The sequence below is a fragment of the Citrus sinensis genome, chromosome 1 (genome assembly GCF_022201045.2).
Source record: "Citrus sinensis cultivar Valencia sweet orange chromosome 1, DVS_A1.0, whole genome shotgun sequence".
Lineage (NCBI taxonomy): Eukaryota > Viridiplantae > Streptophyta > Magnoliopsida > Sapindales > Rutaceae > Citrus > Citrus sinensis.
The window spans coordinates 20,383,228-20,453,013 of NC_068556.1; the positions used below are offsets into that span (position 1 = coordinate 20,383,228).

A 69,786-nucleotide genomic window follows, 5' to 3' on the forward strand; every position below is an offset into this window, starting at 1 on the left:
TTAGTGGCTTAAATATATCAATTAATTAATATCAGAAGGAATGTTCCTTCATCTTCCCTCAACAATGCCATTAGGGTCTAATTTTAATGCTATAATTTCATATTTAATTATGCAACCTTTTGTTTAGTGCCTTTTGGCTTCTTCAAACTCTATAAATATTAAGTAGTTAAGATTTTTCGCATTATTATTTCTCATCTTTTTTTATATTCTCTATTATCTAATATATTGGTTGAGATTAAAAAATGATTACATTACAAAATATTAAAAATAGAAAATAATTAATAGATTACAAAAGATTACATGTCTCTTCCTCTTTCTATTTAAATTCAACAATATGTAACCATTAATAATAAATTAATTATAAGTTTTGAAACATTCATTTATTTTATTAAGCCAACAACTAAACTTTAGTGGTTTAAAATATATCAACTAATTAATATAGGAAGGAATGTTTCTTCATCTTCCCTCACCAATGCCACTAGGACATAATTTTAATGTCATAATCCCATATTTAATTATGCAACCTTTTATTTAGTGTCTTTTGGCTTCTTCAAACTCTATAAATATTAAGCATTTAAGATTTGTTATGTTTGGGTTTTTTTTATTTATTTAACCAACATTCTCTTTAGAAATATTCTTGTGTTTTTATTTTTTGACTTATTTAAATTTTTAGTTTTGTGTGCTTCATGGAGTACTATTTTCTTCATGAGTTAAACAATGATAAAGATAGTTGGATGATAAGGGTTAGACTTTGTAAGATGTGGGAGTCTGTTAATACAAAAAAAAAATGGAGAGTTGATTAGTGTGAACATAATTTTTATTGATGAAAAGGTAGTGTACACTTAACTATACACATTAATATATATTTTTAATGTTAACAAAAAAATAATTAACTTTCATAAATAACATTAGTTTTATAAGGCTGCGTCATCTTTAAAAAAAAAAATTCATATTTTTTATCAGTTTCATTAAGTGCAAAGTAATAAAAAAGATAAGACTAAATTTTTTTTTAAAGCCGCACGAAGTGCGGTTCTATTTCCTAGTTTATATTATAAGATTCAATCCAAACTAAAGTAGAGGTCACACAAACATACTTCTTAAGTTGGGAAATTTTATAGAGAGACAATGTTAAGATCGTCAAAGAGAGAAAATCAAGATCTAGTGGAATTTTCTGAAAAATGAATGTGTAAGGTTATTTCTGTAATTAAGGTAGAAAAGGGGTTTTATAGGACTTTTTCACGGGTGGAAATATCATCTCTCTTGTAAGTTTGACTAGAACGGGCTTATGGCCTACTTTCTTTTGTCGTGAAGCCCAAAAACCAATAAGTTTGGAAGCCCAATAACAAACAACGCCCAGTTGCCCATGGCAGTTTCGACTTTTAAGTTGGAATATCTGACACTCTTGAAAATTTCTCTTAAAGCTCTTCGAGGCATTTTGCAAGTTAGCCTTAATTAAAATTACATAAGAGAACACAAATGTATCTAATTAAACCTACATTTTAAAAACAAGTAATTTTCTCGCTATAAACTCTCCAACCTTATGACTTTTAGATCAAATCTCTGAACTTATTTAACAAAATTATTGTAAAATTCAGTATTGTTAAGAGGTCATAAGATATGATTTAGTTGAATAAATTATGTAAAATTCCATATTGTGTGATGCTAATACTTACTACTTTCTTTTTCTTAATATCTATCGCCAAAAAAAAAATGAAAAAAAGAAAGGGCATCTAAAAGGTTGAAAAAATAGAATAATTTGTGGGGTTTCCATTTGCAGTATCACCTAGTTTAATTTGTAGAACCTAGTAAATTAAGAGAGAAAAAATTATGCGAGGTTTGAAATTACTAATTGTGTTTTTCTTTTAATTGTATTATATACGATACAATCAAAGTTCAATACAACTAAAGTCAATCAAAATATATAATTAACGTAATATATCAAAGTTTAATACAACTGAAATCCAACGAAGCCCAACAAAATAATAAACTCCTACGGTCACCTAAAAAACTTGAAATCTCTAACTTAAAGTTAACAAGAGGAGATGCCGACCAACCCAACCAATGTTTTATTTGCCTAATTATGTTATGTTTGAAATAAAAAAAATGTGGATCTCATTCCTTATAATAAACAAAATTCTGTACATAAAAAAATAACTTTGAGAGCGTTTTAAGTTCTAAAGCAGCTCTGTTTTGGCTTTTAACTCATATGCTTATTATTATTATTTACACCCTGCATAATTACTACCATAATATGGTTCTGATTCGTCTTGCCAAAACCTGAGAGGATGATGATGCGTCATCTGAAATGTCAGAAACCGAGTCATCACTCTTGCTCAAAGCATGCACAATATCAACCATACTTGGCCTTTTCGAAGGATCTTTATGCAGACACGCAATGGCAATTCCCATTGCTCTCATCACACCCTCCATCGAGATTGAATCCTGCAAAAGAATCTCATCTATCCATTCCTTCACTCTCTTCACTTTCCTCCCTTCATTTCCCTCCAGTATCCCTTCAACTTTTGCCCACAACACCTTCCCCTCTGCCCATATCAGCTCAAGCAACAGCACCCCAAAAGAGAACACGTCCATTATTTGTGTTAGACAGAAAATCAAGATCAAGTTCAAGTGGGATTTTTTGAAAAATAAATGTGTAAGGTTATTTCTGTAATCAACTAGAAAAGAGGTGTTATAAGAGTTTTTGAGGGGTGGAAATAGCATCTCTCTTGTAAGTTTGACTGTAACGGGCTTATGGCCTACTATTTTTTTGTTTTGTCGTGAGGCTTAAAGACCCAGTAAGTTTGGAAGCCCGAGAATAAAAATACCCATTACAGTTTCGACTTCTGAGTTTGAGTATCCAACACTCCTAGAAAATTCTCTTAAAACTCTTCTAGACATTTTACAATTTAGCCTCAATTAAAATTTACATAAAAGAACACAAGTATATCTAATTAAACCCACATGTTAAATGCAAGTAATTTTCTAAACTTTCCAACCTTTTGATTTTTATATCAAATCTCTTAACTTATTTAATAAAATTATGTAAAATTCCCTATTGTTAAGAGGTCATAACATATGATTTAGTTGAATAAATTATGGATTTAACAACTACTTTGTGTGATGCTAATACTCTTTTTTTTTCTTCAATATCTACAGCGAAAAAATAAAAATAAAAATAAAGGCTACCGAAGAGGCTAAAATAAGTAAAATAATTTGTAGGTTTCCATTCGTGGGTGTCAACTAGTTTAATTCGTAAAATCTCTTGCATTGAGAAAAAATATCTAAGATTTGAAATTAATAATTGTTAAGAATTGTAAAATATAGGTTTAGGACGAACTTTTTCAAGTTCAGGCCCAAGCCTATTAAAGGAAAAGTATAAGGCCGAGCATGGGCCGAGCCCATTACAGGGCTAGGCTGACTTTCGCTTATTTTTCAATTTTTTAAAATTATTGTAAATTTGAAATGAATTAATAATTAAGTTGTTATAAATCAATAATGAATTAAAGAAAATGAATATTTTAAAATAAAATAATAAATAAAGAAAATGAAGTAAATAAAAGTTTAGATATTTAATTTTTTTAATTCTAAATTCTCTAATTCAAGTACCATCTTAATTACTTAATACTTAAAAGAGAGTTTAATATTATAATTTTAGGTTTTTTTTATTCATTATTGATATATAAATTAAAGATTTAGGCTTTCTTTTTTATTTTTTCATTATTTTTTATTTTTAAATTAGTTTTCTAACTTATAATTTATTGTTTTAAATAAAAAATTTGGGTGTAGCCTGAGTTTTTTTTTTTTTTTTTTTCCCTTAAACCCTTATCCAGACCCTTTATATGGAGGTCCGAGCTAAAGCCAGTATGAATAGGTGGGCCAGCCTCAGTTTTTTTACCGTCCCTACTAATTGTGCTGTATTTTTTAATCTATTATATGCAATAGAATAAAGTTTAACACAATTGAAGCTTATTGAAATATATAATCAGCACAATATATCAAAGTTCAATACAACTGAACCCTCGGTGAAGCCCTGTATAATAATAAATTCCTACAACCACCGAGGAAACTTGAAATCTCCAACATAAAGTTAAGGACAGGATATGACACCAACCCAATCAAAGTTTTATTGGTCTGATTGTGCTACGTTTGAAATAAAACAAAAAACAAAAAGGGTGTTTCGTTCGTCGTGATAAACAAATGAAAATCTTACACATTAAAAATAACTCTGAGAGCGTTTTAAGTTCTAGAACAGCCCTGTTTTGGCTTTTAACCCGTATGCTTATTATTATTTACACCCTGCATAATTACTACCATAATATGATTCTGATTCATCTTGCCGAAACCTGAGAGGATGATAATGCATCATCTGAAATGTCGGAAAGCAAGTCATCACTCTTGCTCAAAGCATACACAATATCGACCATACTTGGCCTTTTCGAAGGATCTTTGTGCAGACACGCAATGGCAATTCCCATTGCACTCATCACACTCTCCATTGAGATTGAATCCTTCAAAAGAATCTCATCCATCCATTCCTTCACTCTCTTTACTTTCCTCTCTTCATTTCCCTCCAGTATCCCTTCAACTTTTGCCCACAAAAGCTTCCCCTCTTCATCAATTGCTTCCTTGCCAGATATCAGCTCAAGCAACACCACCCCAAAAGAGAACACATCCATTTTCGTCGATACTACCCCATCTGCTAAGTACTCTGGAGCAATGTAGCCTTGAGTTCCAACAATGTGCATTGTTATGGCATTGCAGCCAGATTTTGCTAATCCAAAGTTGGCAATTTTGGCTCTCATGTTTGAGTCTAAGAGAATGTTACTGCTTTTGATGTCTTTGTGTACCACTCTAGGCCTAGTGTGCTCATGTATGTATTGCAAGCCATTTGCAACATCAATGGCAATCCTTAATCTTGTTTTCCAATTTAGATTCTCGTTCTTGTTTTCATGTAACCATGAATGGAGAGAGCCATTTTCAATGTACTCGTAGATCAGATAGCAATTTGCATCTTCAGGGTCTATGCAGAAACCTTCTAGCTTCACCAGATTGCCGTGATTTACCTTCAAAGGAATGATCATGATTTAGTAATTAGTAATAACTAGCTTGCCACAATAATATTATCAATGGTGATACAAACAAGCCTAGTTATATTGGTATTATACTATTATACAATTGTGTTAATTTGATTTGTCTTCTTTGATATCTAGCTAGGTCCAAGTCTTCTGCAACTGCAACCCAAGGCAGGAAAAGGTTTATTTATTTTATAAATAAATGAAGCAATTGTGTAAAATGGTTTCAATTTGTCACTCTTTTTATAAGATTCCTTTAATACTATACACCGCTTGATTCTGACTTACATACGACAACTGCAAACACTATTCACCTTAATTAAGCAATTTAATTAATGGTTAATCAACAGCTTTATTAGAAGGGAGAGAGGGATAAAATATTTGGCATTTGCTATAATTAGCACATTAGAAATCAATTGCGGCTCATTCACTATTTTAATAACATGGGCAACCAAACCCTTATTTAAAACCTTAAACCTAATACTTAGACAGGTCATTTCACCTAACCTCTACCTTATTAAAATTATTTTTTTGAAAAAAAAAATCAATATTAGCCACTAATTAAGCAATTTTAAAACTGGGGTTATTCTAGTGGTGTCCTTATCTCTGTTGGATCACAGCCCTAAAATTCTCTTATTTTTTCGCGTATGCCCATGTTTTCAGGATTATATTTAATGACTACATGACCTAATGGCATTAACTAAAATTCTTTTAGAAAGCTATGTGCTTCTCTTCTAGGAATCAAGTTCAAAGATTTATTGGACTAAAATGAGGAACTTAACAGCAATAAAGGCTTATGTGGAATGACCATATTTTTACCTTTTGTAATATCTTCAACTCCTCACAGGCATTCCATTTCATCATCTTGATGGCATAGACCTCTCCATGAATGTTTCCTTTGTAAACAGACCCTTGAATCAAGCAACCCTCACTGAAGTTATCGGTGGCTTCTCTCAGTTCTTCAATCTTGAAAATTCTGTACTTGTCCAAGCAATCTGAAACATCTGCCATGAAGTTCACTTCCATGTCCTTCAAGTCCCTCCCTCCTTTGTTAAATTGCAGCTTCTGCTTCTGCTCATCGATCTCTCTCTCTCTCTTTTTCTTCAACAGAGCCTCTCTGTAAATCCACATCCCGGCAACCAAAACCAACGAGGCCCCACAAATTCCCAACCCAATTGACAAACCTATAATGACTCCTTTTCTTTCAGTCTTTCGAGAAGGTGTTTCAGCAGATGGAGGGGTCGAAGGAGCAACAGCAGGCTGTTTTAGTTCTGGAAGCCGAGCGACGGGGACAAATAGGGTATCAAATGGCCGAATGTTATTGCCATTAACGTCAATTATAGCCTGTGTTTCAATTCCAAACCTTGAAGCAACCGATGACAAGTTTTCAGAAGGCTGCAGAACATAAGAGACAAGATAATTCACTCTGTTTCGCAACTGAGTCTGATTAGGACACTTGCAAAAGACCGGAAAGATAATAACATCACCGACTTCAAGTTTGGTAGGGACAAAAGTAGGGTTCACAACCTCAACAGACTGATAGGTTGTGAGATTCTGGTACTTGTTAGTGGATACAAGGTAAAAGGTGTCACCAGACTTGATCGTGTATGAGAGGTTGGCAAAAGAGATGGTGTAAGAAGCGTTTAAAGTATTGCAAGAGCATGTTATGGGGACAAAGAGAGGCTGGTTTTGGATGAGAGGAGATGATGGGGAGGATATATTGCTGGGTTCTGATATCATGAGGCGGCTCACTGAGAAAAGATCAGCTATGGAAGCCAGGTCAAGGAAGTCAGGGGCCGAGGCTCGGTAGAAAGCATAGGTTTGGCATGGATAGGTGGTCTGGTTGGCCGAGCAGGTGTAGCCTGTGGTGTTTGGTTGGGCTTGTGATTGATGATAGCTGAAGAGAAAGAAGAAGAAGAAGAACAGAAGAGAGAAGGAAAGGCACTGGGATTTGTTTCTCATGTTGGTTTTAGCCTTCTACTTTCAGGGCAGATCTGTACAATATTTAAGAACGGAAAATGAAATTGAACACTGTCTCTAGTCAATGTCGTAGGCAAGACGCGTCTCCGTTTCAATCTTGACTTCTCTAATTCATTGGATTTGGGTCCCACCACCTGATTGACCTCAACTGTTATTAGTCCACTTGATTGAAGAACGCACAAAGCCACACCAGCTCCTGGTTTTATAATTTCTTATCGACATTTTGATATTCACCACTAGCAAGCTTCACTATTATGATTGTTGGATAATTGGATACGATCCTTTTTCTAATACTGTCACCCATAAGTAACTTCAGTTTCATACATATGCACATCGATAAGTATCAAGCAAACAGATAACATAAACAGACTATACGGAGGTGAGCTTAAAGATGATATGAGCCTGGTGAAATTCCTGCTATCTATGGAAATTATAACGACTTTTCTAACACTCATGTTGATTACAGAGGCAAGCAAGAAGGGAAGGCGCTTTTGAATTGTGACTTGTCGTGTGGGAAATTACACCAAAAAGATATAGATATTTTTTTCACAACAAAGACAGTTCAAACTTCATTAACTACCTCACGTCATACAGCACTCACATTAAAGAACCAAGCTTGGTTAATGAACGGTTCTGTATGAACTTAAATTTTGTATTACATGGTCAAGGGGTCACAATTTATGCAAACAAGAATTAAGAATATCAAACAATGATGTCACTATGCAGTGACTTTTTTTTTCTCTTTTTTAAAAGGTAAGGGGGTGGGTAAGTCGAAATATATTTTTTACCCTCCTTACAAGCTCCAAGGATCGAACCCAGGTTCTAGTTGCAGTGACTTGTATGCCTTTATCCTGTGGAAATGATGTCAGTTTCAAAATATCTATTCAAAATGACAATTTGCATGCGCAGCAAGAGGAATCAACACCTGATATTAGTCTGTAACTTGTTTGTTTTATTTAAGCAGAATTCCTATTGACCTTCCTGGATGACTTCCAAAATGACACGGAATGAATTGGAATATTGACCCATCTCACACCATCAATGACGATAATGATGATATGGCTAGCACAGATTTTGAAAAGTTCAAAAATATAAATATGTTACAAGTAATGATATACGATCACCACTGGTGGAAGCCGATGGTGAACGCACAAATATGGTGACCTTCTCACCAAATAATTAAAAGCAAATTAAAACATCTAATTCTAAGATAAACACCAGAAATCTGCTAGTGTCACTATCATATCAAGAGGTTACGCACTTGGTTATATAGGGATGTATACAAAGAAGAAAAGGTTATCTACAAAAGCGTACACAACAGAAAAATCAAAATAAGAGAAAATATGGACTACACCTTTTATCCTAATGTTGCATACAAGTAACAACTACAATTCTCTTTTTGGTCTGAAGAGATCATCTCTTTGTTAGTTCATATCTCTCTGCACGGTGAAGTCCCAGAGGTGTCCGTATTTCTCATTAAATTCCCAGATGCTCATGGTATTATAGTCGTTGATTAACTTGTCTCGGGCTCCTCTTTCCATATTGTATATCTCGGGCTCAAAGTTATGGGGTTTGTCAGGTTTATCTAACTCGATTACGGTAAATATCGTAACAAAAACAGCTGCTCCAATGAACAAGTACTCCCCCTAATTAAAGGAACAAAGTGAAAGCAGCTTCTTAATCAAAGGTGAACTACACAAAACCGTAACGCATAATGCCTACTTCCAATTCTCAAAATTATCAACAGTAGTAGACTCAACAATGAATTGAAGTTACCGGAACATTGAAGTACATCGCTGTAGCAACTGCAGGCAGGAAGAGCCATCCAATAAACCCTGAACAGTAACAAAAGAGAATCAATTCTGTAACTTAAGAGTCCCATGCGATCTATCAAAGTTCTGAAAGAATTATTGATACCTTGAAAACCCGTAGGGCATTCCACTGCCTTAATATCATCCGCAATTGCTCCCCAAAACGATCCTATATACAACAAGGTGTACATGCGACAATTGTAATTCATTTTTTTCACTCTATGAAAGATTTAACACTATGTATAACCCCAGTGAAAAAGCAAAACAAGCAAATTTATATTCCGAATTGCAATCCTATATCAAATTAGAGACCTGTTACTACACCGCCTTCATGGTATGTATGTGCACCATCATACTCCCCATATAAAAAATCTTCCTGTACACAAACACAAAAGCTTTAATTTCTATTTTTATTTAAGAAAATTAAAAGTGATTAGCATGTATTGAGAAATTGTGATGATACGTACAGGGTCAACGCCGTTTGTGGCCCAACGATCTTTGGGATCCTCATTGAGATCGGGTTCAATCAACGCCAGCTTCCCCCCGGCATTCAACTTTGTAACTGACCCACTTCTACTGCTTGACTTTCCGAACAATTTTACGTGAACAGAAGCCGAGTCTTGCGTATTGGAAAGCTTAGCATTGATTTCGGATTGCTTAGGACTGATTCTGGGTACTGAATTGGGTGAGAGAACTGAGAGTGATGAAGAAGAAACTGCCATCTTTCTATCTTGTTCCTGTCTTGGCTCGGTGTTTTTCAGCCTTTAAAATGCCCGCCCTGGCCCCAACGGTAGGATAAACCGTAAGTAACTGCTTCTGTTAAGACGTTCCAACGTCCAATAAGATTTCGCTACGTGTCTCGTGAATTGCATTGGGCCGCTTGTTTATCTTTTCTTCACGCCCTGTAAAAGATGGCGCCCGATTTTGCTCATGGTTATGGATCTCATTTAGTAGGACTTTTATTTTCGTCCTTTCCTTTGGACAAGTAAAAGTAGAAGAGAAATAAGAGGAATTATTTAATTGAAAGTTTATTAAAAGTATTCTCTTATCAAATCTTAAAATAATTTGGAAAGAAAATAAATCTTGAAATTAAAGATATAAATCATATGTTACCTACTCGCATATTTTTAGCATTGGGATATATAATTGAGCTAGAGTCACAAAACTCACAATAGATTTTGATTACAACGTCAAAATGTTTACAATTTTTTTGAGCTATAGATTTATAAAACATATTTTTTTTTAAAAAAAAGCAACAAATATCAATTCTACTTTCTCTGTACTCCCTCCCTCTTTTTTTTTTGAATTATTTTTCCTACACTTTTCTCCAATTGGTATAATTTTATAAATAGTACTTATTCAAGTAGAGATTTTATAAGTTGAATTTTTGTTAAAAAGATTTAGTTGTTTCATTGTCAATGAGGATTTTTATTAAACATTTCAAAATTATTTTAACAAATAAGTGTTTTAAAATTATGTTATGAAAAAACAAAGAAGATTGCAAAATCAATCGTACTTTAGACAAATTAAACTATTTAAAAATATTTTATAACCCTTATTACTATAAAGTTATAAATTTATATTTTTACTAGTAGGAAAAAAATATCTTATATAATCTCCAAAAACTCTACTTAAAATAGAATCAAACAACATCAAAACTTTTGAAAAGCACTTTCAAGAATTTTTTTTCTCTTAAATTAGAAATTTGTTGGGATTATCTACACTGGTGGGGAAGATATTTACTCAAATCCATGGCCTTTATTATTATTTTTTTTTTGGGTAAGAATTTAACAATAGATTAAAGTTAATTGGCGAGCTTCTAGGATAAAATAAATGCAATGGTCATAAATGTTGTTGACCATTGCATAAGTCATATAAAATATACACTTAAAATATGGATGATTATATTTTCTCATTCTTTTGAAAGAATATTTTTATTGTATTTTTTGTTGATGCAAAAATTTGATCACCCTTGGTCCGATTAGATCGTGACACCAATGCTTGTATCGACAATGGAGAAGAGGTTGCACTCCACCTGCTTAAGCGATTGCCTGAGCTCTTAGGACCCAAATCACTCTTTCTCTTCTTTCTAAGCCTGCGTTCACATAAACAAATTAGAGATGTCGGTGGTTTTACCGGCGTAAACTCTCTAATACTTAAGTCAGCACAAGGTGTTTACGGAAAAACTGTATGATTCAAATTGTGCCAATTAATTACAATATTCTCAAAACAAAATGTATCGAGGGTTTGTATGTGATAATGTCTGGTGTTAATTTGATAGAGTTTCCCCCCCTTTTCCTTTTTTTTGTGTCCCCTTTTCTATCGATTTCTTAGCCTTTTATAGGCAATCATCCCATGTTCTCAGAGTATTCCTCATGCCTCTCTTATTCGAGTGATCATAGACTTTAATGGGCCTTCAACTGAACAAGCGTAGGTGAACGTGGAGTGTCATGTTCTCCCAGCGGTTTGGGTCATGGCGGAATTGTCAGGTGTTTGTGAGATCATATCATTTCTTCTAGGTGTCAAGTACCTAGTCAGTGTGAACTTCTGGTCGGCTCGTGCTTCACAAAAGCTACACTACCAGGAATCTGCTCGTTACATTCAGCTGGGGGATTCACCACCAGATAAGGAATGAGGAGATGTTTAATTGGTACTTTTCATTACTCAACATTTTTTTAATATTTAAGTTTTATTTTAAATATCAACTGAAATAGTATTTATTCATTAAATGATAATTTTATAATTTTATAAAATATAAAATATATTATTTAGTAAATAAGCGGTACATAATATTTAAATTCAAGATAAGATTCAAGCACAAAACTACAAACCATTAAAGCTCGAAATGAGCGGTGGGTAAACTGCTTCTTGGCTTCAAAAAGAACTTTTAAGGAATTTGTTGTGACATTAGCGTCACTCTGCACTTAGAACTTATCAGAAATCCAAATTCCATAATCTATATATTTTATAGTAATAAAAAAGGAAAAATTACGTTTCGAAAATGGGAATCTTTCAATGGAACGAGCATTACTAAGCAACGTCATCGCCACTTCGGATTGGTGCGCGAATCAACTTCTCCCTCGAATCTCTCCCTCTTTTTTATCTCGTCATCGTCACACTCGCTTCACTGTCGCCAAACCCGCTTATTTCTCTTAGTAAGTCCGCTCTTTGCCTCTCGAAGCAACTCGTTTTGTAATTCTAGCGTTATTATGTACATATGCTAGTTTCTGCTTACACTTTCCTTGGATGGGTATTTTTTTATGTCTCTGTATTTCAATTTAGTTTGTTTCTTCTTTAGTTCCTTTCAAGAATCATATTTTTACATGTTGTTACATTAATATGAATGCTGATGGTGTTTTTTTGAGCTAATACGATGAATCTTTCTTGTATTTTGTCAATTCATAGTGTTTTTGGTTTCATTGTAGAAATGTTATTTCTCCATTATTGAGTTGTTATGATTGTCTTTATCTATTCAATTTTTGTAGTAAAAGATTGTCCGTCTTTCTAGCCATGGATGCTTCTAAGGCTGCCCCAGCAAAGCAAGTGTCCTCAGTTTTAGATGCAACTGCTGAAGAGGAGTATGCTTCGCTGTCAAAGTTGCTTCAAGATTTCACCAATATCTCTAGTATTGACAAGGCATGGACTTTTAATTCTGGCAATGGTACGACTGACTATGATTGCAATTTTTTTTTTCAGTTTCATTTTTTCGGTAAGTATCTGTTGCTCAACAATTTTTGGCTTCAAATTTTTGATGCAGGAAATGGGACACAGGCTATGTTTTCTATTAGCCAACCGAACCTTTTGGCAAACAAGAGGAAGAAATTTATGTTATCAACAGTTATCTCAAAAGAAAATGAAAATTCTGTGACCTTTCAATGGGCTCCATTTCCTGTTGAGATGACTGGTGCATCTGCAGTTGTTCCATCTCCATCTGGTTCAAAGCTTCTTGTTGTTCGGAATCCTGAAAATGAATCCCCCATTCAATTTGAACTCTGGAGTCAATCTCAGTTGGAAAAGGAATTCCATGTCCCTCAAACTGTTCATGGCTCAGTATATGCCGATGGATGGTAATGATTACTGATTCAAATAATTTAAGTCAAGCTAATGTACTTCCAATTTTGCGGTGTCTACCTTTAGAAGTTGTTCAGTTGTAAGTAGTTTTGCTGTAATTGAACCAGGGAGTGCCAGTGGGTCTTGTACTGTGGTTGCACAAGTGGGTGTTTTTATTTTATTTTTCATCCCAGAAAAGTTACAAGCTTTCTGATCATTACAGGTTTGAAGGAATCTCTTGGAACTCTGATGAAACTCTCATTGCTTATGTTGCTGAGGAACCGTCTCCCTCAAAACCCACTTTCAGTCTGGGCAGCACAAAAGGTGGTTCCTCGGATAAGGATTGTAATAGCTGGAAAGGTCAAGGTGATTGGGAGGAGGATTGGGGAGAAACCTATGCAGGAAAGAGGCAGCCTTCTCTCTTCGTAATCAACATTGACAGGTCTCCTATCTCTATTTTTGTTTACTCCAGTGCTTTAAGTTATTTAGAATGTTGAAATCTGAATTTCAACTTCCTTCTGTTGCTCAGTGGAGAGGTACAGGCTGTTAAAGGAATTCCAAAATCTTTGAGTGTTGGTCAAGTTGTGTGGGCTCCATTAAATGAAGGATCGCATCAATATTTGGTTTTTGTTGGGTGGTCATCAGAAACAAGAAAGCTTGGTATAAAATATTGCTACAATAGGCCATGTGCACTATACGCAGTCAGAGTGTCACTCTATAAATCAGAAGCCAGTGAACTTGAACTCAAGTGGGTTGCTTCAGTGAACTGCTCAACTCTTCTTCTTCTTCTTTCGGGATTATGCATTATGTCAATAATATCAAGAAAAATATTGAATATACTACTTTGATGTATCGTTTAATTTTGAAATTCTGATTGTGTTCCAGAGAAAGTTCCTCTGAAGATTTGCCTGTGGTAAACCTAACTGAAAGCATCAGTAGTGCCTTCTTTCCACGTTTCAGGTATACTATTTATCTGGCATAAAGTTTACTAAGCTCTCTGAGCTTTATACGAATCTGCTGACTCTACTTGAACTATTATTTTTCCAGCCCAGACGGAAAGTTCCTTGTGTTTTTATCTGCAAAAAGTTCTGTGGACTCTGGAGCACATTCTGCAACAGATTCACTTCACAGAATTGATTGGCCAACCAATGGAAATTTTTCCTCATTGGAAAAAATTGTTGATGTGGTGAGAGTTTAATTTGTTTTTATTGCTTCTGTCTTCTGAATGTTTATTGGTTTAAACCTGTTCATTTGCTTTCAATCCTTGTCTTTTATTGAAATGGAGTAGCCCTACCCCTCTTTTTAAAGTTTACCGCTTCTTCTGCTTGCTTGTGTAAGTTATAAACTTTGATTTTTCTTATAAGCATGTCAACACTTCGATTCCAGACTACTATATTGAATGAGCTCAAATTCTGGAAATACACTAAGAACTTTCATTCGTACAAGTGCTTTGCTCTTTTTGCTGCTTTTGCTGATAAAGTCTTGCAATAACTAACTTGTTTAGATAATTCCAAAAGATATTGAACAAAACTGATCTATATTTTCTTTGTTTGACTGTTTAGGATGTTCTTGCATTTAACATTGATTCATTCCATGTAATCGCTGCAGATTCCAGTAGTGCAATGTGCAGAGGGTGATTGTTTCCCAGGGCTTTATTCTTCAAGTATCCTTAGTAATCCTTGGCTTTCTGATGGTTGCACTATGCTTTTATCTTCCATCTGGGGCAGCAGTCAAGTAATAATTTCTGTGAATGTGTCGAGGTTACTGAATGACTATATATTTTCGTTTCATGCCGTTTATTTTCTTTTTCACACAATAAGCTTCTGATATGATTTCGAAATTACAGTGGAGAGTTATTGCGTATCACTCCTGCTGAGTCAAACTTTTCATGGAGTCTTCTTACACTGGATGGGGACAATATTATTGCGGGTAACACCAAGTTCTGATCTTTACTCTTGGTATTTCCCATTAATATGGAGAAAATTAAAACAAAATTTTGCTCTTTCCACATTCGAAGTGTCTAGCAGTCCAGTAGATGTCCCGCAAGTCAAGTATGGCTATTTTGTTGACAAAGCGAATAAGGGCACTTGGAGTTGGTTAAATGTATCAAGCCCCATAAGCAGATGCCCTGAGAAGGTTTATTTTAATTTCTTTTGTAACATATTTCTAGACAGAATGCCACAAATTATCATTATCCACAATGCTTATAGTTGTGTTAACATAACTTCTTCTTTGTTACAGGTTAAGTCTCTGCTCTCATCTCGTCAATTCAGTATTATGAAAATTCCAGTCAAGGGTGTTTCTGCTAACCTAACAAAAGGTATTACATCGTGTTTTTGGTTTGTAGAAGACTTAGGTATTTTGAAATAATGCAATGCCTTGAAAAAGACTAATGGACTAGTATCAATGCTAACCATTGGCAGTCTAATGCTTTTAGCTTATTTAAGACAAACTGAAAATAATCATGTCCTGTATTGAATAATTCATATGCTTACAGTGGTATTAAAAAATTTCTAGAGTTTCTAAGTGAATCCTCCTCAAAAGATAAAGAAGTGTGCATACCGCAACTTTCATATGTAATTCATGTTCTAGAACTGTATTTAAGGAAAAAGTATTTGATAAAATATATAGCGATTGCTTAACATATGAAAAGCGAGGCTGGATGCTTTATTATTAAAACAAAAAATTTATCATGAACTGAAAACTTAAGAGCTTGGGGTACTTCTCAATAATTCCAAGGTTATGGCTAGCTTAGAATGCTGCAGCAATTGTTTTAGAGTGGGCGACTATTTAATGGCAATTTTTGAATCTTTAATCATGAATCTGGTGTTTATAAGCATGAAATTTTACAACTATATGTATTTATTTCATTTCAGGTGCCCAAAAACCTTTTGAAGCTATATTTGTCTCGTCAAGTCATAAAAAAGACTGTTCATGTGATCCACTGATTGTAGTTCTTCATGGAGGCCCACATTCAGTCTCATTGTCTAGCTATTCGAAGTCTTTGGCTTTTCTTTCTTCAGTTGGTTACAGTTTATTGATTGTAAATTATAGGTAAGTGGAACTTTACATTAATTGATGTCGTTTGTGTAAAATCTTAAGCTAAGAAAGAACAAAAAATGAAAAAGAAAGAAGCAGCCTTTTACTCATCATTTTAGCTATGTCAATTTAGTTTGAAAATAGAAAACTGTCATTGCTGACAAATCTAAAAGAGTTTCTATGAAACAAGATTGAGGAGAAGGACAATGGGAACTAAAGGTTTGTTTGCATAAGTTTGGTTTGCCTCACCTTTATATGCCCGAAGACTGAACCCTTTGTTGCTATGCTTTTTGTATGTTCAGTGACAATATTGCAGATGAGTAAAATATGAACAATTTGAGAATTGTAGGAGTTCACATCCTTTGCAAATTTCACTTTCTTTAATCTCATTGTCAATTAACAACGAACATCTGACATTAATCTCCATTCAAGTCTTTCCTAACATTGTAGTTTATCTCAGAGGCTCATTGGGATTTGGTGAGGAAGCTTTGCAATCTCTTCCTGGGAAAGTTGGATCTCAGGTGCTTATTCTCAACTAACTTTTTTGGTGCATACTTTGGTGGTTGATCTCTTTCATTAGCAACCAAATTTTCGTAAGCAAGTTCTGCAAAACCCTGTGCTTAATTTGATGTGGCTCCTAATATATTGGATTTCCATGTACAGGACGTCAATGATGTTCTCACTGCTATAGATCATGTTATTGACATGGGACTTGCTAACCCATCTAAAGTAACTGTAGTTGGTGGCTCCCATGGTGGCTTTCTAACTACTCACTTGATTGGCCAGGTGTGGTACTTTTACTGCTGTGTTACTGATGCATTCTACTTTCATTTACACGTCCTTCGCAAGACTGGATGTTATGATTTGTCGTAACTTTTGGATGCCTTCTCCATTGACCCATGACAGGTCATAGATTAAAGTGATATATGTATTTCTTAACCATGTTCAGGCTCCAGATAAGTTTGTTGCAGCGGCTGCAAGGAATCCTCTTTGTAACCTTGCATTGATGGTTGGGACAACAGATATCCCTGATTGGTGTTATGTGGAATCTTATGGAAGCAAGGGGAAAGATAGTTTTACAGAATCACCGTCAGTTGAGGATTTGACCCGCTTTCACAGCAAGTCTCCTATATCCCACATCTCAAAGGTATTGTGACTGTGATAACGGTTCTAGAAGTTGATTCAAATGCTTTTTATAGGACCAAGAGTAGAATGCAAAGGAGATTCTATTTAGTGCTCTCCATTCAAAGAAAACCATTACTGCAAGCTTGTTCATTTTGATGGATAGTTTTTGCTTTTATCGCAAAGCCATTTGCAGAAATGTTATTGCTTAATTGGTAACCATATCTATGCATGTTGCACTATTTGCTCTGGTAAACCTGTTTGCCAAACATGCTCTTGCACTAGAGTTCACTCTTGGTGTGAAATGAAGCTAATTACCAATTGAGGAGCAAAAATGGATACCATCATTTTTTAAACTTCCTAAGGGTAGATTTTTATTTTGTTTTATTAATTCATTTGTTCATTATCACATACATGGTTTGAGTATTTTTCATATTCCTCTGACTTGAGGTGCTGTAGTATTGATCATTAACTCTTAATTGTGGGAGTCTAAAAATTTCGTCTTTTTTCCAGTTTAAAGAATAAGATTCTAAACTTCATATTTTTGCAATCTCTGCTCTGCAGGTCAAAACACCAACCATCTTTCTTTTAGGTGCTCAGGATCTTCGTGTTCCAGTCTCCAATGGCTTGCAAGTAATATATCACATTCCCTTCTCTGTAAAGAAACACAGGCACATGAATAGTAGGAGTTTTCACAGAATTTTTGGTCTATTTGCTTGTCTTATTTTTCCCTTCCCCACACACCATGTACCGTGCTCGCTTTATTTTTGTTTTTTAATGGTCATCAAATCATCATATCATGATCACATAAATGATTTCATTTTGAAATGTTTAGTATGCGCGAGCACTAAGGGAGAAAGGAGTTGAGACCAAAGTCATTGTGTTCCCCAATGATGTTCACGGAATTGAAAGGTACACATACTGTGAAATGTTTTCATTATTTCTGCTCAATGTGATGAGCAATGCTGAGTTTAAAAGCCGACTAACGGAATTTTCCAATTTCCATTTTTGCAGACCACAGTCTGACTTTGAAAGCTTTCTCAATATTGGGCTTTGGTTCAAAAAGTACTGTAAATGAGCTTAGCACTGAACTTGTCGCATGCCTTGGTGTCGGGGCACTGTTTAATTGTTATCTCCTGATTGTTGAAGCAATTTGAAGAATGATTGAATGAAGATCAAATCATGGAGACAAACTTAAAGTCAATTAATAAATGACAACGATAATGATCATGTTAAGGAAGTTATAAAGATTGTGACATAAATTTTTTAAATGATATTTTCTAAGAAACCCTGTTTTCCGGAAGTGGCATGTGTAAGAAAAATTTGCAGGATTTCATTTTGGCCTGTTAATGATAATTTTTATCCGTTCTTCTTTGGTTGAAAAGAACTATAAATAATTCAATTTCAATTCGTAAAATCTTGGGTGACATGTTGTTCCTTGGTCAAAGCTTGTAAACGACATGTAGATTATTAAGGGCTTAGGATGATTTCTCCTTCTGTTTCGAGTTGGAAATTACTAACCTGCCGCCATCAAACTTGCAAAGCTGCGAAAAATTGTCTTAAGAAGCAGATAATGTGCCCCTTCAAATATTTTTTTGGACAACCATGCAAGATATCTGCTCCCGCAGCAATTTGCAATTGTTTTTCACTGCAAAAATAATCACTTATGATGTACTACCTCGGAGAAGTTTGATTGTTTATTAGCTGACATGTCACCTCCTTTTTTTAAAATATATATATATTGAGATCCATGCCTTAACACCCAAAAAATGCCAGGCTCTATTGGAGTCATTCAATAATGTTGTGAGTTCCAAAGCAGCTCTGATATTAACCTAGAAGACTGGTATCTGAGATATATCAACTTGTGTCTTATCTGTATTCTGTCTCATGTATGAGCTTCCTGGAATACTGTTCGTTTATGGATGAGCGCTGAGATAGACCAAAATATCCTCTCCATGAAATGGGATATGAACTACTTGCTTTGACATCCTCATTGTATTTGGATTAATATTTTCCACCCCAGATGGAAAGTTCTTTGTGCTTTTATCTACAAAAAGTTCCGTGAACTCTGGAGCACATTCTGCCACAAAACAGATTTGCATTCATCTTCTTAAGATTGTTTTGCTGTATGTAAAGCACTCTGATGCAAAGTGCTGAAGATGGTTGCTTCCCGGAGCTTCATTCTTTAAGAATCCTTAGTAATCCGTGACTTTCTGATTGATGCACTATGATTTTACCTTCCATCTGGGGCAGCAGTCAATCACTAATTTCTCTGAATGTGTTGAGGTGACATGACGAATATGTATCTTGCATTCTGCAATTGTTTTTAATTTTTTTCTCATAAAATAAGCTTCTGACATGATTTCTCAATTACAGTGGAGAGATATTACGCATTAGCCCTACTGAATCAAACTTTCGCATGGAGCGTTGTTGCACTGGATGGGGACAATACCGTTGCAGGTAAAACCAAGTTCTGATCTTTACACCGAGTATATATGTCCTATTGAATTGAAGAAAATAAGAACGAAACTCTTCGCTATTTCCATATTTGAAGTGTCTAGCAGTTGAGTTGATGTTCCCCAAATCAAGCGCGGTTATCTTGTTGACAAATCAAATAAGAACCTACGGAGCTGTTTAAATGTATCATATGCTGTAAATATCATGAGCAATAATCTCTTAAAAAATATATATATATCATATGCTGCAAAAAGGTTTATTTCATTTTCTTTTGTAACACAAATTATTATTATCCTTAAAAGGTTATAACTGTATTGACAGAGCCATGGTACAGGTTAAATATTTGCTCTCATCTGTGAAGGATGTTTCTGCTAGCCTAACAAAAGGTATTATATCCTGTTTTCAGTCTGTAGCAAACATAGTTATTCTTCGATCAATGCAATGCCTTTGAATAAGGCAAACGGAGTATTATTGATGCAGCCTATTGACCGACGATGGTCAAGTTCATGATGTTATGTCCTAATTATGAGTAATTTTTATATGCTTATGGTAGTACTAAAAATGGTCGAGAGGTTTCATGGGTTTTAAATAAATCCTCCTCTTAAGTAGGCAAGGAAAGAGTGACACAAATTTGTTCTGGTGTTTATGCGTAAACAGATTTTTGTTCATTATTTTCCCATACCAACCTTTGGGAATCTGGGTAAGGGATCAACAAATTGAAAGAACCTAAAGGGGTTGCTTAGCAAATTGAAAGCAAAGCTGGATGCTTTATTATTAAAATAGAATTATTGATCATGAAGTTGACAACTGTAGAACTTGGGATATTATTAATCATCTTTTTATTTGGTGCAAGCATTAAAGGGACTGTGCTTGCTCAGACTTCTGCAACAATTAACACCTAAGTTCTTTTAGATTGGGCCAATCATTTAACAAATCTTTGTCCAGACACAGGCAATAATTGAATACCTAATCACGCTGTTCTTGTGTTAATAAACATTAATTTTCATGCCCACTATGTGCTTATATTCATTTCAGGTGCGCAGAAACCTTTTGAGGCAATATTTTTCTCATCTAAGAAAGATGGTTCATGAGATCCACTAATTGTAGTTCTTAATGGGGCCCCCCATTTCTGTCTCATTATCTAGCTTTTCAAAGTCCCTGGCTTTTCTCTCTTCAACTGGCTACAGTTTATTGATCTTAAATTATAGGAAAGTGAACTTTACCTTGTTTATTAGTCACAGCTCGACTCTTTAAGTGTATATATACTGTCTTTTGCTAAAACCCAGAGACTACTGTACTTCCCGGGCAAACTCTCCCGTGCACAGAAAGAAAAGAAGAGAGGTCATCTAAAATAAGGGAATGCTCTTTTTAGGCTTGATAATTTAGTCCGATCTTATTTTTGGCCCAATTGATCTGACTTGAATTTTAGGATTTTGATCTGAATTTTTGAGGTTATATGGTTAGGTTAGAGTCAAAATTTTAAGGCCCGAACAAATTTCGGATTAGGATCGGACTTGAAGCCGATCTGACCCTATTAAAAAAATAATAAATTGTGTTTTTATAAGTTTTTATGAATTATAAGTTTTTATTTGTATAAAACATGAGTTTTTTTATTTGTATAAGATATGTTTTTTTAATGTTGGGTTGTGGAACTAAATTGTGTGTTTTTATTTGTATAAGACATGAATTTTTTATTATATATTTTTTATGTTGGGTTGTTAAATTGAATTGTGTATGGCTAAAATAGTTCTGGAATTACATTGTGTGTTTTTTATTTAATTGCATTGTGTATCTTTCATGTTGGATTTTGGAATTGATTTATGTGTGAGGTTGAAATGGTTGTGAAAAGTGGAATTGAATTGCGTTTGAAATGGTTGAGGAATTGCCGAATTGGTTGAAATAGTGGTGGGAAATGGGAGGGTTAACTATTTCGGTAAGGTCGGGTTGGGCCTGACCCGAAGTTGACCCGATTTGCGTCAGCCCGGCCCAACCATAAATAAATAGTGTTCGGATTTTTTTAGGATCGGGTTTCAAATTTTTTTTATCGGATCGAATAGGGCTTGGCCAAGCCCAAACCCCACCCCTCCTTTTGTCATTCCTAGTTCTTTTCTTCCCATCATGAGGTCACATAACTTCTGATATGGTGCTTGAAGATAAAAGCCATACTTTTATAATTTGGATGTATAAGTTTGCTTCACCTAACATGTGACTGAAAAATGAACACTTTTTTGATTGATTTTCGCATGTTTAGTAATAATATCGCATATACATCCAATTTGGATGTATATGCAATATTATTACGTATTGCATAAACTGTTATTACTTCTTTGGCATCAGTACATTTGCATATTGCGGAATTGGCACTTGTTGCCCACTATGCTCCGCCATTAGCATGTGAAAGCTGTGCTTTTGGTGTGATATGAAGCTAAATAATGTTAATCGAAGAAGTGCAACACAGGATTCAATCATTTTGAACTTCCTGCATGTGTATTAATCTTCTTTCAACATCATTCTCATGGTCAAGTGTTTGCCGAATCCCCTCAGTCTGGTGCATTCTTTAAGTGAGGGAGTCTGAAGCCTGTTTTTTTTTTTTTCTTTTAAAGAGCAAATATACTTCAAACAATTGCGACCGCTAAGAAGGCGACCGCCATTTTAAATAGAACTGAATTGTCTATAATGCTCATGTTACGATCTGAGGAATAATTTTATGTATATACTGTCTCTAGTATGCTCGGGCACTAGAGGAGAAAGGAATCGAGACCAAGGCCATCCAGCTTCCCAATTATACCCATGGAACTGACATGTAAGCATGTGCTTCGCATGCTTTCATGCTTCATGCACACTGAATATCAGCAAACGCTGAATTTAACTTAATGTCATCACTCCGCTTGTAACTTATGATATTTTTCATTTTTGCAGACCCCAATCCGGCTACTAAAGCTTTCTTAATCTTGGTTTATGATTAAACAACTACTGTCAATGAGCAGGCATTTTACTTGCTCCGTGCATTGTTGATGGAGCACCGGGTAAAAAAAAAAAAATGTCCTGATTATCAGTTAAAGCTATTTGACGATCAAATTTTGTAGACAATTTTGTCAACTTTGTTTCGGTCTTTGCCTTGTCTCATATAATGTGTAATTAAGTATATAATTCTATTATTTTTTGTGATTAAGTTTTAAGTGAGATAGATTTATCATATTATTCATATATAATCATTAAATAAAATCATAAAAAATATACATTTTTTTTTAGGTCAAACAATAATAACACAAATATAATGACGATGAAAAGTAGTCTAAAAATGGTATCAAATTACATTTTCAAATCAATGGAAAAATAAAAAGAAATCGGATGGGCTACCCATCGGGCATCAAGCAAAACCCGAACCCCGGACCCATATTACCCAATCCTCACCCAAAATTCAAACCGAAGCATACTTCAAGCAGAACAGATTTTACGCGAAACGAGTTAGAAAAAGCTCACTCACTAGAGTCCTGGTTCCCATAATCCTGACTTTATCTGTAGGAGTCAATTCATACGCATTTCTTCTATTAAAAGATGTTTGTTAAGCTTCAGTTAGACACCAGTTGCTTCTATGTTCTTTGTTCCACAAAAACTTCTCCATCCAGCAACATTGGAGCTTCAGCTTCAGTTTCAGTTTCGTCGCTAGAGAAGAAGATAGAAACTCAAACATTGCTTAACAATTCCAACTCAGAACGAGTCAAAAGGCTAAGTAAAGTTCACAATCACAGCAAATTTGATAAACCAAATGGCGTGGTCCATGAACATGAGTTGAAGAAACAAAGTTTCGAACAAAAACCACATAGAGAGCAGAGTAAAAACACTTGGGTCGATGTTAGAATTGGAAATGAAAGACGTACCGATGTTATTTCTGCAGTGTGTGTGAATGGTGAAGTGCAGACCAAGTGTTCGACGAAATGGGCCAGGTATGGTGGTTGTATTCCGTCGATGTTACAGGCTTTGGATACGGTTAAAGACCTGGATGAGGCTTTAAAGCCATGGGCAGAGAATCTAAGTAACAAGGAAAGGAGCATTATTTTGAAGGAGCAATCTAGTTGGGAGAGGGCTTTAGAGATTTTTGAGTGGTTTAAGAGACAGGAATGTCATGAGTTGAATGTGATTCATTATAACATCATGCTTAGGACGTTAGGCAAAGCTCGAAAGTGGAGTTATGTTCAGAGTTTGTGGGATGAGATGAGTGTTAAAGGGATTGTGCCGATTAATTCTACTTATGGTACTTTGATTGATGTTTGTAGCAAAGGGGGCCTCAAGGAAGAGGCAGTTTGTTGGCTTGAAAGGATGAATGAGTGGGGGATGGAGCCCGATGAGGTGACGATGGGGATTGTTGTGCAGATGTATAAGAAAGTAGGGGAGTTTCGGAAGGCAGAGGAGTTTTTCAAGAAATGGTCATCTAGAGAATCTTTGAGGCATGGCGAAGATACCAAAACAATGATTGGTAAAGTAGAAAATGGATCACATGTTAATGGTAGTCTAAGCTCGTATACGTATAATACATTGATTGATACCTATGGGAAGGCAGGGCAACTTAAAGAGGCATCTGAAACATTTGCTCAGATGCTCAGAGAAGGGATTGTTCCGACCACTGTAACTTTCAATACAATGATTCATATTTATGGCAACAATGATCAGCTAGCAGTAGTAGATTCATTGATAAAGAAGATGGAGGAGCTTCATTGCCCACCTGACACAAGAACATATAATATTCTTATTTTTCTTCATGCTAAGAATGACAAGATAAGCATGGCATCAAGATACTTCTGGAAGATGAAGGAGGCAAACCTTGAACCAGATATTGTAAGTTACCGCACCCTTTTGTATGCATATTCGATTAGACGTATGGTTTGTGAAGCTGAAGAACTCATTTCCGAAATGGACGGAGGAGGTCTTGAGATTGATGAATATACCCAGTCAGCTTTGACTAGAATGTACATTGAAGCTGGAATGTTGGAAAAGTCATGGTTATGGTTCAGAAGGTTTCATCTTGCGGGTGATATGAGTTCAGAGGGCTATTCTGCCAACATTGATGGCTATGGTGAGCGGGGTCATGTCTTGGAAGCCGAGAGAGCTTTCATTTGTTGCCAAGAAGGGAAGAAGCTGACTGTTCTTGTGTTCAATGTTATGGTAAAGGCCTATGGGATGGGAAGGAATTATGATAAGGCATGCAATTTGTTTGATGGCATGACGAGTCATGGTGCAGTTCCAGACAAATGTAGCTATAATTCTCTCATACAAATTTTAGCTGGTGCCGACTTGCCACACATGGCAAAACGCTACCTGAGAAAGATGCAGGAAGCAGGACTGGTGAGTGATTGTATCCCATATTGTGCTGTGATCTCAAGCTACGTGAAGTTAGGGCAGTTGGAAATGGCAGAGGAAGTTTACAAGGATATGATTCGATTTAATGTGGAGCCTGATGTTGTTGTCTATGGCGTTTTGATAAATGCTTTTGCAGATGTTGGGAATGTTAAACAAGCTCAAAGTTATTTTGATGCCATGGAGAGCGCTGGATTGCCTCCAAATGCTGTCATATACAACTCCTTGATTAAGCTTTATACCAAAGTTGGTTATTTGAAGGAAGCTCAAGAAACTTACAAATTGCTTCGATCATTGGAGGCAAGTCCTGATGTTTATACATCAAATTGTATGATTGATCTCTACAGTGAACGATCTATGGTTAGACAAGCGGAAGAGATTTTTGAGATTATGAAAAAGAAGGGGGATGCTAATGAATTTACATATGCAATGATGTTGATCATGTACAAGAGAAATGGTAGGTTTGAAGAGGCCACTCGGATTGCCAAACAGATGAGGGAATCAGGACTTATATCTGACTTACTGAGCTACAACAATGTGCTTGGGTTGTATGCAGTTGATGGTAGATTCAAGGATGTCATTGGAACATTTAAGGACATGGTGAATGCTGCCGTTCAACCTGATGATTTCACGTTCAAGTCACTTGGAGCTGTTCTCATGAAATGTGGAGTTCCAAAGCGAGCTGTAAACAAGCTAGAATTAACAAGGAAGAAGAATGCTCAGAGTGGTTTGCAGGCATGGATGTCGACCCTGTCATCTGTGATCGAAGAATGTGATGATGATTACAACAATGCTTAGATCTTCTCTTAATCCATTTTTTTGAGTACACACAGGTCTCTGATTTTGTGTAAAGATTTAGCAAATTTTGACTCAAACTCCTGATAAATGTATAGCTGTATGTCATGGTAGTGTATTTAGCAGTTGTACGTTATGTATTCGCTGAAAAAGCTCCTGGGACTAGAGTCCTATGAGAGCCTATTGCCAATTTTTGTGGCTCCTTACCCTGAGTTGCTGTAATAGGGATCAAGCTTTGTTTAGTTATAATGAACATACGTAAATCAATTTGTATTATTTGTCTGCATTACAATTATTGTTGTATTATTCCCAACACCTGTGGTATGGGCTGTTCAATATCTACACACTGCAGATCATGAGATTGCACGTATAGGAAAAAACGATTGCCAATGTATTTTCATGGTTGGCTTTTAACATCATCTTGAGCCAACTGGCACACCAAATCGGGAGTTTTGACAACATTTAGTTGGAATCTTTATATTCGATTCTTAACCCTAAATGGTTGCGTTTATGTAATTGGTTTGCTATGTATTAGATTAATAATATCACCACCACACTTCTGGATACCAGCATCCACTTGAACAACAGATTCAGTAAAGCACTTGCATCATGAACTTTGGTGGCTTATGACGATGGTGTGTTGTTAAAGAAGCGCTGCAGATGAACATATTCTTATTAGGCAACTAACATAAAGAAATCATGACAGTGATATCAGATAGCCCGATAGGTAAAATGCTACATCTGAGGGCTGCTTTTTTCCTTTTTTTTTTTCAAACAGTTAATACTTTGATTAGGCTGCTTCTGCGCCTTCAGGAAGCACTGAGGCAACCATCTTTTTTTGGTTTAATTAGAGCATTTAACATAAAGATTTGGCTTCTTCCTACCTCTGGAAATGCATGAATTTTGGGATTAGAAAAACAAATAAAGTTTCCATAATAAACAAAGAGAGCAGAACAGAAGAGGCAACTGAAGAAACACCAGAGAATTCCATTCAAACTAAATCCACTAAACAAAAAACTGATCTGATTTACAAAATCAAACCCCACATGAAGTCAGAACTCATAATCTATCCCTATAACATTAATGACATTAAAAATTTCCCATGTACAAAGATCATCGGCCTTTCTTTCACCCTTCACCCAATCAAAATCTAGTTTACCATTTTTTTTCGCATTACATCACATCACTAGTATGCCAAGAAAGAACAATATCCCCAAGCCCCGCCTGCAACTCATTCCAATCACCCTCATCAAACTCCAGCGCCACGCGGCCGCAGACACTATTGTCCACTACTTTCACTCCCACCACAAACGTTTCAGGAGCAATCTCCATTAAAACTTCAACAAGCAACACCATTTTCCCCAGCTTACCCAATCCCACAACATCCCCCTTTCCTTTCTCCACCACGTACCCCAACCTCTCACCAACCTCCTTCACTTTCTCCACCACTCTCTCTGTTTTTTCCTTCGTTGTAAACCTCTTCTCCTTCCTCTTCTTCGCCTCAAAAAGCCCTGACAAATCCAGCCCCGATGATAATGATATAATATCAAACGCATTCATTGATACTATATCCGGTATCTTCTCCTTAAGAATATATTTATTATTACCAACTACCCCTAATTCAAAAAGACTGCTTTCTTGCCCCCTCTTTCTCTGTTGTTGCAATGATTTCTGGAACCAAGAAATGCTCATAATCTTCTCTATGCTCATTCTCGTTTTCGGATTCGGATCAAGGAGCTGATAAATAAGCGATCTTGCGGGCTTTGAAACAAAAGACGGGAACTGATAATCTCTCCGGTTAACCTTCTTGTACATAGCCAGAAGATTGCTATCATCAAACGGCAAGTAACCCGCAAGCAACACAAACAGTATCACCCCACAAGACCACGCATCGGCCACGGCTCCGTCGTACCCGCGCCGAGCCACAACCTCCGGCGCCGTGTAAGCCGGCGTCCCACAAGCCGTGTGGAGCATCCCATTCTTGATCTGCTCCGGCAACGCCGACAACCCAAAATCAGAAACCTTGAGGTTCCCGTCTCTGTCGAGCAGCAGATTTTGCGGTTTCACGTCCCGGTGAGCGACGCCGTTTTGGTGGCAGAAGTGGAGAGCGGAGACCAGCTGTTGGAAGTACCGCCGGGCAGCCGATTCGGTGAGCCTCCCGCGTCGCAATTTACCGAAAAGCTCCCCACCGGCTGCGTACTCCATCACGAGGTAGATTTTTGTTTTAGTCGCCATAACTTCCTGAATTTTCAGAACGTTTGGGTGGTTTTGCAACCGGCGCATGGCGGAAACCTCCCTGACGATCCGGTCTTCCATTGCAGCGTCGAGAAATTTGTTGTTCTTTTCAATGGTTTTAATAGCGACGATGGAACCATCAGCGATGGATTTAGCCTTGTGTACCTTGGCGAAACTGCCGCGGCCAAGGAGGGGGCCGAGCTGGTACCTGTTGAGGAGGGTGGGGATCTTTTTAGAGGGCGGCGGCGGCGGCGGGGGAGGCGGGGCGGAGGGTGGAGAACAGCCTGGTTCCATGGCCGGCCGCCCGGGAGGGTTTTACAAACGAGAATTTGTGATGAACAACAACAACAATACCTCTGCACGGGACAGAAGCTCTATGGTTGGTGTCAGTCTGTTTATATAGTACTCTCAAATTCTTGTTCTTTTCGGTTTTTTATTTTGTTATTTGGTTGTCACTGTTGCAAATTTCGGAGTCTTGTAATGTGTGTTTACTTTATTGCCCTTTTCCATGTTGTATATGCTTTATTTATCCTTTTTTTTTAAACTTTTTTTTTTGGGATTTTTTTTTTATGGATCCATAATAATAATAATAATATTAAAAATGTTGTAAAAAGTTTTGTAACAGAGAAAAAGAATACTAATAATTCACCTGATGCCGGGTGGTAATTTATCCCAATAAAACATACTATTAACGGTGCAAATAAGAGTTTTATTATGCATAAAAATAATAATGCTGGAATCCAAATGAAAATTTGGATTTTGTTAATTAAATTTGGAATGATCGAACCTTTGACTGAATCTATGATATGAAAATACTCCACCATTCATTTGATATATTCACGGAAAGGAAATCCAAACAAAATTTTCCTATTATTTTGAACCGTCATTGTAATTTAACGCATATCATGGCTGGAAGCAGGCCCCCAAAAAAATAAAAAATAAAAACAAACAAAATAGGCTAGCATTATTGGTAAATTTCACACCGTTCATATAGATACGGCACGGGAGCCAGAGGCCGAGGCCAGGGCCAGATGCGATGCAAAAAGATATTTTGTCAACGTCATTGGAAAGTAAGCACGCACTAACTAGGGATAATAATTAGCAATTATCTTATCTTAATTAATTAATTGCTATAATTGCTTTTATTGAATTATTTTTTTTCTTCTTTTTAATTCTCAACTTGCGATGACAGGAAATGAAATGAACCGTGAAAGGAAAGAACGCTGTGCTTCCTTGTGAAAAGCTCTTCCACTAACAATTATTATTTATTTATTTATTTTCAAATGCCAAAATAGTTTATAACGCAAAGTGCCGACAGTCCATCCGAACACGAACATTAAACAAAAATATCACTAAAACATTTTTTCGAAAGTGAAATGTATATTTGGACCAATGAAAGTTAGCCAAGTTGCGACTTTATTTTGATATTTTTGCTTTTACTAGTATTCAATCCTAACCTTAAAGAGACTTCGTCCAATTCAGCGACTATCGTCAACAAACACCAATTAACTGGCCATCACTAGCCTAGCTAGCTCACTTGTCCATTCTTGATTTTTTTCCGAAGTCATTGCACGTTTATTTTTTTTATTTGCAAATTGATCAATAGTGAAACGTTAGCGTCTTCTACCCATCTACCCACTTTAAGCTTTCCTAGAACAATCCCCCCCTACTGGGTACCATTTGCAAAATATTTTTTAAAAAAAAAATCTTCAAAATTAATATTTTAAGCATTTTTAATTCCATTTAATGATCTAAACAAAATTTTGTTTTGATAAGAAACCCAAAAATGTATCAAATATGGAGAACCATTACAGTGATAATTTTATTTTATTTTTTTTTAAAAAAAAAGAAAATTCTCATGGTTTTGCTGTAGTATATATAATTTGTGAAATGGCTTGTTACAACTACTTAGATTTAGTAAACGAGAAACTACTAAACCTAGGGTAAAATCTTTAAAAAAACCCAAAATAGAAGACTTGTATATGATTTAAAAAATTTGTTCATAAAATTTAAGGTATGAATTTATTTTATATATGTATTTAATTTAAAATTGCGTAACATATTATTTAAGAAAATTCAGCAACTAATATTATTATTATTGCCACCGCCTTATTATTATGCCCCAAATTAATGAGAAAAAAATCTAAAGCTGCAAAGTTTTCCCAGAACCTTCACGTCTCCGCGGCTTGGTTGGCGGCTGGCAAATCCCATGAATCCGCACAGAGCCAATCCAGCTTGCAATTTGCATAGTTGCATGCAATGCATCACGCGAATGGTCAAAAAAACATAAAACTCACGAGGCCGAATTGCTTCCCAGGGGCACTTTGGTAATCACACTCTGAATGAAGTCAGCAACTGAGTAGAAGACTAGAAGCCTAATAAAAGTCTCCCTCTCTCTCTTTCTGGCTTTTGGTCTGGGCCTGTGGGTGGTTTTCTCTCCGTTGGTTGAAATCAGGTGGCCTGACGCACCACTCGTTGTGTCTCTCTCCCTCTTCATCATTATAGTTCGGCATTTGTGGGCCCCGCGGCGTCACTCAAACTTGGTTGAGTTGGGCGGCCCTGAGCGTGCCATGTCAGTAACTCAGTCAAACTGGGGCCCGCCCGGGAAACCTGGCAGCACCTACTATATAATAATGATATACATCGCTTACGTCGCGCGCGCGTGCTCTAACGCGTCATGAAAAAAAATTAATATCATAGTAAGTAAGGAAAGAGAAGACGTAATTGTTGAACTTGTTATATACATACAGGTATATATATATATATATGTAGAAGTGGCAAAAATATCCGTCCGGTCCGGACCCGGACCGTACCCGAATGTTGCAGGCTGGATAATATTCGGTCCGGGTATGAAGTCGGGTCGGTCTTGGGCATCACTTGATAAATCCGGAATCCGGATTTTATTAAAAAAAATTATAAAATATATATTATTTTAAATATTTTATATTTATTTGACTTATTTATTATACATATATAAAGTTTTAAACACTTAAAATTTATATTTTCATGTCAAATTTTATTGAAATAAATTTAAAACTTATAAAATTACCAAAAAATAAAATATATATACACATAAAATATTAAAAAATATAAAATCTGGGTACCCAGATTAAAACCCGGCCCGGACCCGAACCCACATCGGTTGCATCCGGGTAGGGTCCGGTCATGACAATACCCGGACCCGGCCCGGGGTTTTGCCATCTCTATATATATGTGTTGAGTGACTTTTAAAATTGAGCTCGTGACTATGATGATTAGTCATTACTAAAATAATAATATGGGGGGTGACTTTTAAAATAAGCTTTTGATAGTGATTAATGATTACTAAATTAAGTTTATATTAGGTAATAACAGTTAGGTGCCCCCGCACAAGTTCTGGTAGCTAGCACGCGCGTATTTCCCATTAATTTAACGAGTAAACTACAGGTCGTTAGATACAAACCTTTGGTAATGGAATATGTGGTAATTACACGACATGACACGTCGGTTTATTTAAATGGAGTTGGAACAAAATTTTATACCTCTAATGTTATTACTGTTCAATTTTTTAAACACGTGTTTGGATATTTCATTTCATTGCGGGAAAAATTATGTGTGTATTTTTATATATTGAGAGAATTTTAATGAGAAATTAATTCGTTCAAGAAGTATACTTGTAGAATCAACTGAGGTGCTCAAGTTCAACTTGAATTGTGCTCTACAGTCAACCATTTCTTCATTTCACCAGGAATAAAAGAAACCTAACACCTAACTTAGTAATTAAACATTTGAGCTAAAAAATAATAATAATTGACTTACAGAAAAGAGTTGGTATGTTTCAACCCACTATTTAAACCCATTTTCTCAATCAACCTCTATTACAATCTAAAAATCAAAGTTTTACTTTACAAACCTGTGTTAATGCCCCATGTACCCTTATTAAATTAATTTCAATTTTTTTGTCGCTAGAAATTCAGAATCACCTACGAAAAATATGTTAATGGCAGTAAAAAGTATAACCGAATCATATGTAACAACAAATTGAAACACCAATGGCTTTCCCATCTTGCATGATGATTTCCTTTTTTTTTTTTAATATATATATATATTCCCTTATGCTTCAATAATATTACTTTTATTTGTAGTTTGTTGTCTAGTCTATGTCAAGATTTCTTTTGACAATCAGTTTCAAGCATTTAAAAGAAAAAAATAGCTATAGAAGCGTATACGAAGGAGCATAAGGCAAAATTATCAAAAGAAAACTAGATAAATTAAAATTAGCTGGGTTTGTAGGTGGTGGAGAAGGTGGGTTAATTACATTGTCTATGATAGTAATTTAACTCATGGCCGTTTTATTAATTGATTTTTTTTTAACGGAAAAGTGGGTTTATGGAGTACTATAGTAAATTCAAATAACCCCACCCAGCATCCCTTATAAAAACACAAGAAAATCTTTTAACTGATTATGTGTGGGGGTGATAATTTTAAAATTGATTTATGATTCTGCTTAAAACTCTCAATTGAATGACTATAACAATGCCGTCAAAGTTTGATCGAATAACTTTTACGAAATATGTGGTTAAAAAATTGATTTATACTTTATCCATTGTTTGGGGGTAAATTTAGAATTATATTTTGAACCAATAAATGAATGACAGATGAAATGGACGCAATAAAAATGTCATTTGGAAGAATTTACTACATTGGATGAACTTGAAAATCAATGTTCAAGATTGGATACTTTAAGATATTTATGAGAAAGAATAAATTTAGTACAAAATGAATATTATTGTCCTTTTTGCCTAAGTATGACAATTAGCCCTAAAAACATCCTCTCCTTTTCACTAACCTCCACTATATTAATGTCTTACTCACACATATTAGGACATGCTCTCTTATGCTCTCATCTCCCTACCTCTCATGCTATCATCTCCTTGCCTCCCCTCATCTCCTCTCTCAAAGACACACTCTGTTGATCTTTTAGATCATTACTCACTTCTTCATTTTTGGGAGGCGAATCTTGTTCTCTACCTTCATCATCTTCTCCACCATATTATCACTCTTCAAATCTTTATTCATCATCTTCATACGTATCAAGACCAAACATGTCCACATAGCTATATAGCTTACGTTATTCATCTTGGATAATGTAAAATCTTATATAACCTCCTAATTATGTAGTGGATTAGTGATAATTAGCTCCCGTGGATGGAGGCCAAAGGTCGAACCAGATAAATAATATATTTTTTTATATTTATATTTATTTTGCTATATTTTCAATTTGAGATCCAAATTGTGTTTGACATATGAGCTTATTTGAGATATCCTATCTACACTAAGTATTATGTGAGATTACCTGAGGTATCCCTTGAATACACCCTAACTACACCTAAACACATATTAGGGTCCCATATAAAATCCTTCTGGAGTGTCACTAAGTGCTCCCTATTTTTCCTCGTATGACCAGCTCAATTCACTATACATATTACTTTAGGTCACCACTTAAGATACCTTAGTTAAACCACATGCCCCAAATATTAGAAAAATGCACTTATACCCAAACTTCGCACGAGCTTCCCTCAAATATAAATTTATTTTTTTGATTTAGATTTGAGCTGGAACCAAATAGTAAAACAAGACACATGGTGTGGATTTATTATTTCAAAAGACATATAATATATCATATAAAAAATCTTGTATTTCAGACTATTATATTTTTGAAAGATTTATTTCATTGGTGAAAAGCATAAAGATGCTTTCATTTTATTTAAAGGAAAGTGAGTCTCTTTTTCTTATTTAATTTTCTTTATGTTTTATAAAAAAATTAATATCTGCTTTAAAAAAAAATTTAAAAAAATAAATAAATGTTTAAGCGGAACGACGACCTTAATAAAGGCCTTTGAAGCAAATCCAATCCCCACTTCCAGGGAAGTGATTTTGTTGGTGGCTTGCTCATCTTTTTAATAGTGAACGTTTGCTGTTGATGCGGGATTCCGGTCCTCCTCGTTCTACGACCAGGATTTCTGCCCGATTAACTTCTTCACGACCAGAAGGTCTTCTCGTGAGGCTTCTTCTCCAGAGGTTCCTGCGCACACAGACAAGTCAGAGTACGCCGGTTGTTTTTCCCGGCGCAAACCCTCCGACGCTCAAGTCAGATATGAAGGTTCGGGGAACGCTCGCCACATATCTTATGGCTTTTTCGTAGTTTTCTCTTCTTTCGAATTTCTTTTGTTTTAATCTCAAAAATGCCAACCCCCTTACCTTCGTTGGCTACCTTTTTATAGGCTTCCCCTGAATCCCAGTCTTCCGCTTTTTCCGAGACGGTATGGGACTCTGACTGCTGCGTTATGGGTAAACGCGGGATCTTGCGTGTTACGCCACGGTTCTGGGGGAAGCGTGGCTGTCGTGGTTCTGCGAGATCTTGCGTGTTACACCACGGTTCTGGGGAAATGTGGCTGTCGTGGTTCTGTGAAATCTTGCGTGTTACGCCACGGTTCTGGGGAAAGCGTGGCTGTCGTGCCTAGATTCTCGGGCTGGGGAGCCTGTCTTGCCAACTGCCGTCGACCGGGTCTCCTCGCCTCTCGACCTCGAGCCGGAATGGCCTTATGCCTCTTACAGGAAATTGGCCTCGCGGATGACGTGCTCGTGGATGAGCAGGATATTTCTGCTCCTGTTCCCCCGCGCACCAGGCTTTTACGGGACATACCGGTTCGCAGAACTCTGCCATCAGATATCTGCTCACCATGCCTGGTCTCGTCGACGTATTTCTCCCAAACATTTGCTTTAATTCATTATGCGTTCATTTTTATTTTATTTTTTGTGTTCAAGCAACAACGTTCATAATCATTTCCTTTAACAAAAGTAATTCATTAAACAAATTAATTAAATAATATATATGGCATTATGGATAATACGAGCTTACTTTGGCACGAAGGGGCTCCTTGTCTTTTAATTATAAATAAGCTGTGGGGTGTCTTTTACCTATTGTGGATGGTCCATTTCAGGCACTAAGTTGAAGGCCCTGGATTTTCATATCAAATTTTTGTCGTTGCTTAATATGAAAATTAATGAATTAGGTCACCCACAACTTCTGACTCCATTAAAGAGACAAATCCATGATCGTGTCTTGTTTTACTATTATTTGGGAGCTTGTCGTACGTACGTGTTGAATTTACTCCGAAGAATCTTATTTTTGAGCTAAAAAAGGAGGTCAATGATATTGATAACGAAAAAAGGAGGAAAAAAATAATGATGGAGAGATGAAATAAATTTTAACTAATTATGTGTGGGGGTGATAACTTTAGAAGTGATTTATGATTCTACATAAAACTCTCAATTTAATGACTATAACAATGCTGTCAGGGTTTGGTCTAATAGTTTTTAAGAGATATGTGGTTAAAAAATTGATTTGGACTTTATCCATTGTTTTAGGGTAAATTTGAAATGATATTTTTAACTAATAAATGAATGACACAAGAATTACAGGGACAAAATGGGCACAATACTTAGAGCAATATAAAGATGCGATTTGAAAGAATTTACTATATTGAATGGTCTTGAAAATCAATGGTCAAGGTTGGACACTTTAAGATATTTATGAGAAAGAATAAACCTAGTATAAAAGAAATATTTTTTTTTCATTTTTCCGTAAATATGATGCATAACCCTAAAAACATACTTTTCTTTTAACTTAAGGATGACATCTATTCCTAACTTTTATACACTCTCCTTACGACTAGCCTTCATTATATAAATATCTCATTCACCCATGTTAGAGCATGCTCTCTTATGTTATCATCTCCTTGACTCCTCTCCTCTCCTCTCTCTCTCTCTCTCTCTCTCTCTCTCTCTCTCTCTCTCTCACACACACACACACACTCTCTCTCTCTTTTCATCTTTTAGATCATCACCCACTTCTCCATTTTTGGAAGGCCAATTTTATTCTCCACCTTTATCATCTTCTCCATCATATTATTACTCTTCATATCTTTATTCACCGTCTTCATACATATCAAGACTAAATATCTCCATATAGCTATCTAGCATATGTTATTCATCTTGGATAATGTAAACTCTTATGTAACCTCTTACTTATATAAGGGATTGGTGATGATTGGCTCCCATAGACGTAGGCCAAATGCAGAACCACGTAAATATTGTATTATATATATATATATACACACACACACACACACAAATGTTTATTTCACTATATTTTTAAGTTGAGGTCCAAATTATGTTTCAAGTATGAGCTTATCTGGAAAGCCCTAACTACATTAAGTATCTTGTGAGATCACCTAAGCTATCTCTCGAGTACACCTGAGTTACATTTAAACACATATTAGCCTCACATATCAAAAATCCTATGGAGCTCCACTAAGCTCTACCTATTTTTCCTCATATGACTAGCTCAGCTCACTATGCATATTACTTTAGCTCACCGCCTAGGATATCTCAGCTAAACCACATGCCCCAAATATCAGAAAAATACACCTAAACCCAAGCTTAGCACAAACTCCCCTCAAATATAAATTTATTTGTTTGAATCAAATTTGAACTGGATCTAGTGAAAACCACCTAATTGGTTCACGTCAGATCCTAGCGAAAATTTGGTGAAAATATCAATCTTTTTACTTTTTGAAAAGAATTACTATAAATTCTCTATATAAATTGAACATGTATAAATTTATCATTTTTTTTTTGTTTTTAAGCATTGAACATATCCAATAATTACATTTATTCCTCACTAATAAACGGGAAAACCTTAAATTTCTCGTAGCATTACAAAAACACATGGTATGGATTTATTATTTTAAAAGACATATCATATATCATACAAAAAAACTTGTATTTTAGGCTATTATATTTTTGAAAGATTTCTTTCATTGGTCAAAAGCACGAAGACGCTTTCATTTTATTTTATTTAAAGGAAAGTGAGTCTCTTCTTCTTGTTTAATTTTCTTTATGCTTTAAAAATTTGTTTTTATCTTCTTTAAAAAATTAAAAAAAAAAGAAATAAATGTTTAAACGGAACGGCGACCTTAATAATAGGCCTTTGAATCAAATCCAAGCCCCACTTCTACGGAAGTGATTTTGTTGGTGGCCTGCTCATCTTTTTCATAGTAAACATTTGCTTAATTCATTATGCGTTCATTTTTTTTAATGTTCAAGCAACAACGTTCATAATCATTTCCTTTAGCAAAAATATTTCATTAAGCAAATTAATTAAATAATATATATGGCATTATGGCTAATACGAGCTTACTTTGCCATGAAAGGTCTCCTTGCCTTTTAATTATAAATAAGCAGCGGGGTGTCTTTTACCTATTGTGGAGGGTCCATTTCAGCCACTAAGTTGAAGGTCCTGGATTTTCATATCAAATTTTTGTCGTTGCTTAATATGAAAATTAATGAATTAGGTCACCCACAACTTCTGGCTCCATTAAAGAGACAAATCCATGATCGTGTCTTGTTTTACCATTATTTGGGAGCATGTCGTACGTACTTGTTGAATTTACTCTGAAGAATCTTATTTTTTAGCTAAAAAAAGGAAGTCAATGATATTGATAACGAAAAAAGGAAAAAAAATTAATGATAGAGAGATAAAATAAAATTTAAACGACATTTCTCTTAAAAATGTTCAAAATAAAGTGTCATACTCATTAAGTGTGGTGAATGATTTTTCACAATTTTATTTTCACAACTTTTCAAACTAATTTATTGCATTATTTGTTATATTGCATATATCAAAAGCTATTCTAATACTAGTAAATAGGAGATCGGAAATTTATTAGGCTGTGCAAACCCAATAGGATCAGCAACATGTACATGCAGTAAGGGAGCATTCGACTACTTGCCATTGCCTCCAAGTACAAACACGACGGAGAAGAATTAAAATTTGAAGGAAACCCTTTTGATTCTTGTTCACTAGTGTCCAATTAGCTAACCCAACAAATCAAATTAACGTAATAATTAAATTATAAATGTATAAATAGCAAATTATTGATAGTTGAAGGGCATATGTGATTGGATGTATTAGTTTACCTCTCAATAATAATGTTCCAGTGGTGATTGGTGAAAGCATCCAAAATTATAAACAGCTAGCATATTCTCTACGTAATATGGTTAGAATTTAGATTTATAAACACTTTGTAATTTATATAGTATATTCTTAAAAATCTCAACCATGAAATAACAATAGCTAGTCTAGCCACAAAAGTTAGAATTATTGGATGGCAGTATCCATGTGGATCAATGTCAAGACATCGTTTAATAAAGAGAGTACTAGATTTGCATATCATTACCAGTATTACAATTTATTTTGACGATGTACAAGACAATGGAACATATTTGATGGTGACCAAAAAGATGGCAACTTCTTCGCTATGAATTAATGATTATTTCAAATATTTCAAAAGCATTAATTAGATACAGAGAAACAAGATTTAACGCGAAGCAATGTATATAAGTAAGCAAATGATACGATTTAGAGGCAATGCCATGTCAAACGTCCAATTGGATGCAGACATTTTAGTGACTTAATTAATTAGAAGCATTATTTATGAATAATGATTGCAATAAGTGAAGTGTTCGCATGAAAATATCTGCAACGAGGTTTCTATACAAAAAGTACACGTTGCATGTCTTTTCACCCCTACTTAATGGAGATTATCTTCCTAAGCCTAATAAAAATTCCTTATTAGAGAGTCAATGAGGATGCCTTGGCTCTCCTTGTGCGAAAGAACGCCTGAATTGCAGAGTCCCTGACCAATGTTACTGATCTCCCTGTTCTTTATTTATTATGCTGGCAAAGAAATTATAACTGGTAGGAAGGGGATATAGATGGCTAACGATAGTATGACATGAGGTCACAAGTTCCGGGATTATAGTGACTCAAAATATTCTCTCTCCAGTAACTGTAGGTAGTCTCGTAGTGGTAGCCTGGTAGATATCTCCATAAATATTTTGTCAAGAATAGATTTCTGAATTAGTTTCAGTAGATCTCTAAACCGTGGGCATTGTTGCATACAATTTACAATTTTTTATGTGTCATGATTTCGTTGGTTGAGCTGTGAGATGCTAGCCAATGAAGTCGTGACACGTAACTTGTCACACATAATAATGCATGTGATAGTACTTACCTTATCCCAATTTAAACTATTGGATTTAGATCTAATAGTCTATTGTTTTTTCATTTTAAAATCTATATATAATAGGGTCTATCATATGTGAATTTTAAAATAAAAAGACGATAGATCATTGAATTTGATGAATCTAATAACTCTAATTATGATCTTATATTTTAAATAAAGTATGAGATTCTTCATTATAACCTAAATATATATATATACAGCTACATATATACGTCAAAATGTGATTGAGTCGCTGTACTGTAGACAAGGTACCTTTGATTTAACATAAAATGATTTTCTCAAAACGAGGGGTATCACTGTTGATCGGGCTGATAAGCATTGTGCCCTAAGTTGTGGAAGGGGAGTTTAACAATAAGAATGAGTCCAGCCCAATACAATGCTACTAATTACATTTTCAAACCAACCAACGGATCTGTTTGTCAGCCCAACTCTTAACAATAACATCAAGATCTCTTAACACTGGAGTGTGTAGCCACCCTTCTAAAATCTTTATGACGCTTCTTTAAAATTTTATAAACAAAACTTTAGGATTTTTAAATTTTGTCCCACTAACTTTTCTTATCATAACTAGTTAAATACTAAATTTTTAGATTAAATAATCCTCATCATTTTCAACAAATTTTTAAACAAATGCCACTTTTACTAGTTCCATAAAAAAAAAAAAAACACCTCATAACTCTTAACGAATCACCAAACCTCATCACTCTCAACAAATCACCAAAACTCATCAAAAAAATATAGCATTGCACGATTGAAAATATAATCATCAATGGAGAGTTTTTTTAAAGTTAATGAATGTTCTTAAACAATATGAGTTTTTAATGTATTAAGCTTAGGGTTTAGGTTCGAAATTTACGTGGATTTTGTTGTAAATATTATTATTTTCCAATTCATAAAGCAACTTAGATTTTTTTAAAGTACCTAGATTTGAGTTGAGAAATAAAGAAAAATTAAAAACAATAGAAATCTTGAGATAAAAAAGAAATCCAAATTATATGCGATCGGTAGCTTATGTAACAACTGGTGCCAGTTGCACATAAGTTGGCAGTTGCATATATCATAGTATGTGCGATGAGCATGTAAAATGTGCCACATATTTATTGTATCATGTTTTATAGTTGTAATCATTTTTTTTTATATTTTTCAGGTTTAATAGATTCAGTTGTGCTTCAAATGTGTTACCACGAGTAGTGGGGCCTTATGAAGTACATGAATGCCAAGAATAAAGTTTTTTTTTTGAAAATATTATACATTTGAATAGCTTTTTAAAGAGTATATAAGGTTTTGTAGATAAATCCTGATGAATATAATATCTCATGAGGTTTTGCAAATAGATTCTAACAAATATAGTATCATTATGAAGATAACTTTGAAATATAGAAGCACAACATCTCGTGCATGTTTATTAGCTATAAACATATTTGATGATGAAATGGTCCAAATTGTGTTATATATGACCTCTAATATGGTCAACTACAAATGCATCCTTATATTTGTTACTACATCTCGAGTTCTAAACTAAGATCTTGTGCTACTTGTAGAATCTTAATTTTTTTTTAAAGCAAATATCTGTGTCCCCAATATATAAGAAGAGGTGTTTTTAATTAAATGCCTAAATATATTTTTCTTGAATAGTTGAAATTGTTGTTTTGTTAAAATTTCTCGTATGGCTTTTATAGTTATATTCAATTTACATATACTCATGATATGCCCAGGGAAATGATTGCCATAAGCTGCCTTCACCATGGTCAGTTCCTTCCTCAATTCAAGTGGACTATGCCTTGCTATTTTAGATTTTGTTATGTATCAATTATGAATTAAACAATTAAATCATTATATTAATTACATTTATAACAAGTTAAGAACATAAAAAAAAGTTGAAATATGGTGCGACGCAAGTGCGATAGCCATCTTGCTGCATGAAATTTAGTGCAACATGATGGCTATCGCCCCAAAAAACAATTGCATCGAAACTATCTCTTGGTGCGAAAGCCATCATATCACACCAAATTTAGTTCCCATCGCACCTCATGTACAAAAAAATACACATACAACTCAACAAATACCCCGTCGTGCCGTTGTTTAACATTTTATATACAAAAACTAAATACAACTATTTAAGAGGCATTTCATCAAGTGCCTAATGTGTAATAGTTGTAACTCATCATTTTAACCAAATTTCTTTTTATTATATTCCTCTGACAACTTATAATCATCTATAATCCCATTTAAATTCATTTAAATCATTAAAAAAATAATGAAGTTAGCTCAGCAAGGATTTGCGCTCTTTTCAATTCGTTTGATTTGGTGGATTCGAGTTTGCCGTCACCTTTGGCATTGCCGTTTGCCGTCACCTTTGCCATTGCCGTTTGCCGTCTTTCGTCACCATCGCCATTGCCTTTGATGATTCAGGAGAGAATATCGTGGTTCAATTTGTTAAGGGAGAGAGATCTGATTGTCAAGGGTAAGTTGGTTCAACAAAAAACTTGTTTGGCTAATTAAGATAAAAATAGTTTTGTAGGGTTATATTTCAAAAACCTTAGAGTTTTGTGGTTATTTTCATAAATTTCACATAATTTTTTAAAGATTTATATCTATTTTATATTATTAAAAAGTTAGTAAGGAATTTGGAAGAGTATAAAAAAACCTACTCATCTCTTAATTTTCCGATCCAAACCGAAATCGCCCATCCCCTATTTAAGAGGTTTCCTGCTAACCAGCTAAATCTTCAGTTCTGTAAAATAAATAAATAAATAAATTTGTAGACTCTCCGATAATTTCCATCTCTCAATTTTCTCGACAAAAAGAAAAATGTCAGCACTGGGAACATCGAAAGGGATTCTGGAGATCGCTAAGTTCGGTATCTATGTCGGCGTCCCGGTATTCCTAATGTATACTTTCGCCAACAACACCAAAAATATTCAGAAATTTATGGGAAATGTAAGTCTCACTGTCTCTCGCTTTTAAATTTATGTTTATGTTTATGTATTGAGGACTGATTATAGTTCTGCATAAGTTATTGAAAGCAAAACTCTTATTACCTGAGTCAGTAAAGATTTTGAATAGATTTAGTGTTATGTTAGATTATTTTGTTTCAGCTGTATTACATTTATTTTCAGCTTTTTTAATTCAACTGAAAATTTTGTAATTGGGGTTTCACTGTGAACTTATCTTTCTATTTTCAAGGAGTGAAGTGCCAACATTCTTTTCTTTGCCATGACAAGTTGCAGCCTTTTAAAACCTTATTGGGTTAGTTAAGTTTTTTGTTTGAAGAGACTTATCGAAGGTTCTTTCTTTCTCAAGTTGACCTACTTTGCCTTGTTTAGATATGAAGCGGGGCAACGAGGAGAAAACTTGCATGAAGATGGATTCTTGTTGTTTTAGTACTCCACTCCTTTTTATTGTGTCTAGAGATGATTTCTTATGCACTCAACTTTTTGTACTTATGGCTTTTGGTCAAATTGTGGAAGTTGTAATGTCAATTTGGTGCTGCTAATTCATATCTCAAAGCAGTCAACCAAATGTCCAGTTGGGTTGTGGTACTGTAGTTTTTAATCTACAGTTGCCTTGTATTGATACCACTAACTTTCCAGAATGAGTGGCCAGTGGGTGGGTGGTAAATGTTAGTTATCCAGCACTAGTGGTTGTTAGTTGGGTTCAATTGGTACAATCTCTTTTGGCGGTATAAGAGGTTTTGGTTCAAATCCTACTCACATTGATTGAGAGGTGACTTGGTTACCATCATGCTACTGACAAAATAGAAGTATTGGGAAAAGGTACAACTGGGTATGTACTGAAAACTTCACTAATGCATTTTGAATTAAAGCTGAAGCACGTATTAGTGGAATAAGGGATCAAGAGATGGATTTTTTTTTTGGGGGGTGAGAGGGGGGGGGGGGGGGGGGATGGCCTATCAATCATTGGTGGACCTTCCCTTGAACCGGTCACGAAGCTCTCAACTGAGTTGTTTAGGTTCTGGAATTCCATCTCTAGTTGGGGGTTTCAGTTCGAAGGTTATAAAATGTGGTGCGGGTTCATCTCTCTTACCTCAAAAGGTCAACTATCTATCCTACTTGCCGTTGTTGTTCAGAAGAGGAATCCCTTGGATTTGAGACAACCGAGGGCATTTATGCCAGCAACAAGTGCAGGAGGGGCAGCAGTTCCTCTTTCTGCCAAAACTACGGCCTAAGCTTCTAGCAAGCCCTAAGTTCATTTTTGGCTAGTCAGCATATTCCTTTTATACACCATACCATGGTATTTTGGAGTTTGCAAACCACTACTTGGTTGAGTGGCGGCATCTTCTGTCTTATGCTGGAGATGTTTTTGGGTTTTTGGGGTTTCCTCATTCATGACCTGATCATCACATGAGCATTTTAACTTTCGTTGGTTATTCAAGGAACGCTACTGGGTTGGAAGACAGGTTTTCTCTCTCTTGTAGTCCATTGTAAAGTTTTTCTATCAGTTTCTTTTTCTGATCCATGAATACCACTTGACTACATGAGCTTACTTGTTAATCTGTTGGTAAGAACTGTCAAAATATGATGGTTTCAACCGAATGTTGCTTAGAAGCTTATGTAGTTCACTAGAAGATGCCGTCTAGTTGATTGATACTCATTTGCTGCATTATACAGAGAAACCATTCCTTCTAAAACTAGAAGTTACTGGATTGCATGGTCAAAGTAGTGGGGGCTTCTGGTTTACTCAGAGTTTATTGTCTAATTGTGCATATTGTTAATGTTTTGTGAAAAAGAAAAGATCAAATAAGGGCTGTGGATGAGGTTCTAGATATCAACTCAACAATGGGTTGAGATGTTGGTGAATTTGTTATAGGTGGTGACTCTTAACACTGTATATCTGAAATTTAAGATGTGGATCCTTTTTTTTCCTTAAAATCTATTTGTCAAATCATTGGGGATGTTCTTTACAGGAATGTGCTTTTATTTTGTATTGCTGTCTAAATTCTAATCATTTGTGCTTCTTTTGGTGTGAAGCGATCATACGTAGAGTATCCCCCAGAGGGACCAAGGCCGCCATCACCAGAGGAACTAAGGGAGATGGCTCGAGAACTAGCTCGCAATAAGAACATTCGTTAAACACTTCTTAGTGTCGTAAGTTACTGTTGTATTCTATTGCTGTTCTGAGAAGTCAAGGTGTCTGTAATGTATATAATAAGTCTTGAGGATTTTCTTTAAGAAGTGGAGAATAAAAATAAACATCTGTTTGGATGATGTTATGCCTTATTATCATTGATTGCTTCATAAATGATCATTTATTTGTGTGGAAGATGATACGTTTTCAATTAGATTTATGTGCAGTTGATGGTGAATGGAGATTTTCCAAAAGTTCCTCACATGTATCTCCATTTGCAAAATATTGGCTCATCGGTGCCTTGTCCTCTTTAAGCCAGACATGAAATGAAGCATAAAAAATTGTGGAGCTTCGGTGAAAGTTCAATTTGATGCATAATGTCCTCAAATGATTCAAGTTGAGAGCCGGAAAACATTTCTCTAGGTTTCTTCTCAGTTCTTACTCACCCGGCCTATGACGCCGTCAGTCCTTACTCCTTTGGTGGTGTTTGATTTTAAGAAAGGGGAGGAGAGGAGAGGAGAAAAAAGGAGAGTAGTGGAGAGGTGATGAGAGGAGCGGAGAGGAGTGCAAAAATTAATTGTTATGGGTTGGTTTAATATTAAATTTGAAAGGAAAAAAAATTATGTATTTTTTATTTAGACAAATATATCCATTATCTTTAATGCTAAAATGTTAATATTATTATAAATAGAAAAACTTAAATTGTGAATTAATTTGATCGAGAAATAAATTAATAACAAAACATTTAATTTTATATTATTTTAATTAATTCATTATTATTTTATAATCAAAATAACTAACATTTCATAACTAGTTTTATATTCAATTTGGTAGGGGTGGGCAAAAAAACCGTAGTATTAAAAAAACGGAACCGAATCGACGGTTTTTTCTAATTCGGTTCGGTTTTTATTTTTTTAAAAACCCAAATATACCGTTTGTAAAAAAAACCGAAATGTCGGTTCGGTATTCGGTTCACTTAGCTGAACCGAAAAACAGAATTACTTTTTGATTTTATTCAAATCAAACATGATTTTATTCAAATTAAACATGTGTTATTTCTCTTTATAACATTATGATTATGTTTATATAGATGGAGTATTGGAGTTTGGTTATGTATTTTGAAATTTTAATATTTCATATTTTGGGAGTATCTTATTAATAATTAGTAGGATATTAGTGATAAAATGTATTTTGAATACTTTGTATTTATTGTTAATATTTGTAATAAAATTAAGATAAATTAATTGTTGAAAAAAATTATCACATTCATGAGGCCCAATGGGCAAAAAATTTAAAAATTTAAAATAGGCCCAATAGGCCCAGAACCGAAAAAACCGAACCGAACCGATCCAAAAAGAACCGTTTGAGTTTGGTTCTTATTCGGTTCTTTTTATAAAATAACCGATTTAAATCGGTTCTACTTAATTTCGAACCGAACCGAACCGTGCCCCCCCTACAATTTGGTTTCTATAACTAGTTTTATATTCAATTTGGTTTCTAGACATTTATGATTATTGAAAACAATAATATATTAGCACATTGAAATAATCTAGTTAAATAGAGATTTTTTTTTTTAAATTATAGCATCAAGTCATGGGTAGCAGTTGACTGCTGCTACCGCTATCTCCGACCACTGTTGACCACTGCGGCTGTTGTTGACCATTGTAGTTGACCTCTATTGACCACTATTTTTATTGCGTTAAATACATAAAATTATTAGAAATGGACGATTTACTCATTGGAAGTGTTAATTTTGCCGAAAATACACTATATGGTTAGAAATATGAGAGTTAAAATTTTATGAAACATTTAAACAAGATTTGAGGTCAATAATAATGTATATGTAACATCCCAAATCTAATATGTGTGGAGCACGTGGTAAATAAGGTTACTTATAAATCATAATTCATACACCAAATACCTCAAATTTTATTAATTAAATCGACAAATCCACAAGTCTAATGCTAAATATTTTCTCCCAAAAACATAAATATAGCAAAAGTCTCAAAACTCTCTAAATACAAATTCATAAATAAACAAACTTAAGGGAAACAGAAGTTCATCCTTATGTTATTCAACTAGTGAAACTAAATAAAACTCTAACTCTAAAGATAAGCACACTTTTCAAGAAGCTACTCAATTTGCAAAAAGTAGTGACGAGGGTTGAGCTGTTAACTCAGCAAAACAATTCCCAACACGCAATGCTTATCAAGTACTAAAAATATTGCAAGCCTTCTTTTTATTAAAACATATATTATAAGTCATAAATTTCATAAAACGCCATATTACGACAGATGACACAAATTCATAGTAATTTAGACTATTAAAAACATAATTAATCATGAGAGCAAATCGTATAGCATATATACAGAAAACAAAATGTTAGCTCATATCACATAGTATCACTTATACTACCAGTGACCCGACCAGAAATTGAATCAGAATCATAATATTGTATACACATTCAGAATAGAAATCCAATACCAGTCTAGAACATATATATCGTATAGTACGATCAGAATCAGAATCAGAATAACTACAGAAAAAGAGTCAAAATATTTAAATTCATTTTTCATATGTAACGACTTGCCGTGGCACTTCGTGACATTCTGACCCTCGAGAGGTGAGCCTTGCATAGTCTCAAGAGGTGGCCACCGAACAATCATAAATAATATCAATCATATATATATATATATATGTTGAATTTATAAAAATCAACAATGATTTAAGCTTGTAAAATAAATTCAATTCTAATATTTTATAGACAAATTCATGAAAGATAATCATTTATCAAAATAAATTACATATTTTAAAGGCATTTATATTATTATGTTAAAACCATAAAAAATAACATAATTTTCATATTTGAAAATATTTACATAAATTAATTTTGTTATTAAAAACAATTAATTTTCAAAGAATTATAAAAAAACACATGTACTTATAATAATATCAAAATGATAATACATATACAGCATATTAGGAATGAAGTCACTTACCTCAATAAAAGCAATGATTTGAACACACTTCGAAGCTTCTAACAGCCTCTAGTATCTCCAACACCTTAAACAAATACAAGGCATAACTATTAACAACTTATTTTGAAAATCTGATTTTGTAATTCATACTTGTACAATGATTCTCTGAATTTTAACTCTTAATCTAATAATCTGAATGACACAATATTATACAGAGCTATTCTGGACATCCATGGGTATCTCACATAAAATTTTCAGGAGGATCTAATACCAAAAACATTTTCAACACTATTTATTTTTTGTTTGGGTTTCAAGATTTTTATAAAACTATATCTTAATCAGAAAATTATGAAATTAAAACTGGAAATACTAGACATGTATATTGATCTCTATTTAAAATTTTAGAATTTTTTGAGATTTTTGATGCTACAAATAATTTTGTGAAGTTAGTCGTTGTGCTGAAATTGTAGTTTTCTAGTGCAACAATGTCGGCTTCGCAAATCCATATAAAATCGAAAACAAAGTCAAACCTTATAAAACAAAATTTATTCAGTAAGCCATGCATGTCTAGTTTACAGAAAAGTAAAATACTTTTCAAGAATCGTCTTTAAAGTACATGTTTTATTAAGAAATATCCATGCTGTCCATAAATTGTTCAGTGTAATTATTGTATCCTGGGTTAATAACGAGACTCAACAACAACTAACTCACTAAACAAAAAAGAAAAACATCCTAAATCATGCCAAAAATCCTGTAATATTCTACAATCATGCAAAATAAAATCCTTAATAGAGTATAGCGATAAAAAATCAAGTAGAGCGTAGGGATTAAGGCTCACTAACAATAAGACTCTCTCCAAGCGAGGTTTTAAATTTTAGGGTATGAGAAAAGAGTGATGAGCAGTTGAGAGGAAAAAAAATACTGCTATGAATTTAGGGTTATGGAACAAAAAATATGAATTTATAGAGAACCATAGGAAACCCTATTAACTTTGGAAAGAATAATTTTTTCTAAAATTATCCCATGAACCCTAATTAAGTATAACAATTCTTATTTATAAAGAAAGAAAGTTTCCACATGCGAGAATCCTTCTCCTCTCATAATTCTTTTTTTTTCAAAGATAAAATTTCGGGTGTTATAGTATATTAACATTTCTAACTTCACAGAGGATTCTACTTATGTCGGTTTTGATGGTGAAGTGGGTCTTTGGCGAAACTCCAGCGAATCTCTGGCGACCATCCGGCGATGCACTTTGCTACTTTCCTTTTCTTCAAATAAGTTTATCTTATTAATTTAAGAAAATAAATATAAAGTATTTGCACTTTAACTTATTTTAAATTGATTTTATTTAGAGGACAATATTGGAATTTTTGCATTCCAATAGATGAGGAATTTGAAATCCTTACCTATTGATAAGGAGTACAAATTCTTCAACTTAATGGAATTCAATTCCAGTAAATTGGTCCAACGAAATAGTGAAAACTAAAAAAGAAATTAAATTCTATTCCTCACGCCACTCCTCTACCCCCAACCAAACATGGCCTTACCTGACAAAATATTTGATATTTAATGACGCCATGCGATGCCCATGCAAATCCTTCCACTATCCAATTGGACCAATTTGAAGCAAGTACTTTAATCCAAATTAACAATAGATAAGGATTTTGACATCCTTACTTATTGACAAAATATTTGATATTGAATGACTCCACGCAATGCCCATGCAAATCCTTTCACTATCATTATCATTAATACTTATTTGGCTAATTGTTTTTCTTTCTTGAAATTCTGATTTGTCTAATTGTATCGTTTATGTTCACATAATTGGTGCCCCCAACCACGTTGTTATTAGATACTTATGGTGCATTTACCAATTGGTATTCAGAATAAGAAATGATAAATCATAGTAAGTAACAGAACGAGAAATGTTAAGTTGTTTACTTAACTGTAAAAATCAAAATTAAAATGGATTGTATTTTCGTTATAGTAATCAACATATATCATTTACCTCCCTACTATTTTTATAATAGCAAAAAATTCCCATGACAGCATAAGTTTACAATATTACCCTTATTTTCAACTACTCTTTTATTTACATTTATTATAAATTAAATAAATCACATGAATAAAAACTAAATAAAAAAAATTAAACTAAATAAAAAAAATTAAGTATCAAAAACAAGAAATATATGTTTTGATGTGAGTAAAAAAATTAATAATAAATTTTTTTCTTGTAATTATTTATTTTGTGAACATTTTCTTATAATAAATATTTTGTAATATTTTAAAATTAAATGTAAAAAGTATAGGCAAACTATTTTATTATTTATCTTATAATAAATTTTTATTTGTCATTCAAGTTTTCTTATAATAATTTTTTTATCATTTTATAATAATTTTCTTATATTTTTATTATAAGAAAATTTTCACAAAATAAATAAGTACAAGAAAAAAAATTTATTATTAATTTTTTTGCTCATATCAAAATATATATTTCTTATTTTTAATACTTAATTTTTTATTTAGTTTCTATTCATGTGATTTATTTAATTTATAATAAATATAAATAAAAGATTAATTGAAAATAAGGGTAATATTGTAAACTTATGTTATCAGAGGGGTTTTTGGCTATTATAAAAACAGCAAGGGAAAAAATGGTATATGTTAGGGGGGAAAGTAGCAATCTCCCTTTTCGTTGATATATTTACTTTATCTGAGAATTAAAATCGACTATTTTAAATTATTAAAATATCTTTAATTAATTATTATTATTATTTATTATAATAATGTGATTATTATTATTCAAAATATTACTATTAATAATAAAGATAATTTAATTGAGACAAGAATAGAATTATTAAATTTGAGTGGGGTAAAAAAATGGGTTGACTTCTTATAAGGGTTAGGAATTAAATTCTTAATTAAGAATTCAGCTCTCATTTCTTAACTCAAAAAATATATGGACTCCACTTTACGTCATTCAGTTACCCCTTTGGTTTTAACAAGTAAATAACGACCTATTGATTATCAATGGAGTCAAAAATCGCAGGCTATCACGTAAAACTCCTAATTGAAAAATCCTAATAATAGTAAAGAACATAAACGCGGCAAACATTTAATAGTTCGTTAGTAATTTCCCTTTCTGCTTCCTTGAAACTACAGCACTTTTTTATAAAAATTTAACGGTCAATCAAAAGTTTTATAATATCTGGGAGAAAAAGAATAAAAAAGAAAAGAAAAGCTGTGTAAACATCAATTGGAATTGACTTCGTTTGACGTTTGAAGTTTCGCAGAACCATTCAATGATTCAAATGCAAAATTTCCACGACGTGTGTGAAAGACTAATGGGAAAGAAACTTATTCAGATGTTTCCCTTGTGTTCTGTTATGTCTGAACTCTTGACTTTCAACAGCGCACTGAGACTTCTTGTACGGACAACGAGGATTGCTTTTGCTTTACTCTCCTGGGGTTTCACTGCAACTACGTCGTTTCATTGTACATTTCTCATATACTTAAAAGCTTCTAAATCCATGAACTAAGAAGACGAAGAAGCAGAAGACTGGGAAGTCATTGCAGCTGTTGACTCTTTTTCTGGGAGATTTAAAGTTCTTTAAAGAGGTAAATAAAGTTTCAGAATTTTTCAATCTTGCTTCGGCTTAATGTGTTTAGTTACTTTAGCTTTGTCGGGATTTGGGATTGTTCTTAAGATTGAGATGATTGAATTGTCAGACTCAGCATTATGGCTAAGCCTTTACTTTAATTGGCGCTGGTTTTTTCTTTTGCGGATCTTGGAACTTTGGGTACATGCAGTAATATTTAGAACTTTAATCCGCAAGTAAATGGAAATTTGACGATATTTTTCATATTCTATTTAATTGTTTTTGTTGGTGGTTTCTTGTCATTTGATTTTAATATTGAGTTATCTGTAGATATCTTTCAATTTCACTTGCTATTCCATTCTAACTTTCTACTGCAAAATCTCACGGGGATTGATTTGTTCTTCATTTGAATAATCTTTTTTTTTTTTCTTTCAATTTTCCCATAAAACTTAGAGAGAATGTTCATGGGAGCCTAGTAGGGGTGTCCAAATAGTTCTTTCTTTGTTGATTCAAATTATGGTGCTCGACATTCATAAATGATCTTTAGGGTGAACTGATGTGAGGACAAAAACAGAAAACGGCCAAAAAGAGCTTTAATTATCTATTCCATTCTACAGTCTTGATCATTCAGTAATGCTTTTTGGTTTCTGTTTCAGAGCAAGGAATTAGACCATACCAAGATGTATATTATCCATATACTTTATTCCAATTGAGATGTTCTTGTTCATCTAAGATGGAAGAAAGGCCTATCTATTTGTTCAGTTATCAGCAGAAGAATCATTTCATCCAGCACGAGTACTTTTTATTTTCTAATATATTTTTATCCTTATTTTCTACAAATGAACTTTTAATACTATTAGAAGAGGTATTCAAGAAGGTTCCTTCAACCCCTTCTTTTTAGTCTTTTGCTTGCATCTGGATAGCAAGGGATGGACAGGGATTAGCCTTCCTCATTTTCTGATGAACTTATTTTTTCCTTAAAATTCTTTGCTTATGACCAAATTTGTCCTGCTTTTTCTTATGATCCGTAATTATTTATTTTGTTTTGTTTTCAGTCTTGAGGTTTCTTTAATAAGGTTCTCGCGGCTGAAAACTGCCAAACTCAGACAAAAAAGCGGAGTAGAGGAAATTTCTTCAAGGGAAAATTTTGAGCTGTTGGGTTCAATTAATTGATTTCCAAGCCCTATCTTGCTTTGTTTAGAATCAAAGATATTTGCATATAACTATTACTATGGCCTTGGAGCTCATACCTATAGGGACTATCTTGGCTGTTCTGACAAATCAGGTCATTAAAACAGCTCAGGCTGCAAAAAATGTTGTATATGAGAAGGAAAGTTTTAAGGTTCTCTCAAAGCATCTTTTCGACATTGAATCAGTGCTAAAAGAATTGCAGCTTCAAAAGTTGAATGATTCTCAAGCTGTGAGGCTAGCCCTTGAAAGCCTTGAAGCTGATGTTGAGAAGGCAAATAACTTGGTGGAGAAGTACAAGAATAAATCCCGCTTCTACTTACTGGTCAAATGCCGGTACATTGTCAATGAGATACAGGAGGTCACGAGAAATATTGGAAGGTCTTTGGCTTCTTTATCCCTTGCAAATACAGAAGTCCTCTCAGAGATCTCTGACCAGATGAATAGACTACAGAATGAGATGCAGAGGGTGGAATTTAAGGCTTCACAGTCTCAGATCGTTGACAAGTTAAATCAGGGTCTCAGAGATCAGAAACTTGACCAGGGTTTTGCAAATGATATGCTAGAAGAGATAGCAAGGGCAGTTGGGGTACCTGTTGAGCCGTCGGAGATAAGTAAGGAGCTTGCCAGCTTCAGAAGGGAGAAAGAAGAAGCAGCTAACCGGAAAGAAAGGGCTGAAGTTTTGTTCTTGGACCAGGTTATTGAGCTGCTCTCTCGGGCTGATGCCGCAAGAGACTATGAGGAAGTCAAGAAGCAGTATTTTCAAAGGCTTCAAATTATAGAGAGATATGACTCAAGAGAAAACTATATCCAACCACTTAATGCTTTCAAATGCCGTATAACTGGTACTGTAATGATGGATCCTGTCAGCCTATATACCGGCACTACCTGTGAGAGAGCTGCCATTGAAGCTTGGCTTGATCGCAGAGAAAAAACTGACCCAGAAACGGGTGTTGTTCTCGAAGACACCTCGTTGAGGTCTAATTCACCCTTGAGACAATCAATAGAAGAATGGAAAGAACTGAATTATTGTCTTAACATAAGATGTTGCAGGGCAAAGTTGTTATCTGGCATTGATTCATCTGAGTTGGAGGCCCTTGACCAAATGCAGGATCTTATGAGGGAAAGTTCCATAAACAAGGACTGGATTTCCATAGGAGGTATTACAGACATTATAATCTCCATTCTTGGGAGCTCACACAACAAAGATGTGAAGATGAAGATACTAATTACCTTAAAACAACTTGTTAAAGGACATGCTAGAAATAAGGTACACTGCTTTAGCATCACACTTATATTTAAGGGGGGTTGTGGCTGGCATTGGTTGTATTCATTCCAAATTGCAAAAATCTTATAAGTCAGTTCTTTTTCAAATGCAATATATTTTGGGATGCAATATATTTTGGAAGTCAGTATTTGGTCCCGTAATAAGCTAATGTCTTTCCAAAGAAGTTGTCATAAAGAAAAATGCTTGCATTTTTCATAAATGTTTGTAGTAGGTATCAATTTATGTTTCTCTATCTGTGCTGCTTTACTGACTCTTATCTGAATAGCGATGAGAGTATAAAATATTGTTGTCTTAGACAGGACATGACATCTGATCTGATCCTGAACTTGCACTGGCTGATTACCAAAATAACTATGTATGCATATATGCAAAGCAAATAGTTTCCCAACACATTTAGTATGACATTTGACTCATTTTACAGGAAAAAGTGATCGACTATGGGGGTTGGGATCACATTGTTCCCTGCTTAGGGCGTGACCCAAGTATTTCACTGGCTGCTGTTAAATTGCTATATGAGTTAATGCAGGACAGATCTGGTTGGAATGTTGCTGTTTGCAGGAAACTCTCTCAGCAATGCAGTGGCATTCTTTTCCTTGTTACTCTTATAAAGGGTCCAGTCAGGGAGTCAGCAGAGTGTGCAGAAAAAATCTTGCAACAGCTTTTTGATGTCGATGAGGAGAACTTTTGTCGTGCTGCGAAGTCAGGCTGGTACAAACCACTTATTGATCTCATCATTCAAGGTTTCGAAAACCCTTTCCTCGTTGCCCTTTTGAGTTAACATCCTTTCGTTATTTATAAATTTAGTTTGTATTTTTTTTTGGTGTTTCCATTCTTTGATATGAAAAAGCTACCTGTTGTATGAAAGATGAAGAGAAGGGTAACCTTCTACCCAATTTCTTAAATTCTTAGTGTTTTTAAATCACTTGTTTCTTGCCACAAAGAGCAGAATAATAGTAAATCATACAAAAAGATACAAGGAACTGATAGAAAACACACATTCAGGCATTAGAAAAATATATTTTGTGTTTTCCATGAAATACAAGAGTCAAACCATTCCCTATAATGGAGCAGGTTTATTGATGCGAAAGACATCTGGTATGTTCATTTGAAGGAATTGTGATGCATTTTTGTAGGTGTACTCAAAATATTATATATGACAAAATTCATATGAAAATACATGTAAAATTTCTTGAGAGTTAATTCATTCTATCATGCATGTCATAGAATGTCCTTGATTCTTTGAAAACTGAATGTCTTGATTTGTGTTCCTTTCTCTGATATCTGTACAGATTGAAATGCCATATCCTCTAAGTGTTATTAGAGCTTTGCATGGTTTCCTATAACCCTTCACAACTGAAATGGTAGTCATATTAATTGATCATTCTCAATAACTTCAGGGGCAGAGTCTTCAAGAATATTAATGATGAAGGCACTACTTAGTATGGAACTGGTTGATTCAAATTTAGAACTGCTTGGCAAGGAAGGAATAATACCTCCCTTGCTTGGATTGGTGGGTTCTGGCAACTTTCAGTCAAAAGAGCTGTCCTTGTCTGTTTTGGTAAAACTATCAGGTTGCAGTAAAAACAGAGAGCTTATTTCTGCTGCTGGTGGGATTCCTCAGGTTTTGGAACTGATGTTCTCTTCCCATGTTCCATCAAATATTATTGTTAAATGCTCCGAAATCCTTGAAAAACTTTCTTCTGATGGAATCAAGTTTCTTGTTGATGAAAAAGGGAACCGACTTGAGTTAGAACCAATTGTCACCAATTTGTTAACTTTGCAACAGAATTTCAACTCTTCTTACAATGTTCGGAAACCTGCTTTGCGAGCTCTTTTTAGAATTTGCAAGTCTGAAGCTGAGTTGGTTAAGATTGCCGTCGTCAAAGCCAATGGTGTGTCTCTAATCCTTTCACTTCTTGATGACACTGACTCAGAAGTTCGTGAAATAGCCATAAATCTTCTATTCCTCTTCTCGCATCATGAACCTGAAGGAGTTGTGGAGTACCTTCTTAAGCCAAAAAGATTGGAGGCTTTAGTAGGTTTTCTTGAGAATGATGCCAAGCATGATGTCCAGATGGCTGCTGCCGGTTTATTAGCCAATCTCCCCAAATCGGAATTGTCACTTACGATGAAATTAATTGAATTAGATGGACTTAATGCAATCATAAACATTTTAAAATCAGGGACCATGGAAGCAAAAGAAAATGCTCTAAGTGCACTCTTCAGGTTCACTGATCCCACAAATCTTGAGGCACAGCGGAATGTGGTTGAACGGGGAGTATATCCTTTGCTTGTTAATCTTCTCCAGATCGGTTCAATAACAGCAAAAGCAAGAGCGGCAGCTCTCATTGGTACTCTTTCCACAAGCAGCCCAAAGTTTACTGATATGCCGGAATCAGCTGGTTGCTGGTGTTTCCGTCCCTCTCGTGCTCATTTATGCCAAGTACATGGGGGTATTTGTAGTGAGAGCACTTCATTTTGTCTCTTGAAAGCAAATGCTTTGCCTCATTTGGTAAAACTCTTGCAAGGACGGGTTCATGCAACTGCTTATGAAGCAATTCAGACACTTTCCACGCTGGTTCAAGAAGGCTGTCAACAAAGAGGAGTCAATGTGTTGCATCAGGAAGAAGCCATAAAACCTACACTGGAGATTCTGACTTGGGGAACTGACTCTCTGAAGGAAGAGGCTTTGGGATTCTTGGAGAAGGTTTTTATGTCCAAGGAAATGGTTGATACCTATGGCTCATCAGCTAGGTTACTTCTTGTTCCTCTCACGAGCAGGAATGTTCATGAAGATGGTTCTCTTGAAAGGAAGGCTGCTAAAGTCTTGTCGCTCATTGAACGCTACTCAAGATCATCAACATCTCTTATTCCAGGACTATTTGGGTAAAATTATATTTTATCAGGTTGAAGCAAACCGCTAGCATTCTATGAAGTGCACTATGACCAGCAGAATGTTAAATTTAGCACTCAGGAATTAATAATTTTTTCAATATATATATATATATATATATGCAACATTACTGTGATAGGACACTTGAAAACCAACTGGACAGATTAAAGATATAGCACCTGCTTCTACAGACAGATTCTGTACTGAAAAACGCATGTATAGAATTGAAGTTATACTAATAACATGTTCATTTTTGTCAAATGCAAAAAAATCGTTAGTTGCATTTCTCCTTGCTCTTTCCAGCTTCTCATTGTCTTATTCTCATCAGTCATTCAACAATCCATAAACATTCATTGGGAAAATGCTTTTGTTCTGAATAGAGTTTTAATTTTAATTTATAAATTTTGTCTACTACAACAAACAAGATTGGTACCTTGGAGGCTTGAGGTTCCATTTAATGTTAGCGGAAGGAGAAAAGAGCACACACTTGCCCATTGCAAATTTGTAAAGACAGTTCACCAAATGTCGATTTTGAATTTTGATAGCTACAGAAAATTTACTAACAGCAATCTAACTGATAACGACACCTATTTATTTCTAATTGCTGTTACATACAAACGAGTAATTAATTAATCATTGATTATTTTCTTAAGAATATTGATAGCTTGTCAATTTCTTTTCAATCTTTCAGCAAAGACCAGTGGAGGATACATATATGCCTAGCGATCAATTGGCTTGTAATTGTTTTCTTGATGTTATTGAGATTTAGTTTCTTTCTTTTTCTTCATTAGACATTAATGGTGGACACCAATTCATTGTATGTATATGTAAACTTGTGGTGCAACTGTGGTACCGTGCCACAGTTGCATTTAGTCGTTGGATGCCAGTAGATCCCACCAATTCAAGTGTATCCAACGGCTGGATACAACTGTGGCACGGTACCACAGTTACACTGTAGCCTGATCCTTATCTTAATCTTGTCCACTCCCATCATGCTGAAAATATGAAGTTATGCTATTTAATTCTTTTGCAAGTGGTAGAGGAATGAACTATGTTTACTTGAACCTTACTCATTATCGTTGGTTAACCTATATCTAGGATTTTGATTTTTCTTTCTCTTTTTTAAGGAAATATTACGTGAATATAAGCTCAATTCTTTTCGAATTTTGACTTAGAGGTGTGAACAAGATATAAATCTCTTTTTTCGTCTTTGGTTGTATAATTTTTAAATAAATTTATTTTGCTGGCTATCCAAAGTTAAATCCGAAAAAAGTGGGAACAAAAAAAAATTAATTTAAACTTTATTTGAAGGAGAAAAAGAAGAGTTTGTCTTGCAAGGCTTCTTCGTTAAACTGAAAGCTTCTTTATAAGCAAAAGAGAGAAAAAGTCTTTAGGCATATATATAAAATATAGCAAGTGCAATCAAAGAAGAAAGATTGAGAAGGATTTCGTCCAAGGCTTATTTCTTGCCTACTATTTCTACCTCCATTATCTCAAAGCCCATGCCCATACTTCACAAAAACACACCAACTTGAAGCCATGAAATGTGCTCATCTAATGATTCCCACTTCCCTTATTCAATGCTGAGAAATTGGTGGGGGTTTGGTTAGAAGTTTAGGCATTTATGAGCTGAATGGTTAAGTTTGTTGAATGACCCCATCAAATAAAAAATAATAATAACACTGACTTGAGAAACACTTTGACACGCAATTTTTTTAATGCGAAATTATGACTTCTCGTAAGGTCACAGGCAGGCAGCTGGCTCAAAATATTGCTGCTGTCCACTGTACATACAAGGTGTTTGATAACATTTATTTCATTGGATACACCTGTTTACCACTTACCAGCTGTCTATGTTCTGACACAGCCTTTACTATTTAAAAACTCCTATTTAATTAATGAATTTTGATGCGTCTTCCCAAATATGCCACCCACGCTCTTCTTATTCCCAGAAATGCCCCAGGTGGCAAGTGGCATACCAAATTTAGCAGTATAAATTCGCAAGTATGAGGGGATGCATGATGAGACCAAGAGTTTTCTGTATGCTCATTTTATTTTTTGAATTTCAATGTTCATTCTTGGATTCAATAATTTCGTGCTTCGTTTTGACTCCAAAAACTATATGATAAATGAGGTATCCGTTGGAATAGAATATTTCCATACTTGTCATTAATTGAGCTACCTAGTGCTAATTGTTACTTCTTTAACCTTTATACGCAATTAAAGTTTCTATTTTTTTTTAATTTAAATGTGGTGCTATAAATATTTTACTTTATATTCACATATATCTTCTAGTGAGGTGTCTTATTAATTTGAGGCATGATGAAACTTGTAATTCGAGCATACCCAACCCTAGTGATGCCGCGCATGTTTAGCTCACCCAACATATTTAAGAGCTTCATTTAATTCGCAAAGCCGTTGGTCAATTTGCATCATCTTTCTCAAGTAAATGTTTATGGAATATGAATAAGCTGGAAGAAACCATGATGGGCAGAAGGTACAAGTGGAACAGTAACAGCCATAGAAAACTTTGGTGGGAGGTGACCGAGTCTGTCCCTAAATGACTCGACTGCTTTTAAGACCTTACAATAGTACGTTCATGGGAATTCATGGAATCATGGGTCACTTTAGAGGCATTTCGGCCCCAATCATAACGTCGTGCAGTTAATAATACAATTGCCGATGGCCCCAAGTAGACAGACAAGACTTAAAGAGTCAAAATTTCACCCTTCCCAACACATCCATTGCCGTGAGTCACGTTGCTTGCTAACATCCAACACAAAAGATTAGTTATTTGATGAAATAACTTATTTTACTTATAAATTTAAATAATTTTTTTATTATTTAATATAAGACACAACACAATAATTTTCTCTTGAATAAAATTACCGTCGAACTCTGGTCATTTCATTCAATACACCTGAATTATTTTATTATTATATCTGACTATTAGAGTCTGACTCTGATACCATTCATTGAGGTAAAGAAAGGAAGAGATCGGAGGGGAGCACTTAGTCTACAATTTTTAAACATTCAACAAAAAAAATTATCATATTGGATTGAATGGCCTATCGTACTTATAAAATCAAGTAACTCTTTTTTATTAGTCAATGTAAGATACTACTCACCAGCATTCATGGTAGAAATTGTAGTAGGTGCTCTTTTTTTTTTTTTAAAGGAAATTAGATAATAAATACACTAAAATTGTCATTAATTTCATGCTTTAAAGTTGAATTGTCAAGAAAACATGTAAATGGTTTTTAATTATACACAATTGCGCCAAAATTTAATCCAATATATAAGTAAATCTCCAATGTTGTAAGAATGAATCACTTACATAATTTTAAATAAACGTAAACAATAATAAAAGGAGTTTGTGTTCATTTATGAAATATCAGCGGTATGCTTATACATCCGTACTCAAGGGTCATGATGTTATTTTTTTTTCTAGTATACATGCAATTTGATTTCTAATAACATATGGGTTCCCAATTCTATATGTTTTCTTAAACAGACAGATTGTTTGTGTTCAGATGGATCCTTAACTTCTATTCTTTATATGTTCAGCATGGTATTGAATTATGATTGTCACAATTGAAGATCTTTTAATTTACACCGTAGGGCCGTTTGAAAGTATTGTGCCATGTGCTTGGCAGCACTCTCGAGTGAAGCCTAAAAAATGTATCTCTGTCATTTCAATTACCGAGGCTTAATAAATACAAATTAACAAAATCAAGTATCCTGTTTTAAAATTAGCCTAAATCATTGAGTACTCAAGACTCTCTTTACTCAATTTTGCTATTGGTTTTCAATGGAATTGACTTTCCTTCCTTTTCACTTGCCTAGAAGAAAGTACATAACTTCGGAGGGTTTTAGAAAGTCTTGTAATGTTCTACTGGTGAGCTTCGTAGTTTAGCCGTCATATTCCATCTCTAATCACGTGACACGTGCACCGATTCAAAGGTTTCGGCTATGCCCTCCACAGAAATGGTAAATTCGAAATTGTACAGGCAATCATAGGCCAAATATGAAGATAATAATACACCGAAAAACCCCGCTAATTTTCCTAGTAGGCAAATTCAATGCCACGGCCGTGTAGCAATTAAAAAAGTTCGTTGGGGTAGTTGTATCCTCCAATTGGCCACGGAGCCCAATTCGGAATGGCCCCTTTAAATCCTCACATATTTCTCCATTCTGCAACCCATCACTTGCTCACGCTTTTCACATTCTCTTGCAACTTCCATCAACTTCAATTAATTCTTCCTTCATTAGTGCCAATTTCTATTATCATATTTTGGCGAGAAAGCCAACAAAAATGGCTGTTGATCAAAAGAACAAACCGAATCCAAACCCGGAAGCTGAAGGAAGAGGAAACAACAATAATAAGCTTCCGAATTTTCTTTTATCGGTTAGGCTCAAGTACGTGAAGCTTGGTTACCATTATATAATCTCCAATGCCTTGTATTTACTGCTCGTACCTATTCTAATAATTTCTTCAGCTCATCTTTCAACTCTCTCAGTTCAAGATATTGTCCAGCTATGGAACCAACTCAGGTACAATCTCGTGACGGTCACTGTGTGTTCAAGCCTCATGGTGTTTTTGGGCACGCTTTATTTCATGAGCCGCCCGAGAAAAGTTTACTTGGTTGATTTTGCATGTTACAAGCCGGAGCCCGAGCGGCAGTGCACTAGAGAAATTTTCATGGAGAGGTCGGAGCAGATTGGTTGTTTTTCGGAAGAGAACTTGGCATTTCAGAAGAAAATTCTTGAACGGTCTGGTTTGGGGCAGCACACTTATTTCCCTGAGGCCGTGCTGCGGGTCCCCCCGAACCCTTGTATGGCTGAGGCTAGGAATGAAGCTGAGATGGTCATGTTTGGTGCCATTGATGAGCTCTTGTCCAAAACTGGTGTAAAGGCTAAAGATATAGGGATTCTTGTGGTGAATTGCAGCTTGTTCTGTCCAACACCATCTTTGTCGGCCATGATTGTGAATCATTACAAGCTTCGAGGCAACATTACCAGCTATAATCTTGGCGGCATGGGTTGCAGTGCTGGACTTATTTCAATAGACCTTGCTAAGCAGCTTTTACAGGTTAAATTTCTACCACTTCGGTGGATCATTATTATTAAGATCTTGACGATATATTATATACTATAAAGTTACATTAATATGGTCACGTAAATTGTGGGATGTGGACCTTTTATTTGAGTATATTTAGGTGATCCTAATGCACATGTGATCAGCTGGTATTATTAGGTGAACTGCATTAAAAGAGATTGTTACTGTTTAAAGCCCAACAATAAAAGGAGCTGTAGCTTAGACACCAAGAATTGAACTGAGAAATATTAATGCAACAGCTAGCAGCCAAAAATCTACCAACTGCTCAAGTTGACCTTTTAGAGCCAATAGATCCAGTCGTGATTAACAATTTTTCAAGTTGTTTTGTAAGCTATAGGACTAAGACTTTTTGATGTTGTTGGAACAGGTGCACCCCAACTCCTATGCCTTGGTAGTGAGCATGGAGAACATAACACTCAACTGGTACTTTGGCAATGACAGGTCCATGCTTGTATCAAATTGCCTCTTCCGCATGGGTGGTGCCGCTATCCTTTTATCTAACCGATCCTCCGATCGCCGCCGATCAAAGTACCAACTCATCCACACTGTAAGGACCCACAAGGGAGCTGATGACAAGTGCTACAACTGTGTCTTCCAAAGAGAAGATGATACCAAAAGAGTTGGAGTTTCACTCTCAAAGGACCTCATGGCTGTCGCTGGAGAAGCCCTTAAGACTAACATCACAACACTGGGACCAATAGTCCTCCCGATGTCAGAACAACTCTTATTTTTTGCAACTTTGGTTGCTAAAAAAGTCTTTAAAATGAAAATCAAGCCATATATCCCAGATTTTAAGTTGGCTTTTGAGCATTTCTGCATCCATGCTGGAGGCAGAGCAGTGCTAGATGAGCTAGAGAAGAATCTTGAGCTCAGTGAATGGCATATGGAGCCTTCAAGAATGACTCTTTACAGATTTGGTAACACTTCTAGCAGCTCTTTGTGGTATGAATTGGCTTACTCTGAGGCTAAGGGGAGAATGAGAAAAGGAGACAGAACATGGCAGATAGCATTTGGGTCAGGATTCAAGTGTAACAGTGCTGTGTGGCAAGCATTGAGGACTATCAATCCTGCAAAGGAGAAGAATCCTTGGATTGATGAGATTCATGAGTTTCCTGTTCATGTCCCTAGAGTAGCAGCTGTTGATTTGAAGGCTTCTTAATTTCCTTCAATGGAGGGAGTATTATATCTGATTGATTTGCATACTTCACAATACGATTATATATGTAATATTTGGATCCATATATTTAGTTTCAATAAAATTATTTCTTGATTTTCATTTATCCGATGCCTGCATCTATTCTATTGATCTTAGCTGCTTGTATTCCATAGTAGAGAATTAATTTCACGTGAAGAAAGTGTAGAACAACTTCAATTAATATTTTTTGAAGGTCAAATAGCTTTTGATAATTGAACATCTTTTTATGCTGACATTATAGCTATAATTATTGGGATTGATTTTGCTTACACACACACACACATATATATATATTGGAATGTGAGTCTAGCTACTTTGCTAGGCTTTGATAAATGATAATTTTTATTGTCTTTGATGGGCTGATGAGTCATATTTACTTTATTTCTCAACATTTAGTGTCTTTTTATTAGTAATACGATATCTTATTTAATGGCTATTTAGCATCAAAGTCATTACTTGAAAAGACATAAAAATAAAAATAACAAGATATGCCGATTATGTAATACCGATTACCAACCATGACGGCGATATCATGTGACTACCAAATTGATGAAAGCTAGCTAGACCAAACAACCAGGCAACATGTTCAATTTAGTGCATGGAAAATGATGTCAAGCTAGCTTGCAAATTAATGTTAGACCAATTCCAAAACGAAAACGTCCCAAGGGATACAAGAAACGAGATATGTTGTCTCCAGTCCTCAGTCAAAACAAGTCATCGGGCATCCAATAAACGAAATGCATTGCAGAACAAGTTGAAGGTTGGGTGCAAGCATGCATCTCATAATAGACGTGATAATTAAAAAAGGTAATTCTTTGCATGAACGTAAGCAATGTCTTAACAAACTCCAGTGGATTCGGATTTAAGGTTAGACAATTGTGTGCACACGTGGAGTTTGAATATGGAATGTGTCTTTGTTACTGAAGTCAAAATTCAAGGTTGCGTTTGGTAATGTTTTTCATTGGACCTTCTTTTTCAGTTTTTCGAAAATGGAAAAATAGAAAACAAGTTTGATATGCCTATTTTCTAACAACAACCAGAAATCGTGTCTTCTAATTTTGTAGTTCACATAAGTATTCTCCGAAGTAAGAGAACAAAGACAAAAGATCGGTGTCAGTTAATTGCATGGGTTCACCACTTTTTTTTATTTTAATTTTATTAATTATTGTTTTATTACATTCACCATTCACCAACTTTTTCTGCCACACGGTTTGTACATCCACCTACCTCTTCATATGTGAAAATAATCTTTCGTTTTTTCTCTTGCCAACTCAACACCATAGTAAGGATGAACAAAAAAAAAAAAAAAAAAGAACCCAACCCAAATTTTTTGGAATTTAACCCAAATTTAAAGATCAAAATTCGGGCTCGGCTTAAAAATATAAACCCGATCAAATTTGGGTTAGGATTTGGGTCTTTGCCTACCTGACTACTTAATAACTAAAAAAAAAATTATATTTTAATTTGAATTGTGTGTCTTTATTTAAATTAAACATTGTTTTTTTTTATATTTAGTTATTTATATGATTTTATGATGGAGATATTAATTAAAGTAATTTTATATTTAATTTTAATATATTAAGGGAGGTAAATTTAAATTATTTAAACATTAAAAAAATATTTGGCTGGGCTTGAACAAAGCCCGAGCCCAACCCAAAGGTGAAAGTCATGCTTTTTATTGGGGAGACTGACCCGACAAATTACCATGCCTACACTACACCATAGGTGCGGTTTTATTTATTGTTTGTTAAATTTTGCATAATTTTCCATTATATCAAATATAAAATGAACATTACTCTCTTTTTTGATTTTTTTCCTATAATAAGAATAAATTACGTTGATTGGTCCTTTATTTAAAATTATTTTATTTTAATTTACTTGAGCTTATGAATTTTTTGTGTTCTTAAGCATGCACTTTGTTTGTTATATTAAGAAATCTTATTGCTGTGTGAAATTTGATTTTATTTTGATTAAAAGTATAATAATAAAAGAAAAAATGTAAAAATAACATGTACATATACTGAATAATGAATTAAAAAAATCTTTTTTTTAATAAAGAACTACACCAAACATATTTTAACTGTTTTTTATATTTTTAGACCAACAATCAAATGCATTTTCATTGTTTTCCACATTTTTAGATCAACAACCAAATATATTTTTTACTGTTTTTATTTTAATATTTTTTTTAAATAGGAAACAAATTTTAAGTTTTAAAAATATCGCATCAAAAAAATATCATTTTCCCTTCTCAATAATAAGAGCAGAAAACACCAATTGAAAAGCATTTCCAAATGGACCCTAAGTTGTTGTTATATGATAAAACAATTAATAGCATTGGGACCAAAAAATTTAATTAATTAAACGAATTATTAGCACATTGATCCCAAGTGGGGATTGAAAAAAAAACTATTACTTAATTAATTTTTTAATTTATTGAATATTAATTTATCTAATTTTTACTGTATTTGTAAATCTAACATTTGTTTAATGATAAACTACCTTTTCATTTAAATATTTGAAAGTATATTATATAATCTGTTATGGGTCAAGATTATCTTAACATACATGCCTAGAAAAATGATCACCTAGGAGGTTTAAGTAATTTTTTTATTGTTAATTTTTGTAAACTTGTAATCTGTTATTTTATTTTTATTTTTTATTTTTTGAAACAGTTTTGGTCCGAAAACTAGAGCTGGCAAAATTTGACACGACTCGATTACCCGACACGAACACGACACTAATAAATGGGTATGGGTCGTCGAATTTAACATGATTATTAAATGGCCCGGGTCCGGGTCAACACGATTTTTTCCGTGTCGGGTTAGGGTTAAAATTCTTGACCAATTTACCCGATCAATGACCCGATTATATTTTTTATTTTAAAATAATTTGTAGATTCTTGTCATCAAAACTCAAATATTAGAGATTTTTTTTTTATTCTTTAAAAGGATGAATATAGACACAATATTTTATTTATAAAATTTTAAATACATTTAGAGCTTTAATAGTATAAATGTATAAAACATTGGTAGACATGTATATTTTATAATATTGATATAAAATATTATTTACACATATATAATTAAAACATCAATAGTGTGTGTAATATTTTAGTAAATATGTATATTTTATAATATCGATAAATTATGTATGTATGTATGCGCATACGTATGTATGATAATGTGTAAATATTTGATGTAACTTTTGTTTAATATATAGACATTAAGCGGGTTATTGGGTAATTCGATTATTTTTTTGTGTCGGGTTTGGGTCTCAATATTTTGACACGATTATTAAATGGGTCGGGTTTAGGTCAACTTAAATTTAACATGACATGAAACTAACACGATATGAATACGACCCGATGACCCATTTTACCAGCACTACCGAAAACGGGCAAGAGAAAAAGGATCTCTTATTTGAAGCCGATTCTTATTCATATGTGAAGATTAGCATGCGCTACCGGCATCTCTACGATGCAGATCACAAGCCCAAAAAACTTCCTTTGCTTCATTTGCTACAAAAGCCCAGATCGATCTATTTGCCACTGTTCTGAATTTATGTACAAAGCCTGCTCGCTTTCTGTGCAAATATTGTATAATGATTATGAGTAATGCTTTTCACACCCCCAGCTATCCTTATAAACCTGCACTTTCACATTTCCGTTATTACCCTTAATCGAAATTGAACGAGAAAAATCGATTTTTGGGGGGGGGGGGGGGGGGGGGGGGGGGGGGGGGGGGGGGGGGGGGGGGGGAATAAAATAAAAAGTAAAGCACGATTTACGCCACTTCCATTGCATCTAAATTAAAGTTGAATGTCGTTCATCATAAGTCACAAAACAATATCCTCAGAATTGTATAAATTAGGAAGAATTTTCGATTATCTACGGTGAATTGACTATCTTTAAATCACCTATATTTTTAAATTTTTTTTAATTTACTCTTTTTAAGTAACCATTATTTTTTAAAGACTTTAATTTATCCTTCATTTTTATTGAGAAAAAAAAATTCATCAACCACTCCTAGAAAAAGAAGGATGGTAATTAGATCATTTCGCTTTTGGGTTTCCTTTATCTTTTGAATTAAAATAGGGTAATTTGAGATTTTCATAAATAAAAAAGTGATTTGAAGATAATAAACACTAGGGGATAATAAGAAATTTACCCTATAAGGTATTCAAAAATTATTTCAAACAATTGGTAGAGTAATCTCATTTCTTTTTTCTTCTGATCGTTAGTTACGATGTTAGTTTTTTTTTAAAATAGTATTTCGATAAAAATAATATAATTTATATTGTTTTAGTGCCAAATTTGGTTAATCTTGGAACTAAACATTTAAAAATTTGTTTAAGTGGGGAAACTAGAATGAACTAGAATGAAGGCTTAAATCTCATCGGATAATTTTGATGGTGGATGCAGAGAGTGCTTCGACAAACAAAAAGAATCTTTGGTTGCTAATACCCGTAAAATAGAAAATGGAGAAAAAAAAATTGTTAGTGACTGTTGATGCTGAAATCTGCTCGCCCTTGGACCGACCAGATTCTGTCACCAACGCTTATGTTATCGACTGTTTGCTCGAACCACTAGGGTTGGAATCACCCTCCTTTCTCTCACTAGACCTGCGTTCACAAAAATGGGTCAGAGACGCCGGTGGTTTTGCCAGCGTAAACCCTCCGATGCCTAAGTTAGCATAAGGTGTTAACATATATGTTTCCATAATATTGATTTTGATGATAACAAATAAGTTTAAGAATGATTAATCTTTTAAGCTCAAATTATTTAATATTCTTTTTAAATAAATCATTATTTTCACATTATAAATGTTTTGTATTTAATGGAAAAATGATTTTATGAAATTGATTGTTTTTATTCTTTTTCAATAAATAATTATTTTCACATTATAAATGTTTCATATTTAATGGAAAAATGATTTTATGAAATTGGTTGTTTTTCAAAGTTTATGGTTTAATTGAAAGTATTTTGAAAACTTTGAAACAAACAAGTATTGCATGAAATTTTGGTGAAGGACTTATTTGAAAAGTGTCATAGCATTTTGGGCTATAACATAATTTCATAAAGTTTTGGGATTAACAAAGCATTACTTAGAAATTCTGAAATTGGACCTATTTGTAAAGTTTCATAACGTTTTGGGCTATAGTACAGTTTTGTAAAGTTTTAGGGTCAAACTGTAATTTTGGAAAATAGTGCACTGTGCAGGTTACTGTAGCAATCACTGTAGCAAACGGCTAACCGTTTATTTAAAAACGGCTAACCGATAATTTCCAGAAAGCATGTTCTGCAAAGTATTGTTAAAATGATGATTCTGGAAACTAACGGTGAACCGTTTACTGAAAACGGTTAACCGATTATTTTCAGATTGCTAACCTTGAACCGTTTAGTAAGAACGGTTAAACCAAATTTGTTTCGTAGGTCTCTGGAAATTAACGGCGAAAGGGTAAGCCTAAACGGCTAACCGTTTATTTGAAAATTGGCCCAACGGTAACTTTGACCAGCCTAAACGGTTAACCGTTAATGGTTAACGGCGAACCGTTTTCATGCAGACAATCTATAACGGCTAGTTTTTCAGCTCCAACTATAAATAAGCTCAATTCAATTCAAACAAGAAGAATTCCAACGATCATCATTGAGCAAAATATTGAGAATACAACTTTCATTGAGCTTTAAATCTTTATATTCATCTCATTCATTCACACATTGAGCTTTCACTTGAGATCAAACACATTGTGTGAGAGGGATTCATTTGTAATCTTTTTTGTAAAATCAAGTTAAAAGATTGTAAGTGTTGGGATACACTTGGGTTAAGAGATTGGAGATAATCTCTTGTTGTAAAGGTCCATTGACACCTTGGAAGTCAATTGTAAGCGTTTGAAGCCTTGGGAGGCTAGCTTAGTGAAATCCTCAAGCCCGGTGTGCTTGGAGGCGTGGACGTAGCCGGGGATTGCCGAACCACGTAAAAATCCTTGAGTTTGCTTTCTCTTCCCTTACTCATTTATTATTGTGCTTTTATTGAATTTATTGTTTTCTAATTTATTAAGGCATTAGATTAAATTGTTGTGTGGTTTGCCTAGGATAATTTTTAAAATCCCAATTCACCCCCCCTCTTGGGTTGCCTAGTTAGTATTTCAGTGTTTACGGGAAAACAATGTAATTTGGATTTAAGAAATTTGTAAGGAAATGGTCTGGTTGCAATTTGACAGCGTTTTCCCTCTCCCAGTTTTTCTGTCTCATTCTTCGTCGATTTCTTCTTCTTTTATAGCCGCTGTCCCCACGTTTCTGTTTGCCCTTCATCCCACTTTTTTCGGGTAGTGGCAGCCCCTCATGGGACTCTAACTGCTGCGTTATGGACAAACGTGGGATCTCGCGTCTCCTGCAACGGTTATGGGAAAGCGCAACTGCCGCGATTCTGTGAGATCGTGTTTCCGCTTTTTGGGGGACGGGTATCGGCTCGGTATATACCTCTGGTCAGTATTCGTCTCTGCTCGGCTCATGTTGCCCTCTGTTCTGCTCGTACCATTTGGCTGAGGTGACTCATGCCGGGGTGGAAATAATAGCATGGCCGACCTGGTGCTTTTATTTGCTTAACACCAGTCCCCCAGTTTCTGGTCTTGTGAGTGAAATGAGTCAAGAGTAGAAACTGATTGTCAAATCTGGGCAATCCGGGGGCTTCTCCTCTGGTCTTTTGTCTACCAGGACGGACCTGAGGATTTCTTTTCTTCAGGGGAGGTTTTGACCTGAGCATGGGCCTAAATGAGCATGTCCATTGCGTATCTGGGCTTGCATCTAGCCTGGCCTCTTGTAACAGTTGGTGACGTGGCATCCCCAGACTCTTCGTATTTTGAAATTTGAAACGACGGGCTATCTGTCCTCGATGTACGGTGCGTCTCCATCACTTAAATGCTTTCATTTCCCCCTTTTCGTTTCAAATCCCTAGACTTATATCGTCATCTTTTACTACCCGTCTCTCCGTCGTTAACCTACCCTCTTTCTGAACTTTACTCACACTTCTTGCGTCCGGAGTTTCTACTTGCTGGTTCATTCTCTGTCAAGGCAGCGCTATCAGGGCCAGTTCATTTCAGGTACTGCTTTTAATCTCTTCTCTGGTTGTTGTTGATTGGGTTCCGTGTTGCCCCATTTTGTATCCGTATATTCGAGTTTTCTTTGTTTTCTTTTGGGATTCCGATATGTCAAACCGGAAGAGAAAGTTAATTGTTGATGAGGGTGGCGAAGAATCAGGGGATTCAGGCCTCAACGTGTCAATACCCACTGATTTCTTAGGTCCCTTCAGTAGTGTAGGTCCTTCCCATGGCAGGGATACCCTTGAGTATCCACGCCCCTTGGTTGCCTCTCCCTCCCCCGAACTAGAGC

At 34.7% G+C, this 69,786-nt stretch overlaps 10 protein-coding genes and 1 long non-coding RNA gene across 15 annotated transcripts in view; 7 read left to right on the plus strand and 4 right to left on the minus strand.

Annotated features, from left to right (window-relative positions):
- Nucleotides 1-2,241: 2,241 nt before the first annotated feature.
- On the minus strand, nt 2,242-2,592 carry LOC107178420 (probable receptor-like serine/threonine-protein kinase At4g34500). The gene has a single exon (XM_015533613.2). The coding sequence runs from the start codon at nt 2,590-2,592 to the stop codon at nt 2,242-2,244; it is 351 nt and encodes a 116-aa protein (XP_015389099.2).
- Nucleotides 2,593-4,101: 1,509 nt separating this feature from the next.
- LOC102611253 (serine/threonine receptor-like kinase NFP) lies at nt 4,102-7,278 on the minus strand. The gene is made up of 2 exons (XM_006489433.4): nt 5,892-7,278; nt 4,102-5,063 (listed from the first exon to the last, which is right to left on the minus strand). The coding sequence occupies exons 1-2, from the start codon at nt 7,032-7,034 to the stop codon at nt 4,329-4,331; spliced, it is 1,878 nt and encodes a 625-aa protein (XP_006489496.2). The 5' UTR covers nt 7,035-7,278; the 3' UTR covers nt 4,102-4,328.
- A 987-nt stretch (nt 7,279-8,265) lies between these two features.
- LOC102610949 (hypothetical protein) lies at nt 8,266-9,644 on the minus strand. The gene is made up of 5 exons (XM_006489432.4): nt 9,331-9,644; nt 9,176-9,239; nt 8,970-9,032; nt 8,829-8,887; nt 8,266-8,698 (listed from the first exon to the last, which is right to left on the minus strand). The coding sequence occupies exons 1-5, from the start codon at nt 9,583-9,585 to the stop codon at nt 8,477-8,479; spliced, it is 663 nt and encodes a 220-aa protein (XP_006489495.1). The 5' UTR covers nt 9,586-9,644; the 3' UTR covers nt 8,266-8,476.
- Nucleotides 9,645-11,696: 2,052 nt separating this feature from the next.
- Nucleotides 11,697-18,491, plus strand: LOC102610646 (acylamino-acid-releasing enzyme). Of its 3 annotated transcripts, none has more exons than XM_006489431.4 (18): nt 11,697-12,018; nt 12,349-12,524; nt 12,621-12,930; nt 13,137-13,355; nt 13,443-13,661; nt 13,799-13,873; nt 13,961-14,099; nt 14,522-14,673; nt 14,760-14,842; nt 14,931-15,049; nt 15,155-15,233; nt 15,790-15,967; nt 16,413-16,473; nt 16,616-16,738; nt 16,902-17,099; nt 17,639-17,707; nt 17,910-17,986; nt 18,089-18,491. In XM_006489431.4, the coding sequence occupies exons 1-18, from the start codon at nt 11,879-11,881 to the stop codon at nt 18,150-18,152; spliced, it is 2,481 nt and encodes an 826-aa protein (XP_006489494.2). In that variant the 5' UTR covers nt 11,697-11,878; the 3' UTR covers nt 18,153-18,491. The 3 variants fall into 3 exon arrangements, with proteins under 3 accessions (XP_006489494.2, XP_052295815.1, XP_052295813.1); XM_052439855.1 differs by having other exon boundaries at nt 11,869-12,018; nt 12,372-12,524; XM_052439853.1 differs by lacking the exon at nt 11,697-12,018 and adding an exon at nt 12,025-12,113.
- A 1,147-nt stretch (nt 18,492-19,638) lies between these two features.
- Nucleotides 19,639-22,707, plus strand: LOC127901839 (uncharacterized). Its single transcript, XR_008054173.1, has 3 exons — nt 19,639-19,917; nt 22,258-22,334; nt 22,451-22,707. It is a non-coding gene; the product is annotated as an uncharacterized LOC127901839 (long non-coding RNA).
- A 147-nt stretch (nt 22,708-22,854) lies between these two features.
- On the plus strand, nt 22,855-25,967 carry LOC102610123 (pentatricopeptide repeat-containing protein At3g23020). Its single transcript, XM_006489430.4, has one exon. It carries the CDS (start codon nt 23,090-23,092, stop codon nt 25,682-25,684), a length of 2,595 nt encoding a protein of 864 aa, XP_006489493.2. The 5' UTR covers nt 22,855-23,089; the 3' UTR covers nt 25,685-25,967.
- A 681-nt stretch (nt 25,968-26,648) lies between these two features.
- Nucleotides 26,649-28,300, minus strand: LOC102617627 (CBL-interacting serine/threonine-protein kinase 4-like). Its single transcript, XM_015533612.3, has one exon. The coding sequence runs from the start codon at nt 28,208-28,210 to the stop codon at nt 26,855-26,857; it is 1,356 nt and encodes a 451-aa protein (XP_015389098.2). The 5' UTR covers nt 28,211-28,300; the 3' UTR covers nt 26,649-26,854.
- A 13,375-nt stretch (nt 28,301-41,675) lies between these two features.
- Nucleotides 41,676-44,276, plus strand: LOC102609707 (uncharacterized). Its single transcript, XM_006489429.4, has 2 exons — nt 41,676-41,988; nt 44,040-44,276. The coding sequence occupies exons 1-2, from the start codon at nt 41,860-41,862 to the stop codon at nt 44,139-44,141; spliced, it is 231 nt and encodes a 76-aa protein (XP_006489492.1). The 5' UTR covers nt 41,676-41,859; the 3' UTR covers nt 44,142-44,276.
- A 6,117-nt stretch (nt 44,277-50,393) lies between these two features.
- LOC102609247 (U-box domain-containing protein 44-like) lies at nt 50,394-56,343 on the plus strand. Of its 3 annotated transcripts, XM_052443506.1 has the most exons (5): nt 50,394-50,732; nt 51,370-51,508; nt 51,769-53,171; nt 53,611-53,929; nt 54,587-56,343. In XM_052443506.1, exons 3-5 carry the CDS (start codon nt 51,945-51,947, stop codon nt 56,077-56,079), a joined length of 3,039 nt encoding a protein of 1,012 aa, XP_052299466.1. In that variant the 5' UTR covers nt 50,394-50,732; nt 51,370-51,508; nt 51,769-51,944; the 3' UTR covers nt 56,080-56,343. The 3 variants fall into 3 exon arrangements, with proteins under 3 accessions (XP_052299466.1, XP_006489490.2, XP_052299467.1); XM_006489427.4 differs by lacking the exon at nt 51,370-51,508; XM_052443507.1 differs by lacking the exons at nt 50,394-50,732; nt 51,370-51,508 and adding an exon at nt 50,755-50,914.
- A 3,918-nt stretch (nt 56,344-60,261) lies between these two features.
- On the plus strand, nt 60,262-62,481 carry LOC102608959 (3-ketoacyl-CoA synthase 11). The gene is made up of 2 exons (XM_006489426.3): nt 60,262-61,174; nt 61,569-62,481. The coding sequence occupies exons 1-2, from the start codon at nt 60,398-60,400 to the stop codon at nt 62,358-62,360; spliced, it is 1,569 nt and encodes a 522-aa protein (XP_006489489.2). The 5' UTR covers nt 60,262-60,397; the 3' UTR covers nt 62,361-62,481.
- A 7,121-nt stretch (nt 62,482-69,602) lies between these two features.
- The window catches only part of LOC127903712 (uncharacterized), a 2,114-nt gene continuing 1,930 nt past the window's right edge, over nt 69,603-69,786 (plus strand). The window contains exon 1 of the mRNA XM_052444272.1: nt 69,603-69,786. This exon is cut by the window's right edge and continues 573 nt beyond it. Coding sequence (XP_052300232.1) covers nt 69,603-69,786 — 184 coding nt within the window.

Coding starts and splice junctions, on each gene's coding strand:
- LOC102608959 (XM_006489426.3), top strand. CDS start 60,398: ATGGCTGTTGATCAAAAGAACAAACCGAATCCAAACCCGGAAGCTGAA. Junction 61,175..61,568: donor TTGCTAAGCAGCTTTTACAG/GTTAAATTTCTA, acceptor TTGTTGGAACAG/GTGCACCCCAACTCCTATGC.
- LOC102609707 (XM_006489429.4), top strand. CDS start 41,860: ATGTCAGCACTGGGAACATCGAAAGGGATTCTGGAGATCGCTAAGTTC. Junction 41,989..44,039: donor TTCAGAAATTTATGGGAAAT/GTAAGTCTCACT, acceptor TTTGGTGTGAAG/CGATCATACGTAGAGTATCC.
- LOC102611253 (XM_006489433.4), bottom strand. CDS start 7,034: ATGAGAAACAAATCCCAGTGCCTTTCCTTCTCTCTTCTGTTCTTCTTC. Junction 5,064..5,891: donor AGTTGAAGATATTACAAAAG/GTAAAAATATGG, acceptor ATTCCTTTGAAG/GTAAATCACGGCAATCTGGT.
- LOC102617627 (XM_015533612.3), bottom strand. CDS start 28,210: ATGGAACCAGGCTGTTCTCCACCCTCCGCCCCGCCTCCCCCGCCGCCG.
- LOC102610123 (XM_006489430.4), top strand. CDS start 23,090: ATGTTTGTTAAGCTTCAGTTAGACACCAGTTGCTTCTATGTTCTTTGT.
- LOC102610646 (XM_006489431.4), top strand. CDS start 11,879: ATGGAACGAGCATTACTAAGCAACGTCATCGCCACTTCGGATTGGTGC. Junction 13,662..13,798: donor GCCAGTGAACTTGAACTCAA/GTGGGTTGCTTC, acceptor ATTGTGTTCCAG/AGAAAGTTCCTCTGAAGATT. Junction 13,874..13,960: donor GCCTTCTTTCCACGTTTCAG/GTATACTATTTA, acceptor TTATTTTTCCAG/CCCAGACGGAAAGTTCCTTG.
- LOC102609247 (XM_052443506.1), top strand. CDS start 51,945: ATGGCCTTGGAGCTCATACCTATAGGGACTATCTTGGCTGTTCTGACA. Junction 53,172..53,610: donor AAGGACATGCTAGAAATAAG/GTACACTGCTTT, acceptor CTCATTTTACAG/GAAAAAGTGATCGACTATGG. Junction 53,930..54,586: donor TATTGATCTCATCATTCAAG/GTTTCGAAAACC, acceptor CAATAACTTCAG/GGGCAGAGTCTTCAAGAATA.
- LOC107178420 (XM_015533613.2), bottom strand. CDS start 2,592: ATGGACGTGTTCTCTTTTGGGGTGCTGTTGCTTGAGCTGATATGGGCA.
- LOC102610949 (XM_006489432.4), bottom strand. CDS start 9,585: ATGGCAGTTTCTTCTTCATCACTCTCAGTTCTCTCACCCAATTCAGTA. Junction 9,033..9,175: donor TGAAGGCGGTGTAGTAACAG/GTCTCTAATTTG, acceptor TGTTGTATATAG/GATCGTTTTGGGGAGCAATT. Junction 8,699..8,828: donor CGATGTACTTCAATGTTCCG/GTAACTTCAATT, acceptor TCCTTTAATTAG/GGGGAGTACTTGTTCATTGG.